Below are 64,062 nucleotides of genomic sequence, written 5' to 3'. Positions count from 1 at the left end.
TCTCTGTCTGTAAGAAGAAAGCTGCATTCTGTTTAATTTATTTACAAAGCAATCTGACAGAAACTCCCTCTATATGTAACATCATTAATAAAGTTAAGAATCATAAGTTATCAAACCCGTTCACAGGAATGGATAAAACTAGAGATCCCTCCAGTCTCCACAGATTTGGGAAAATCTGCATTTTGTTTTTATGCTCCAGATTTGTGGAACAATCTGCAGAGTTCACTGCAGTTAGATGTGCTGATGCCACTCAAGCAGTTTTAATTATTGATTGAGGACCTCTATGTAGTTGAATGTGATTGATTTTATTAAATGTTTATTTAAAAAAATATATATATTGTGCTGAATTTTATTGTTTTATACACATGTATGTTGTTTTAATATTATGTTTTTTATTGTAATGTTTACATGGTTCTCTTGTAAAATATATTTTAAGCTCAATGTGACTCCCTGTTTAAATAAAGGTTAAATAAAAAAATAAAATCAATAAAGATAAATGGATGTTTTTAGAGATGAGAATGTCTAGCAATTTAAAATAGATAGAGGCATGATCTTATACAGTTGGCCTAAATCACTCAGGGGCGCTCACACAGGCCCGTGTCCACAAACAGTGAACAACAGTGCACCAATTTGTAAGTCGCTCTGGATAAGAGCGTCTGCTAAATGACTTAAATGTAAATGTAAACAGTAATTGCCCAAATTTCCTGCTGTCGCTCTGATCACCTCTGGACTAGTATGATATATTATACAGCTTCTTCACACTGTCTATGTGTTGGAAGTCACCCAGCTGCTCATGGCAACGTCATAAATCTGCAGGCCTCAAAACTGAAGGAATAGAAAATATTAGCGTAGTGTAATTCCATCTAATTACATGGTGCCAATCTTTCCCATTGATTAGGGATTGAGGCCTTTATCCTAATATACACATGACAGGCTTACTACATGATGACCCAACATGGTATGGGGAATATGGACACGAGTCAACTTAAGACCACTTACTCTGTATACATTGTAAAACATCTGACTAGCCTTTTGGGGAAAACTATCTCTTTAAGGATATATGCAACCTGTCAGTCATCAGAGTGCTGAATATTGGCTTGTTAGCAAGGTGCAATTCCCAACACAATCAAAGGTGACTACAACAGACAAAGGGACTGAGTATAGCTAATGAACTCAATCTTCAAGAGAATGGCCTTTGACTACTGCCATACAAGTAGTCAGTAAAATGTCCTTTAGTATTCACATAAGCCTCTCAGTGTGCTCCAGCTGAACTCCTCATCAACTAATTAATGAATGTCATTTATCCCCAGAGAGGAAAATTGTAGGTTTGCCACCAGCTGCAGACATAGATATACAGTACATTACAGAGACTCACCGGTACACAGAACATAGAAAGGAACCAGGAAGAACACCAGTAAGAATGCTGTAACGGGACAACACCAGTTTGCGGGGCCACAGATGGCCATCTAGTGATTACAGAATGGACTCACACCCTCTGATGAGCATCAGATTAAAAGGGGAAAGGTCCTATTGAAAAATGTTTGGGTACTCTGTCAAACATTCTTTCAATAAAACAGAATTTAATGCAGCACAGATAATGATACAGATTATTTTAAATAAAAAGAAAACTGTTAGTGGAACTGTCTGTGATCGTTTACCTCATAAGAAAGATATTTAGTTCTAATGTACTGTCTATGAGAAGTTAATATTGTATTTCAGTAAAATGTGTACATTTTCTTGTTTACTTAATGCTGGTGTGTCATTATACTGCGTTAACAGGTAAGTGATACTGTGATGTCAATATTCTTACAGTACCCAAAAGCTATAGAAAGGTGGAGCCATCCACCAAAAACAAAACACATACAGTATCTCCTGGGAATTAATTAATAACTAGGCCACCTCAGATATCCAAAGAATTAAGCAACCACTGAGAACAAAAAGAGAATAAATAAAGAGAGTAAAAAAGAGAAATGTAGATCATGTCATACATTTGACAAAGCATGTCAAATCAAATGTTATTTGTCACATGTGCCGAATACAACAGGTATTACAGTGAAATGCTTACTTACAAGCCCTTAACCAACAATGCAGTTTTATGAAAAATACTTAAACAAATAAGATATAAAAGTAACAAATAATTAAAGAGCAGGAGTAAAATAACAATAGTGAGGCTATATACAGGGGGTACCGGTACAGAGTGAATGTGCGGGGGCACCGGTTAGTCGAGGTAATTGAAACTAGACTTGGCGCCACTGCTTGCCATGCGGTAGCAGAGAGAACAGTCTATGACTTGGGTGGCTGGAGTCTTTGACTATTTTTAGGGCCTTCCTCTGACACCGCCTGGTACAGAGGTCCTGGATGGCAGGAAACTTGGCCCCAGTGATGTACTGGGCCGTACGCACTACCCTCTGTAGTGCCTTGCAGTCGGAGGCCGTCTAGTTGTCATACCAGACAGTGATGCAACCAGTTAGGATGCTCTCGATGGTGCAGCTGTAGAACCTTTTGAGGATCTGAGGACCCATGCCAAATCTTTTGAGTATCCTGAGGGGGAATAGGTTTTGTCGTACCCGCTTCACGACTGTCTTGGTGTGCTTGGACCATGTTAGTTTGTTGGTGATGTAGACACCAAGGAACTTGAACTCTCAACCTGCTCCTTTACAGCCCCGTCGATGATAATGGGGGCGTGCTCGATCCTCCTTTTCCTGTAGTCCACAATCTTCTCCTTTGTTTTGATCACGTTGAGGGAGAGGTTGTTGTCCTGGCACCACACGGCCAGTAGATAAGGATCTACACTGAGTGTACAAAACATTAGGAAAACCTTCCTAATATTGAGTTCCACCCCCTTTGGCCTTCAGAACAGCCTCAAGTTGTCGGGGCATGGACTCTACAAGGTGTCAAAAGCATTCCACAGGGATGCTGGTCCATGTTGGCTCTAATGCTTCCCACAGTTGTGTCCAGTTGTCTGGATGTCCTTTGGGTGGTGGACCATTCTTTATTCACACAGGAAACTGTTGAGCATGAAGAAAACCCAACAGTGTTGCAGTTTTTGACACAATCAAGCCGGTGCGCCTGGCAGCTACCGCCATACCCTGTTCAATGGTACTTAAATGTTTTGTCTTTTTTGCCCATTCACCCTCTGAAAGGCACACATACACAATCCATGTCTCAAATCTCAAGGCATAAAAATCATTATTTAACCTGGCTCCTCCCCTTCATCTACACTGATTGAAGTGGATTGAACAGGTGACATCAATAAGGGATCATAGCTTTCACCTGGATTCACTTGGTCAGTCTATGTCATGAAAAATAATAGGTGTTCCTAATGTTTTGTGCACTCAGTGTACAATCCCAGTCCCTCTGTGTAGCCTCTGGACCACATGTACAGTACATCCCATAGGATCTCACTGTCCTTGCCTGCACTGCACCTTTATTTAACCAGGTAGGCAAGTTGAGAACAAGTTCTCATTTACAACTGTGACCTGGCCAAGATAAAGCAAAACAGTTTGACACATATAACAACACAGAGTTACACATGGAGTAAAACATTTTTTACATTTACATTTTAGTCATTTAGCAGACACTTATCCAGAGCGACTTACAGTAGTGAATGCATACATTTCATACATTTTGTTCTCCGTACTGAACCCACAACCCTGGCGTTGCAAACACCATGCTGTACCAACTGAGCCACACGGGACCATGTAAAACAAACATACAGTCAATAATACAGTAGAAAAATAAGTCTATATACAATGTGAGCAAATGAGGTGAGATAAGGGAGGTAAAGGCAATAAATAGGCCATGGTGGAGAAGTAAATACAATATAGCAATTAAAACACTGGAATGATAGATTTGACAGTAGATGAGTGTGCAAAGTAGAAATACTGGGGTGCATTCATGCAATAGAAATTGGTTCAAAAAGGTAGTGAAATGGCTGATCATAGCAGCTATACTGACTTGCCTCATCTTGAATGTAAGTATACGGGTTGCAATTGCAATATTATTATTTAGATTTGGGATGGATAGGCCTACAGTATCAGTCAAAAATTTGGACACACCTACTCATTTAAGGGTTTTTCATTATTTGTACTATTTTCTACATTGTAGAATAATAGTGAAGACATCTAAACAATGAAATAACACATATGGAATCATGTAGTAACCAAAAAAGTGTTAACCTGTCTGGGCTAGGGGGCAGTATTATCACGGCCGGATGAAAAACGGACCCAATTTAAAACAGGTTACTACTCTACTCAGGTTACTACTCTAGAATATGCATATTATTAGTAGATTTGGATAGAAAACCCTCTGAAGTTTCTAAAACTGTTTGAATGGTGTCTGTGAGTATAACAGAACTCATATGGCAGGCAAAAACCTGAGAAAAATCCAAGCAGGAAGTGAAAAGTCTGAGAATTGTAGTTCTTCTTTTGATTCTCTATCGAAGCTCCAGTGTCTGTGGGGTGACGTTGCACTTCCTAAGGCTTCCATTGGCTGTCTAAAGCCTTCAGAAAGTGGTTTGAGCATTTTCCTGTCACTGGACAGAGTATAGGAGCTCAGTTACTGAGTGGTCTGCCTGGCAACAAAGGGATTGGATATGCTCAGTCCTACGAGCGCGCCCCTCCTTTTTCTTCTTGAATGAATATGCTATTGTCTGGTTGGAATATTATCGCAATTTTACGTAAAAAATACCATAAAGATTAATTTTAAACAGCGTTTGACATGCTTCTAAGTACGGTAATGGAACATTTTGACTTTTCGCCTCTCGTTCCGCACTCGCGCGTTATGCCTTTGGATAAGTGATCTGTACGCACGAACAAAACGGAGGTATTTGGACATAAATATGGATTATTTGGAACAAAAACAACATTTCTTGTGGAAGTAGCAGTCCTGGGAGTGCATTCTGACGAAGATCAGCAAAGGTAATACAATATTTCTAATACTAATTCTGAGTTAAGGTTGCCACGAATTTGGCGGGTGTCTGAATAGCTCGCCGTGATGGCTGAGCTATGTACTCAGAATATTGAAAAATGTGCTTTCTCTGTAAAGCTATTTTAAAATCTGACACAGCGGTTGCATAAAGGAGTAGTCTATCTATAATTTTTTTAATAATTGTTATGTATTTTGTCAACGTTTATGATGAGTATTTTTGTAAATTGATGTGCACATTCACCGGACGTTTTGGTGGGAATACATTTTCTGAATATCATGCCCCACGTAAAATGCTGTTTTTGGGTATAAATATTAACTTTATCAAACAAAACATACATGTATTGTGTAACATAATGTCCTAGGAGTGTCATCTGATGAAGATCGTCAAAGGTTAGTGCTTCATTTCGCTGTGTTTTGGGTTTTATTGAGACATGTCCTTGCTTGGAAAATGGCTGTGTGATTATTTTTGTCTATGTACTCTCCTAACATAATCTAAAGTTTTGCTTTCGCTGTAAAGCCTTTTTGAAATCGGATAATGTGGTTAGATTAACGAGAAGTGTATCTTTAAAATGGTGTAAAATAGTCGTATGTTTGAGAAAGTTGAATTATGACATTTTGTTGTTTTTGAATTTTCCGCCCTGATATTTCACTGGCTGTGCCCCACCTGATTCTTCAAAGTAGCCACCCTTTGCCTTGATGACAGCTTTGCACACTCTTGGAATTCTCTCAACCAGCTTCAACTAGAATGCTTTTTGAACAGTCTTGAAGGAGTTCTCACATATGCTGAGCACTTATTGGCTGCTTTTCCTTCACTCTGTGGTCCAACTCATCCCAAACAATCTCAATTGGGTTGACGTCGGGTGATTGTGAAGGCCAGGTCATCTGATGCAGCACTCCATCACTCTCCTTCTTGGTCAAATAGCCCTTACACAGCCTGGAGGTGTGTTGGGTCATTGTCCTGTTGAAAAACAAATAATAGTCCCGCAAACCAGATGGGATGGCATACCGCTGCAGAATGCTGTGGTAGCCATGCTGGTTAAGTGTGCCTTGAATTCTAAATACATTACAGACAGTGTCACCAGCAAAGCACCCCCACACCATCACACCTCCTCCTCCTTCTCCATGCTTCACGGTGGGAACTACACATGCAGAGATCATCTGTTCACCTTCTCTGCGTCTCACAAGACACAGCGGTTGGAACCAAAAATCTCAAATTTGGACTCATCAGACCAAAGCACAGACTTCCACCGGTCTAATGTCTATTGCTCGTATTTCTTGGCCCGAGCAATTATCTTCTTCTTATTTGTGTCCTTTAGTAGTGGTTTCTTTGCAGAAATTCAACCATGAAGGCTTGATTCACGCAGTCTCCTCTGAACAGTTGATGTTGAGCTGTCTCTGTTTCTTGAACTTTGAAGCATGTATTTGGGCTGCAATTTCTGAGGCTGGTAACTCTAATGAACTTATCCTCTGCAACAGAGGTAACTCTGGGTCTTCCATTCCTGTGGCGGTCCTCATGAGAGCCAGTTTCATCATAGCGCTTGATGGTTTTTGCGACTGCACTTGAAGAAACTTTCAAAGTTCTTGAAATTTTCCGGATTGACTGACCTTCATGTCTTAAATTAATGATGGACTGTCATTTCTCTTTGCTTATTTGAGCTGTTCTTGCCATATTATGGACTTGGTCTTTTACCAAATAGGGCTATCTTCTGTATACGAGCTTGTCACAAAATAACTGATTGCTTCAAACGCTATAAGAAGCAAGGAAATTCAACAAATGAACTTTTAACAAGGCACACCTGTTAACCTGTTGAGGACAGACGTTCCGCTAGCGGAACCCCGTTCCGCCTGCGGAACCCCTAGCCAACAGCCAATGGCATCGCATGGCGCGAAATACAAAACCAACTAAAATACCACAATTCAATTTTCTCAAACAATCAACTATTTTACATCATTTTAAAGATAAGACTCTCGTTAATCTAACCACATTGTCCGATTTCAAAAAGGCTTTACAGCGAAAGCAAAACATTAGATTATGTCAGGAGAGTACCCAGCCAAAAAATAATCACGCAGCCATTGTCAAAGCAAGCATATATGTCACAAAAACCCAAACCACAGCTAAATGCAGCACTAACCTTTGATGATCTTCATCAGATGACACTCCTAGGACATTATGTTATACAATACATGCATGTTTTGTTCAATCAAGTTCATATTTATATCAAAAACCAGCTTTTTACATTAGCATGTGACGTTCAGAACTAGCATACCCACCGAAAACTTCCAGTGAATTTACTAATTACTCATCATAAACGTTCACAAAATACATAAACATTATTTTAAGAATTATAGATACAGAACTCCTTTATGCAATCGCGGTGTCAGATTTTAAAATAGCTTTTCGGCAAAAGCACATTTTGCAATATTCTGAGTACATAGCTCGGCCATCACGGCTAGCTATTTTGACACCCACCAAGTTTGGGACAACCTAAACTCAGAATTACTATTAGAAAAAATGGATTACCTTTGCTGTTCTTCGTCAGAATGCACTCCCAGGACTTCTACTTCAACAACAAATGTTGTTTTGGTTCCAAATAATCCATAGTTATATTCAAATAGCTCCGTTTTGTTCGTGCGTTCAGGTCACTATCTGAAGGGTGACGCGCGAGCGCATTTCTTGACCAAAAAAATCGAAATATTCCATTACCGTACTTAGAAGCATGTCAAACGCTGTTTAAAATCAATTTTTATGCTATTTTTCTCGTAAAATAGCGATAATATTCCAACCGGGCAACGTTGTATTCATTCAAAGGCTGAAAGAAAAAAATGGAGTAGTCTCGTGACCGCGCATCTCCAGTGTCACTGTCCCCAGGCTGACCACTCACAAATTCTGCTGCTGTTCTTCGCCCAGAGACAGCAGACACCCCATTCTACTTTCTGGCGGCTTTAGAGAGCCAATGGAAGCCTTAGAAAATGTCACGTTACAGCACAGATGCTGTATTTTTGATAGAGATGCAACAGAAGGACAACAAATTGTTAGACAGGGCACTTCCTGTATGGAATCTTCTCAGGTTTTGGCCTGCCATATGACACCATTCAAACAGTTTTAGAAACTTTAGAGTGTTTTCTATCCAAATCTACTAATTATATGCATATTCTAGTTTCTGGGCAGGAGTAGTAACCAGATTAAATTGGGTACGTTTTTTATCCGGCCATGAAAATACTGCCCCCTATCCCAAAGAAGTTAATTGAAATGCATTCCAGGTGACAATCTCATGAAGCTGATTGAGAGAATGCCAAGAGTGTGCAAAGCTGTCATCAAGGCAAAGGGTGGCTACTTTGAAGAATCTTAAATCTAAAATATATTTTGACTTGTTTAACACTTTTTTGGTTACTATATGATTCCATATGTGTTATTCCAACGTTTTGATGTCTTCACTATTATTCTAAAATGTAGAAAATTGTAAAAAATAAAGAAAAACCCTTGAATGAGTAGGTGTCCAAACTTTTGACTGGTACTTTACCAGAGCAAAGTTTGCACATGTTATTTTCTGATGGAAATAAACATCTGACCAAAACCCCAAACCTTTTATAGAAGTCAAATTTCTATATAATGTTTAATTTATACTTTTTTTTGTTTTTCCTCTTATCTTGAAGGGGGGAAAGTTCTGAAAAAGCCTGGGCAAAAGAATTGAATATAGGTCTATTGGTTTTTACGTGGTAATTAAATGCTAATATAGATAAAATGCTAACACCTGTACAAATGTATGAGAAAATGCACAGAACCAGTGTTTTCAGAATTCAATCAACCAATGGACTTTTTCTTTTACGTATAACACATTGGGTAGTCGACTAGTGTACAAATCACACCTACTTCCAGACAGCGTAGGGTTGGGCAGTCAACCAATGTCCTTGGAAAGCACAACAAAGCACTTGTTCACAGACACAGAACCGTCTCTGCGCGTAGGACGGGACGAAAGAGGGAGCCACCACAACTAAAGCAGGTCACTAATAAAGAGGTTCATTTCAACCTCTCTGGTCTGCAGCTTTACGGATACAAAGTAAACTCGCAAAACGACGGTGTTTTCTGCACTGCGTTAAGCGCCAACAACCGTCAGTTTTTTTTCTTTTACTTTCAGGTAAGTGAAATGGGCGTTAAATCGAATTTAAACCGTTAGAAAGCTAACTAATAACCTATTTAAATGGGTAGACTTCATTTTAACATTTAGTTTGAGGACTTTTCCCACGCACTCTACGGTGGTTCAAAAAGTCAACAGTCTAGAAGACATGGTGTTCGATTGGCTACATATTGAACACCATGTCTTCTTGACCAGGGTTTCCCAAACTGGGTCCTGGGGCCCCCACTGGGTGCACGTTTTGGTTTTTGCCCTAGCACTACTACACAGCTGATTAAAAATAATCAAAGCTTGATGATGAGTTGGTTATTTGAATCAGCTGTGTAGTGCTAGAGCAAAAAACCTAAAGGTACACCCAGGGGGTGCAGGACCTAGTTTGGGAAACCCTGTAGAGTGTATTGTAAGTGGGATAGGCCTCAAACTAAATATTAAAATAACGTCGACCAATTTTAAATAGGTTATTATTTCGCTTGTAAATGTTTTAGGCTACGTTTTGAGTATTTTATAATTAATATTAGTTGCTCTAAACTCTAGGTTTTCTTTTGGACTATGTATTGTCAAGTGTTCCGTTCTCTCACACAAGCTCGCAATTGTGCCTGCTCTGAAAGACGTGAAATGCGCTCATGGCGCTTGAGGGGGGCACTCACAGGTGTGGCCTGTGGGGTTTCCGTTTGCATTGTTAGTAGCTTTTCTCTGTTATTTCTGTTGTTTTCAGTTTTACATCCTGTATTAGGAAAACATGCCTAGTGGTTGACCTGGTTGACTCTTCAATAAACCTGATCTTATTTTGTACACAACATCAGATAGCCTTTAATGGGAACATCTCAGGCTAAAAAGTTCAAATACATTGGCATTATGCCCATTTGTGTTCTCTAAGGGAGAAACATTCAGTTATTTTTGCTCTAGTCTCTCTAGCCCTCTATTGAGAGATTGAGACATTATTTGTTCATTATTTTCTTGTACTCCTTTATTCTTCATTTTGATTTATTAGAGTGCTCTTCTCTAGAGTGTTTTTAATAGCCATGTAACTAGAGTTACCTACTACTAGCTGTGCCCCATCCTTAGCCTACATTAGGCACGGGGATAATAGTTTTTGACAGATGTGAGGCATGTGATTCAGGGTTAGAATTCTGTTATCAACAAGAGATGATTGAGTGTGTGGCTGTCTGTACTGGATGACAGCAGCTCAGTGAGTAGTGGGTGGCTGATCTTTGACTCCAGCTTAACAGCCTCTATCACTGTGTTGTCTGTTTCATAGAGGCAACATTTACATGGAGCTCTGAATTGTAGGCTGCTGTTAAACTGTATTGTATTATTTTATTTTATTTATTTGACGATTTTAAAAACACAATACAATCACACGTGGATACAACCAGGGATGGAAATTAAGCTGTAAACATACACTGTATACCCTCAAAACATGGTTAAAACTAAAATGTTGATGTCATGGATGGTTAGTCCTTGCATCCATAGCTCTGTCCATGAATTTGAGAGTGGTGACATCTCTCCAGGCCCATTCCTCAAGCTTTTTATCAAAACAGAGTAGGGGTGGCCGCTTTGTTATTGTTTCAGTTAAGGATTTAGCTTTAAAGCTTTTAGCCCGTTAACCACATCTTAAGGTTTGCCTTAAGACACCCTAACACATGGGGTGGTTTTGTCTCTTCTGTCAAAATGTCCAGTCGGAGGTGTTTCTTTTGATGAGGCAGTACCATCACCACGTACATGCAGAGTCCTGGAAAGGTGTAATGGACCCAGGTGTCTAAACTTTACACACTGCAGAGGGAGTTATTTCCAATATGCTGTGATGATGATGGAAGCTACTAGGCAGGCTATTGATAAACAGAGGTGGAACCCCCTTCAGAAGACACCTGATCCTCCTGCCCAAATGTGCCCCTCCCTCTCTCCCACAGTATCCACACAGGAGAGCTCTTGTTAGGTCCTTTTTTTTAATTTTTACTGTGGCCAGTTTTTTTTCCTCCGAAATACCATGGCAACCACAATTCCCACACCTAGCAGTCTTGACTTTTTTCCCTTCACCCTCCAAAGACAATAAGTTAGGGAGTGAAGAGGGGAGGGAGGGGTGAGAGGGAAGACAGAATGAAAGATATGGAGTGGGGGAGAGGGGTTGTGGGAGGAAGGGGGGAGAGAATGAGGGGAAGGTGTATGAGAAGGAGGCTCTCAGTCAGGAGAGACCCCTACTGAACTGAGTCATAAAGAGAGAGAAGTAATGGCTGTACTGGGTTGAGCCTGGCCTGTCTGTTTTGTTTGTCCTCCGTGATGTAAAGCTTTGGGCCGTTCAGTGTGTCTGAGTGTGACTGTAAGGAAACAGGGAGTTCTTCACCCCCTTTCAGGCAAGAAGACAGGCAGGCAAGCAGGAAGACAGACAGGCAAGCAGGAAGACAGACAGACAGGCAAGCAGGAAGACAGACAGACAGGCAAGCAGGAAGACAGACAGACAGGCAAGCAGGAAGACAGACAGACAGGCAAGCAGGAAGACAGACAGACAGACAGGCAAGAAGACAGACAGACAGGCAAGAAGACAGACAGACAGACAGGAGGTCAGACAGGCAGGCAAGCAGGAAGACAGGAAGACAGGAAGACAGATAGGCAGGAAGACAGACAGACAGACAGGCAGGGAGGAAGACAGGAAGGCAGGCAGGCAGGCAGGAAGACAGGCAGGAAGTAAGACAGGCAGGAAGTCTATAATGTCTTGTTCTACTGTTATCTAATGAATTTAGCCACATGCTGTTCTTGCCCGGTGCTACAATGTGTCATGATAAATAGATGGAACAATGCAGTCTTTTGATGTCAAAGACTGACATGGCCTCCTCTGCATCAGCACTAAAATAAATACTTCACATCTGCACTTCACAAATGTAAAAATCTTTAAATCTTTTTTTCTTCTTTAAATAAATCAGCTTGTTGTGAATGCCAAACTTTTGCCTGTTGACTATTATAAAATAATGGCCATTGTTAAGTCTGTTTATACTGTGGGCTAGCAGTTACGTGTGGCCTAAATTCAAAACAAAACCAAATTTGGCCGAGGATGGGATATGAAGTGTTCAAAGGCAGCAGGACAATTTGAGGGGTTGAAGGAGACTCCCACTGCCCACGGGGCCCGGGTGAAAAGCAGCATTGTGCTGGGTTGGGCTGCTGTCTGAACTCTGGTTCCTGGTACCAACATCTCCATGCTGGTTCTGACTTTGCTGGTTCATAGAACTCAAAGCTAAGGTCATCTGTAAAGTGTTTATGTTGTAAATGATGGCCTGATGCACCCCCTCTAAATAAATAGTGGCATGGTGCACCTCCTCTAAATAAATGGTGGCGTGGTGCAACCCCTCTAAATAAATGGTGGCGTGGTGCAACCCCTCTAAATAAATGGTGGCGTGGTGCAACCCCTCTAAATAAATGGTGGCGTGGTGCAACCCCTCTAAATAAATGGTGGCGTGGTGCAACCCCTCTAAATAAATGGTGGCGTGGTGCAACCCCTCTAAATAAGTGGTGGCGTGGTGCAACCCCTCTAAATAAATGGTGGCGTGGTGCAACCCCTCTAAATAAATGGTGGCGTGGTGCACCCCCTCTAAATAAATGGTGGCGTGGTGCAACCCCTCTAAATAACTTAACATTGGTAATATTAATAAAGGAGAACATACATTGGACTGCTGTCTGTATATGTTCAATCAATCATCAAACACGTCTGTTTTATAAGTCATACATGTTGGGACCAGTCAAGTAAAGAACATCTAACAGGAATATAATAGCAATGCGCAAACATATGTATTTAATTATATTACTGTAAAGCTTGCCAAGTGTAATCATGTAGATTCATTCTATTCGTGTAAATCTTGAGATGAGCAAGGTCAAGTGTAATCCTGTACATTGCCACACCTCACACCTCATCAAAGCTATGTCTCAGTGTTGTTGTGCTTAGTGTCCACTAGCATATATTTTGTCTCTGTAGGTCCCTGCCATCTTTGAGAGATGTTTGAGAAGCAGCGTTACGACAGCCCTCCCGTCTACAGTCCTCCATACAGCCCGGAATCGAATGGTTACGGCCCCCCACAAAGCTACCACCCGCCCAGGAGTGAGTTTGACCCATACCCACCCCCACCGGGCTCCTACTACATGGAAGAGAAGCCCCAACACTTCTACAAGTGGATCTCTCCTCCTGGCATCGTCAAGGCCATGTTTGGCACAATCATAGTGCTCTGTGTGGGGATCTTTGCCTGTGTGGCCTCCACCCTGGTCTGGGACATGCAGTACGGGATGGGGGGGATGGGCTCCTACGGCGGAGGGATGGGCTACGGTGGCGGTTATGGGGGAATGGGCGGCGGCTATGGCTCCAGCTACGGCTCTGGCTATGGAGGAGGCTATGGAGGAGGCTATGGTAACTATGGTAACTCCTACCCGACACCTTACTCGGCCAAAAGCACCATGATAGCTATGGCGGCCATCAACTTCTTTGTGGCGCTGGGATTCTTCGTGGCCGGTTTCTCTAAATCGACCACGTTCAGGAGCAGAAAGTTCTTCCTGGTGGTTCTGGTGGTCAGTGTCATCATGGCTGTCATCCAGGGCATCATCACCATTGTGTACATCGTAGGGGTGAACCCTATGGCACAGAGCTCTCAGAACATGATGTACAACCCTATGCTGATGATGTGCCAGAACCTGTACGGAAGCAGCTATTCTAACATGGGTGGAGTGGGCGGTTTCGGCATGTATAACCAGTACCTCTATCACTACTGCTACGTGGACCCACAAGAGGTAGAGCAACAGTTATACTACCTGTGTAATGTATCATTTGATTCTGGTGGTGTTGGTGCTCTGAAGATGTAGAATTGGTCTATGATTACAGGCGGGTCCTTAACCCCTTTATTGAACCCTTATACTGTGTATTTGTTTTAGCCCTTTAAGCCTTAAATAACAATGTAGTATTTCAGATATTTTGTGTAATAATTGACCTCCATAATCTCGTTGATATGTTTCCTTCAGGGTGTAGCCATGGTGTGTGGCTTCCTGGTTACCGCTGCCTTGGTCGTGGCTGCTTTCTTCTCCCACAAAACCAGAGGCAAGATCTGGCGCTACGGCAAGCCCAACATCTACTGGGAACAGCCCCCTGAGACTGGAGGACTAGTTTCTGAAGGCAGAGATGTGAAGGACTGGGTAAGGAAAACTCATACTGGTTTGAATATCATGCTCATACTCTTGATTGATGGATTTTATTTGCCAGTAAAAAACAACAACATATACACAGTACATATATAGAAAAAATATAATAATAAAAAACAATAAATGTGACGGGGATATCACAATAAATATGACGGGGATATCACAAGAAGTGTGACGGGGATATCACAAGAAGTGTGACGGGGATATCACAAGAAGTGTGACGGGGATATCACAAGAAATGCGACGGGGATATCACAAATTCAGAGACTACACACAATACCCCATAATGACAAAGCAAAAACAGGTTTTTAGAAATGTTTGCAAATGTATTAAAAATGAAATATCACATTTACTTAAGTATTCAGACCCTTTACTCAGTACTTTGATGAAGCACCTTTGGCAGTGATTACAGCCTCGAGTCTCCTTAGGTATTACGCTACAAGCTATTTTCAGATTTCTCCAGAGATGTTCGATCGGGTTCAAGTCCGGGCTCTGGCTGGGCCACTCAAGGACATTCAGAGACTTGTCCCAAAGCCACTGCTGCATTGTCTTGGCTGTGTGATTAGGGTCGTTGTCCTGTTGGAAGGTGAACCTTCGCTCCAGTCTGTGGTCCTGAGCGCTCTGGAGCAGGTTTTCATCAAGGATCTCTCTGTACGTTGCTCTGTTAATTTTTCCCTCGATTCTGACTAGTTTCCCAGTCCCTGCCGCGAAAAACATCCCTACAGCATGATGCTGCAACTACCATGCTTCACCGTAGGGACAGTGCCAGGTTTCCTCCAGACGTGACGCTTGGCCCAAGAGTTCAATCTTGGTTTCATCAGTCCAGAGAATCTTGTTTCTCATGGTCAGAGTCCTTTCGGTGCCTTTTGGAAAACTCTTAGCGGGCTGTCGTGCCTTTTACAGAGTAGTGGCTTCCAGCTGGCCACTCTACGATAAAGGCCTGATTGGTGAAGTGCTGCAGAGATGGTTGTCCTTATGGAAGGTTCGCCCATCTCCACAGAGGATCGTTGGAGCTCTGTCAGAGTGACCATCGTGTTCTTGGTCACCTCCCTGAGCAAGGCCATTCTCCCCCGATTGCTCTAGGAAGAGTCTTGTTGGTTCCAAACGTCTTCCATTTAAGAATGATTGAGGCAACTGTGTTCTTAGGGACCTTCAATGCTGCAGAAATGTTTTGGTATCCTTCCCCAGATCTGTGCCTCGACACAATCCTGTCTCAGAGGTCTACGAACGATCTACGGTCTACGAACTGTGGGACCTTATATAGACATGTGTGTGCCTTTCCAAATCATGTCCAATCAAATTAATTTACCACAGGTAACATCTCAAGGATGATCAATCGAAACCGGATGCACCTGAGCTATATTTCGAGTCTCATAGCAAAGGGTCTGAATACTTATGTAAAAAAGGTTTTTCTGTTTAAAAAAAAATAATCTTTTAATACATTTGCAAAGCATTCTACAACCTGTTTTTGCTCTGTCATTATGGGGTATTGTTTGTAGATTGATGAGCATTTAAAACATTTTTAAAATCCAATTTAGATTAAGGCTGTAATGTAACAATGTCCTTGGGCTCCCGAGTGGCGACGCGGTCTAAGGCGCTGCATCTCACGAATCCAGGCTGCATCCGGCCGTGATTGGGAGTCCCATAGGGCGGTGCACAATTGGCCCATCGTTGTCCAGGGTAGGCCGTCATTGTAAATAAGAATTTGTTCTTAACTGACTAAAATAAAGAACAAAATGTGGAAAAGGGGAAGGGGTCTGAATACTTTGTGAATGTACTGTATTTCCATTGTGGTTTCTCTTTTAGAGTATTTTTTTATTTATTAATACACTGTAAGTATGTGTTTTTAGATGCTCCCAGTTTTAATGCAGGGATATTTAATTTACTATGGGTCTTTGTCAGGTTGAACATGACACGTTACTATGACTAATCTATCCTCTCTCCCTAATCAGTTATAACACATTAAGAAATGTTAAATCTTTGACAGTTAGAATTGCACAATACCTCAGTCAGTTACAAAGTTTTCTTTACCCGAGGTAAGTTCTACTTCAAAACGGACTTTGGAATGCGAGGTTGCAGTTCCCTGCTTTTACTTTATGAGTTGAAAGTCCACGAGGAGTATCATCTCATGCTTTTTATGACAGAAAATGTCAATAAAGAGTAAAAAAAAACATGACACACTTACAGTATAATTCTGTAGTGGGGGCTTGGTTTAGGTGTGTGTATGTTTTCACGTATCTGACTGTGCCCCTGTATGTCAAAGGGTATCAGTCAATACAGTGAGTATTGTATTAGCTGTGACACATTAACTGGTCATTGATCAATCTCAACCCAACATTGTACGAGAGGACACTTTCTTTCAATTCATGTCTCTCGCCTCAACCTTCTCTCAATTACCAGACAACCGAGAATTGTCTGATCGTAAAATGTTGGCCACGCTTAGGAAAATCAAACTAGTAACCTTTAACCCGTGCCCTACTCTAGTTTCACATTTTAAGAGCAGCCTTTTGACTCCTCAGGTTAGTTTTATAGCTGCTAGCTATGGCTACAGTGTTGCCACTCTACTGAGGGGTTGTTGCTATCAGGCGGGTAGCATGGCTGTGTGTGGAGCTCATAGGTCCTGTATGTTCAGCCTACCTGGTTTCACTCTGGCTGATCATTAACTAGTATAAACAGGTGGTTTCTAGAGCTCTTATCTAAGGCTGACTGCGTGGCTGGCTGGCTGGCTGGGGTTTTAAACGCCAACAGTATGTCAGGGTTGCATGTCAACAAAAGGCATTGTTTCCAGGGTTATTGGTGCCAGGGGGCAGGCATTGTTACCAGGGTTATTGTTGCCAGGGGGATGGCATTGTTACCAGGGTTATTGTTGCCAGGGGGAAGGCATTGTTACCATGGTTATTGGTGAACTAGTACTGATCTAGACTGGGGATGTGTTGTTCTTGTTGACAGATGTGTGGCATGTGAAAGTAGTCAATGTAAAGCAGTCACAAGTCAATTTAACTTAATCCTCAGTTAAATTAGCAAATTATTGAAATTCATAAAATAATCCTTAAAGGCATATGAATGGAATTGAAATGTATTTCCTGTAATTGTCTGAAGGCAAAAGGAATGGGTACCATCCCTCCTTGTTATGTAATATTATGTTGTTAGTCCAGCAGGTTTGTGGTCAATACCATTTCAATTCTAGTCAATTCAGAAAGTAAACCAAATTTCTCATTAAGAAGCATTGCAGAGTATTGGAATAAACATTTCAATATACTTCCTGAATTGACTCTAATCTACCCCAACCCTGTACTTCAGTAAAGTTTTTTTTACAAGGGGTGTTATCTAGTTGTTTGTGGTGAGAGTGGTTGTCACAGAGCATACCCACAGATGGCCCTCGTCAGGGGAGAGGAGAGGACAGGGCAGGGCAGGGCAGGAGAGGGCAGGGCAGGGCAGGGCAGGAGAGGGCAGGGCAGGGCAGGAGAGGGCAGGGCAGGAGAGGGCAGGGCAGGGCAGGAGAGGGCAGGGCAGGACGGGAGAGGAGAGGAGAGGGCAGGACGGGAGAGGAGAGGAGAGGGCAGGACGGGAGAGGAGAGGGCAGGACGGGAGAGGAGAGGAGAGGGCAGGACGGGAGAGGAGAGGGCAGGACGGGAGAGGAGAGGAGAGGGCAGGACGGGAGAGGAGAGGGCAGGACGGGAGAGGAGAGGAGAGGGCAGGACGGGAGAGGAGAGGGCAGGACGGGAGAGGAGAGGAGAGGGCAGGACGGGAGAGGAGAGGGCAGGAGAGGACAGGGCGGGAGAGGAGAGGACAGGGCGGGAGAGGAGAGGACAGGGCGGGAGAGGAGAGGACAGGGCGGGAGAGGAGAGGACAGGGCGGGAGAGGAGAGGAGAGGAGAGGGCAGGACGGGACGGGAGAGGAGAGGACGGGAGAGGACGTGTAGTATATACTAAAGTATCTTTCAGCCCATGCTGTGAGTCACCCCACACTGGTTCAATGACAGTTACTTTGACTCCCTCTGACCACTGTGCCCAGGGCCCTGTCTCTGTCTGATGACATCACCCACACTGGCCTCATTCAGCCTGACCAGGCTCCTTTGTCCTCCGACAGATGATGTCACATGTTCTGCAGATGTAAGGCTGAATGATGTGGTAGAATATTAGACCAACCTTGACTCTGATAGACAACATGATGACATGCATTGGTTGACAGTTTATTACACTGTTCAATGCATTACCACAGTTGTCCAAACTAAAGCCTTGCTGTTTGAGTCTGACATCTTGTTTCTTATGCCCAGTGCAGACTAGTGTTTTGAAGTGCTTGGCTGTTCCCTGCTCTGCAAATACATTGATTTGGATGAAGATGTGGCTATTGAAACAGGCATTCAGTAATATGGCTAATTGCGTTTGCTTCTCTTTAGTATTCTTAGCAAACCCTGCAATTAATATTTGATTTAGTGATACTCAGTATAACTCCTTCTGGTGCCGCCTACTTCTTTAAGGCAAGGAATAGTGCAGGCTTAACGTTGCGGATATGCAGAAATCGACTCAAATTCTAATAGTTCGCCTAATTTCAGTTTATGTGACAAAACAAACAAGTATAGTGTAAATAATCATTGTAGCATCTAAACAGCTGTTAGATAAAAAGAGGGGGTGTGGTTGGCTGCCGCTTATTTACCCTCTACCATGCTCAGCTGTGGGAACATGGCAGCTGACTCACCCTCCATCTCTGCCCCATGCCTGCTTTCCTTTCCCTCCCACCCCCTGTCTTTGCCTTCCTGTCCCTACCCCCCTCTCTCCTTACCCATAATCCTCCCTGTCCCTACCCCCTCTCTCCTTACCCATCCACCTCTCTCCTTACCCATCATCCTTCCTGCCCCTATCCCCCTCTCTCCTTACCCATCATCCTTCCTGCCCCTATCCCCCTATCTCCTTACCCATCATCCTTCTTGTCCCTACCCCGCTGTCCTTACCCATCAGCCTTCCTGCCCCTATCAATTCAATTTAAGGGCTTTATTGGCATGGGAAATATATGTTAACATTGCCAAAGAAAGTGAACTAGATAATAAACAAACAGTAAACATTACACTCACACAAGTTCCAAAATAATAAAGAAATTACAGATGTCATATTATGTGCAAATAGTTAAAGTACAGAAGTGAAAATAAATATGTGTTGTATTTACAATGGTGTTTGTTATTCACTGTTTGCCTTTTTCTTGTGGCAACAGGTCACAAATCTTGCTGCTGTGATGGCACACTGTGGTGTTTCACCCAATAGATAAGGGAGTTTATCAATTTTGGGTTTGTTTTCGAATTCTTTGTGGTTGTGTGTAATCTGAGGGAAATATGTGTCTCTATGGTCATACATTTGGCAGGATGTTAGAAAATGCAGCTCAGTTTCCATCTCATTTTGTGGGCAGTGTGCACATAGCCTGTCTTCTCTTGAGAGCCAGGTCTGCCTACGGCGGCCTTTCTCAATAGCAATGCTCACTGATTCTGTACATAGTCAAGGCTTTCCTTAAGTTTGGGTCAGTCACAGTGGTCAGGTATTCTGCCACTGTGTCCTCTCTGTTTATGGCCAAATAGCATTCTAGTTTGCTCAGTTTTTTTGTTAAATTATTTTCAATGTGTCAAGTAATTATCTTTTTGTTTTCTCATGATTTGTATGGGTCTAATTGTGTTGCTGTCCTGGGGCTCTGTGGGGTCTGTTTGTGTTTGTGAACAGAGCCCCAGGACCAGCTTGCTTAGGGGACTCATCTCTAGGTTCATCTCTCTGTTGGTGATGGCTTTGTTATGGAAGGTTTGGGTCTCGCTTCCTTTTAGGTGGTTGTAGAATTGAACGGGTCTTTTCTGGATGTTGATAATTAGCGGATACGGGCCTAACTCTGCTCTGCATGCATTATTTGGTGTTTTATGTTGTACACTGAGGATATTTTTGCAGAATTCTGCATGCAGTCTCAATTTGGTGTTTGTCTCATTTTATGAATTCTTGGTTGGTGACCTCACAACCATAAAGGGGAATGGGTTGTATAACTGATTCAAGTATTTTTAGCCAGATCCTAATTGGTATGTTGAATTTTATGTTCCTTTTATGTTCCTGCCTTGTCTCTCAGCTCGTTCACAGCTTCGTGGAAGTTACCTGTGATGCTGATGGTTAGGCCAAGGTATGTATAGTTTTTTGTGTGCTCTAGAGCAACGGTGTCTAGATGGAATTTGTATTTGTGGTCCTGGCAACTGGACTTTTTTTGGAAAACCATTATTTTTGTCTTACTGAGATTTACTGTCAGGGCCCATGTCTGACAGAATCTGTGCAGAAGATCTAGGTGCTGCTGTAGGCCCTCCTTGGTTGGGGACAAGGATCCCCCTCTGTCTATCCCCCTCTCCCTCCCACTCTCCATGCCCCTCAGCCTCCCTACTTTCCTTTCTTGCCACATACCCTCTGACCTACCTCTTTCTTCCTCCCACCCTTCCATCCCTACACTTACCCCCTCCCTCCCACCTTCCTTCCCTCCCTCCCTACCCCAGGTCCTAGGGGCTCAGACATTCCTTCCCTGCTTATTCAGGCTGCTCACGGCCCAGCACCACTCTACTTCATGCAGAGAGGGGCATTGTTGGAATTCCTAGATGACTTGCCTTGTGCTCTTCAAAAGGTGGCCTTCTTCCTGGTTCCTGCAGCTGCAGGGAAGTGCTGCCTGTACCCCACCCAATGATTGTTTCTTTCTAGCAGCAGGTCTGCTGTTGTTACAGAGAACCTGCACTGTGAAGTTAGTAATGCAGTGCACATGTCTTAGGAACAGTAGCCTACTACGTTAGATGATCTCACTCACTCACTCACTCGCTCACTATAAATTGCATTGTTAGTGACAGAGATGATGAAATAAAGTGACAGATTGCCTCGGCTTGCAGTGTGACCCCATCCTGACGCCTTTATTGTGGAGACCACACGACCTTTCCACTCACACAGGAAGGACTTGCTGATATAGATTAAGACTTGGTTGTTTATATCCCAGCGACCTCTCCCTTTGTATGGAGGAAAAGGAAAGAGGAGTTAGTCTGTTGCAGGTGTACATAAGACACAAGCCTTTTTTTGTTTTCTTTGACTATTTGTTTTTTATAGTTTTTCTACAGAACTCAGTTAAATTTAATCTCACACAGTGTCAATATGCATCTAATTTTCAGCTATTAGACCTACTGTAGATTACAAAACTTTCTCTGATATTGATCACCAATATTTACATTTCTCAACAGACATATTTGTGGAAATGGATGGATATAAATTCCTAGACACAATGAAATGATAGCACATACATTATCCCAGAATGGTGTCAGTTTGTCACAGGACCACAGAAAATGTAATAGAGTACCACAGTATGAGTCATAATACCCATAAAACCTAAACGTCAAACACTGAAATGGTTCAAATCGTTTTTCCACAATTAATTTTTGTCACGCCCTGACCATAAAGGGCCCTTGGTTCTCTATGGTGTTGTAGGTCACGGCATGACTAGGGGGTGTTCTATTCTTTTCATTTCTATGTTGGTGCTCTTGGTATGGTTCCCAATTAGAGGCAGCTGATATTCGTTGTCTCTAATTGGGGATCATACTTAAGGTGTCATTGTTCCCACCTGCTTTGTGGGATATTGTTTTGTGTATGTGCATGTAGCACCACTACTTTCACATTTTGTTGTTGGTTTATTGTATTGTGGAAGTTTCACTGTTTATTAAAAGATGTGGAACTCTAATCACGCACGTGACAGAATATCCCACCAAGCAAGGACCAACCAGCGTGTGACGGAGGTAAAGGAGTTTTGGACCTGGGAAGAAATCATGGGAGGACACGAGACCCTTCCTTGGCGGGAGACGCCAAGGAGCATAGGGGGACAGCGACGACGCCGGGGACCGCGGCGACAGAAGCACCAAGATTTTATTGGGGGGGGGGGCACGAGGGGTGGTCGGCCGAGCCAAGGAGAGAGCCAGAGCCCGCCTGGGAGTCGATGGAGCAGTGTGAGGAGGGATATCGGAGAATGACTTTGGCGAGGAGTATGCTGCAGCGCAGGCATGCTGAAGAGTGTGACACCAGTCCGGTGCCATCTGTGCCAGCTCCCCACACTCGCCCTGAAGAGCCAGAGACCGTCAGGGAGGCGATGGAGAAGTTGGGGGGGGGGGGGGGGGGAGAGAAACGTTATGTAGGTGTGTTCTGCACAGCATTCGACCCGAAGAGCCTGTCAGCAGTCTGAGTCCTGTGCCAGCTCCCCGCACCCTTCCTGAAGTGCGTGTCAACAGTCCGGTGCCACCTGTGCTGGCTCCACGCACTAGGCCTCCAGTGCGCCTCTCCAGCCCGGAGCGTCCTGTGCTGGCTCCACGCACTCGACCTGAGGAGCGTGTCATCAGTCCGGTGCAACCTGTGCCGATGCCCAGTCCAAGCACTGTGTCCAGTCCCTCTCCAAGGCCGGAGCCTTCCTCTGCGCCGGTGTCCAGTCCAGGCACGGCGTCCAGTCCCGCTCCATGGCAGGAGCCTTCCTCTGCGCCGGTGTCCAGGCACGGCGTCCAGTCCCGCTCCATGGCCGGAGCCTTCCTCTGCGCCGGTGCCCAGTCCAGGCACGGCGTCCAGTCCCTCTCCAAGGCCGGAGCCTTCCTCTGCGCCGGTGCCCAGTCCAGGCACGGCGGCCGACCCAGCTCCATGGCCGGAGCCTTCCTCTGCGCCGGTGCCCAGTCCAGGCACGGCGTCCAACCCAGCTCCATGGCCGGAGCCCTCCTCTGCGCCGGTGCCCAGTCCAGGCATGGCATTCTGTACCACTCCAAGGCCGGAGCCTTCCTCTGCGCCGATGTCCAGGCACGGCGTGCAGCCTGGCGCCATGGCCGGATCCGGGGTTTGGGTGACCCGCACCGGAGCCCCCCCCCCCCCTTTTGGTTTCAGGTTTTGCGGCTGGAGTCCGCACCTTTGGGGGGGGGGTACTGTCACGCCCTGACCACTGAGAGCCCTTGGTTCTCTATGGTGTTGTAGGTCACGGTGTGACTAGGGGGTGTTCTAGTCTTTTCATTTCTATGTTGGTGCTCTTGGTATGGTTCCCAATTAGAGGCAGCTGATGTTCGTTGTCTCTAATTGGGGATCATACTTAAGGTGTCATTGTTCCCACCTGCTTTGTGGGATATTGTTTTGTGTATGTAGCACCACTACTTTCATGTTTCCTTGTTGGTTTATTGTTTTGTAGAAGTTTCACTGTTTATTAAAAGATATGGAACTCTAATCACGCTGCGCCTTGGTCCGTCTCATCACGCACGTGACAATTTTTCCCATAGGTGATTTTAGAAACACTTAAAATAAGGGCTGTGTTTCGTGTAGGCTTACCCTGCCGTGACGTTTTGATAACAGGGTAAATCTCTCTAGGACAAGGTGACTTTTATCAATATATTTGCCTGTATTTACCCTAATTGACTGCTAATGTGGCTATCATAAGGAACTACAAATGCCATGATGTTCTGGACAAGACTGCCGAATCCAGGCAAAGGTAAGAATCTCTGGATTAACTATCTAATGTTGGCTAAATGTAGTAATTAATGAATAGGCAACATTTCTTTAAATGGACAATACTGTGAACGGTCTTGTTTAAATTGACACTACCTGTTAGCAAAGGTGTCAGCTAGAGATGACGTGCAGGTATTTTGTAGTTTTGCATGATGTCTACTTTTATGCTAATTAGCATTTTTCGAATCTGAGTAAATAGATCCGACTATATTGATAAAAGTCAACTTGAGAGATTGAGATGGTTATCAAAACATCACACCAGGGTAAACCTACACAAAACACAACCTATATTTTTAAGTGTTTCTAAAATTCCCTATGGGAAAAATGAATGTTGGAAAAACGATTGGAACCATTTCCCTGTTTGACCGCTAGGTTTTATGGGTATTATGATACCTCCACTGTGGGGCTCTATAGGGTTCCTTTGTGCATCTAGAGATGTGACATTTCTGGGTGCATTAAATGCATTCTGGCAGGAGTGTAGTAAGTCCTATGTATTATCTTAAATTGCAGTAGTTTATGTCTTAGGTTGTAGAAGCAGGTTTGAACATTTTCACATATCTGTTACCAATGGTTCTCCTCAATTTCTTCCTTTTAGTTCTGTTTCCCATTTTTTTTTTCTTACAGGTTCTGAACCATCAGGTAGAGTTTCAATCAACCGTTGATATAACCTGGCAATTGACTTCTTTGGCATAGCAGCTTCTCTCAGTATTGTTTTCAATGCTAGATGCCTTAGGTACATCCAGATTCTGTTGAAGTGATTTAATAAGATTTCTGAGTTGTAAGAACTTAAAGAAATTGGCCTTGGATAAGCCAAATCTTTAGTGTAATTGATTGAATGACAAATAGAGATCCATCCTAGTGCACATTATCAAAATTCACGATGCCACTTTAGAACCAGGACTTAAAGGTGTTGTCATTAAACACTGGAAGTAAGGTGGGGTTAATCCAAATAGGGGTGCCTGGCAATATTGGTTCTTTCCACCTCATGAATTTATGTACATTTTCCCAAACATGAATGGAATTGAGAATCAATGGATTGTCTGTTTTTTTTCTTTCTGCTGCAATGCCTTGGACCCGACGTGGTGAAATATATTTCCGATGATACGGTATTACATTTATGGTTTCGATAGTCGTCCATGCACAAGGATTGTCTGCTATCCATTATTTAAGTGAAAGCAGTTGTGGATCCCAGTAATACATCTTCATATGAGGTAGTCCAACAACTTCCAGCTTTATAGGGGAAGTGTAAAACAGTCAATTTAACTTCAGGTCTTTACATTCCACATAAAGTTGGAGAGCAACTGACAAGGCATGGAATAAATACATCAACCTTGGGAATATATATTTATTTGGATTATGTTGACCCTACCTAACATAGAAATAGGGAGAGATCTCCATCTCTAAACATCAGATTCTATCTTATCTATTAAAGGAAAGTAATTGATTTTAAATGCCTCCTCCAGGCTGCATGGTATCAGTACACCCAGGTATTTCATACGTGTCTTTGTCCATTGCCACTTAAATTTACTTTCTAATCTTGAGAAGTAATGATTATTTCAGTCTTCCTCCAATTCACTTTGAATCCTGATACAGCACTATATGCGTCCAACAGTAGTGAAATAAATGACAGAGAATGTTTTGGGTCAGATAAATAAAGTAAAATGTAATCTGCATACAAGGAAGTCACATTTTGATCTCCACCAATCTCTAAGCCCTGGATTGAGCCATGAGTTCTAATTATTGATGCTAGGGGTTCTGTGGGCTAATGAAAATAAATAGCTAGACAAAGGACATCCCTGTCTTGCAAGCCCTTTCCTTAGCTAGCGTGGATGTTCAAATGGAATCAAGGCCAACTGTCATATCATAAACTTTCCCTCTGTTTTACTTCAATGATAAGACTGGAGCTGGACAGAGAGAGCTTCCTGCTAACATCATTACACTAATGGTCATTTTTTTGGGACAGTAACTAAGGGAAATGGGTCTGTGGTGATTGTTGGTAACTTGGCATGGTGTCCTCTTGAATCCGGTGAACCAAGCAGGTAATTCACATTTCACTCAAGACCCGGGCTGGCCAATTATATGCCTGGCCGACTGCTCAGCCAGGCTGAGAACAGTCATTTTTAAAAATGCCATACCTGTATCCTTGGAGAAGATTACATGGAGGCAAGTCAACACAGTTCCCCCTTTAGCCTCAGTCAGACCTATTAAAGTGAATCACTGTGTAATGCCATACGTGCTCACATAATGCCCTGTAGTAAGAAGGGGCCCAGTCTCTTGCATCCTGGTACTATAGGTTGTGGAGGAGAGGAGGACTAAAGTTGCTCTAGCTTCAAATCTTTCTGAAACAAACTTTGAAACAAAGTCTTAGCCTGTCCTCTACATTACTTTCAAGGTCCAAGACTAGTGTTTTTATTCCAGGTCTTCACCAGAGAGGATGTTAAGTAATGTTATGGTCATGCTAGGAAGTTCGCATGAAAACAGTCTTGTGACACAATAGCCACCTCTTTGTGTTAGTGTGCTGCTGACAGAGGCCCCCTCTGTGTGTGTGTTTCCTGGCTGCTTTAGGTGAACAATGTAGAGGACGGACAAAGTACCCAGGGTGCACCTACCGTGGTGCTGTCAGAGAAGTCCGTCCCCCTCAATGCCTCAGCCAATAGCATCATCTCCTACCCGACCAAGGCTGACAGCAGGGTGTACACTGGAGACACCTACAATGATGACGTGTGAGTAAACAGACAAACAACATCACCTCAGTCCTGTTCCAATGCATCTTTCCTTTTTCTCTTCATCGGTTATATGCTCCCTTTCCTTGAACATACTCAAATCAATTGTATTTGTTACATCCCCTGAATGCTGTGAATGTGCAGGATTACACGGTATTTGAGATAGATACTGTATGTACATATAGGCAGGGTAAAGTGACTAGGCATCAGGATAGATGATGATAATAATAAGGTATTTGAGATAGATACTGTATGTACATATAGGCAGGGTAAAGTGACTAGGCATCTGGATAGATAATAACAGTAAAATAAAGAACAGAGTAGCAGATGTGTGTGTGTGTGTGTGTGTGTGTGTGTGTGTGTGTGTGTGTGTGTGCCTTGAAAGTATTCATGCCCCTTGACTTATTCCACATTTTGTTGTTACAGCCTGAATTCAAAATAGATTTTTACGCATCTACACAAAATACCCCATAATGACAAAGTGAAGAAAAAAAACATGTTTTTAGACATTTTAGCAAATTTATTGAAAATGAAATGCATAAATATCTCATTTACGTAAGTATTCCCACCTTTGGCAGAAATTATAGTTGTGAGTTTTTCTGGGTAAGTCTCTAAGAGCTTTCCACACCTGGATTGCACAACATTTGCCCATTATTCTTTTTTAAATTCTTTAAGTCAAATTGGTTGGTGATCATTGCCAGTCAACCATTTTCAGGACTTGCCATAGATTTTCTAGTAGATTTAAGTCAATACTGTAACTCGGCCACTCAGGAACATTCACTGTCTTCTTGGTAAGCAACTCCTGTATAGATTTGTCCTTGTGTTTTAGGTTATTGTCCTGCTGAAAGGTAAATTCATCTCCCAGTGTCTGGTGGAAAGCAGACTGAATCAGGTTTTCCTCTAGGATTTTGTCTGTGCTTAGCTCCATTCCGTTTCTTTTTAATCCTGAAAAACTCCCCGGTCCTTATTGATTAAAAGCATACCCAGCACCAGTATGTTTGAAAATATGGAGAATGGATTTGCCCCAAACATAACACTTTGTATTCAAGACATAAAGTACATTTCTTTGCCACATTTTTAGCAGTATTACTTTAGTGCCTTGTTGCAAACAGGATGCATGTTTTGGAATATATTTTTATTCTGTACAGGCTTCCTTCTTTTCATTCTGTCAATTAGGTTAGTGTTGTGGGGTAACTACAATGTTGTTGATCCAGCCTCAGTTTTCTACTATCACAGCCATTAAACCCTGTAAATGTTTTAAAGTCACCATAGGCCTCATTGTGAAATTCCTGAGCGGTTTCCTTCCTCTCCACCAACTGAGTTAGGAAGGACACCTGTATCTGTGTAGTAGTGACTGGGTGTATTGATACACCATCCAAAGTGTAATTAATAACTTCACCATGCTCAAAAGGATATTCAATGTCTGCTTTTTAAAAATGTTGTACCCATCTACTAATAGGTGCCGTTTGTGAGACATTGGAAAACCTCCCTGGTCTTTGTGGTTGAATCTGTGTTTTTAAATCCACTGCTTGACTGAGGGACCTTACAATTATCTGTATGTGTGGGGTTCAGAGAGGAGGTAGTCATTAAAAAATCATGTTAAACACTGTTATTGCACACAGAGTGAGTCCATGCAACTTATTATGTGACTTGTTAAGCACATTTTTAGTCCTGAACTTATTTAGGCTTGCCATAACAAAGGGGTTGAATACTTATTGACTCAAGACATTTCAGCTTTTCATAATTAATTTGTAAAAATGTATAATTTTTTCCACTTTGACATTATGGCTATTGTGTGTAGGCCAGTGACAAAAACAAATCTACATTCAGGCTGTAAAGTCAAGGGGTGTGAATACTCTCTGAAGGCACTGAGTGTCAAAAACATTAGGAACACCTGCTCTTTCAATGATTTAAACTGACCAGGTGAATCCAGGTGAAAGCTATGATCCTTTTTGATGTCACCAATCCACTTCAATCAGTGTAGATGAAGGGCAGGAGAACTGTTAAAGAGGGATTTGTAAGCCTCTAGGCATTTGAGACATTTTTATTTATTTATTTTGTTTCACCTTTATTTAACCAGGTAGGCAAGTTGAGAACAAGTTCTCATTTACAATTGCGACCTGGCCAAGATAAAGCAAAGCAGTTCGACAACATACAACAACAGAGTTACACATGGAGTAAAACAAATATACAGTCAATAATACAGTAGAAAAATAAGTCTGTACAATGTGAGCAAATGAGGTGAGATAAGGGACGTAAAGGCAAAGTCCATGGTGGCAAAGTAAATACAATATAGCAAGTAAAACACTGGAATGGTAGATTTGTAGTAGAAGAAAGTGCAAAGTAGAAATAGAGATAATGGGGTGCAAAGGAGCTAAATAAATAAATACAGTAGGGGAAGATGTAGTTGTTTGGGCTAAATTATAGATGGGCTATGTGCAGTGATCTGTGAGCTGCTCTGACAGCTGGTGCTTAAAGCTAGTGAGAGAGAGAAGTGTTTCCCAGTTTCAGAGATTTTTGTAGTTCGTTCCAGTCATTGGCAGCAGAGAACTGGAAGGAAAGGCGACCAAAGGAGGAATTGGCTTTGGGGGTGACCAGTGAGATATACCTGCTGGAACACGTGCTACAGGTGGGTGCTGCTATGGTGACCAGCGAGCTGAGATAAGGGGGGACTTTACCTAGCAGGGTCTTGTAGATGACCTGGAGCCAGTGGGTTTGGCGACGAGTATGAAGCGAGGGCCAGCCAACGAGAGCGTACAGGTCGCAGTGGTGGGTAGTATATGGGGCTTTGGTGACAAAGCGGATGGCACTGTGATAGACTGCATCCAGTTTGTTGAGTAGGGTATTGGAGGCTATTTTGTAAATGACATCGCCGAAGTCGAGGTTCGGTAGGATGGTCAGTTTTACGAGGGTATGTTTGGCAGCATGAGTGAAGGATGCTTTGTTGCGAAATAGGAAGCCAATTCTTGATTTAACTTTGGATTGGAGATGTTTGATGTGAGTCTAGAAGGAGAGTTTACAGTCTAACCAGACACCTAGGTATTTGTAGTTGTCCACATATTCTAAGTCAGAACCGTCCAGAGTAGTAATGCTGGATGGGCGGGCAGGTGCAGGCAGCGATCGGTTGAAGAGCATGCATTTAGTTTTACTTGTATTTAGGAGCAATTGGAGGCCACGGAAGGAGAGTTGTATGGCATTGAAGCTCGTCTGGAGGGTTGTTAACAGTGTCTAAAGAAGGGCCATAAGTATACAGAATGGTGTCATCTGCGTAGAGGTGGATCAGAGACTCACCAGCAGCAAGAGCGACATCATTGATGTATACAGAGACGAGAGTCGGCCCAAGAATTGAACCCTGTGGCACCCCCATAGAGACTGCCAGAGGTCCAGACAACAGGCCCTCCGATTTGACACACTGAACTCTCAGAGAAGTAGTTGGTGAATCAGGCGATGCAATCATTAGAGAAACCAAGGCTATTGAGTCTGCTGATGAGGATGTGGTGATTGACAGAGTCGATGAATACAGCTGCACAGTACTGTCTCTTATCGATGGTGGTTATGATATCGTTTAGAACCTTGAGCGTGGCTGAGGTGCACCCATGACAAACTCTGAAACCAGATTGCATAGCGGAGAAGGTGCGGTGGGATTCGAAATGGTCGGTAATCTGTTTGTTGACTTGGCTTTCGAAGACCTTAGAAAGGCAGGGTAGGATGGATATAGGTCTATAGCAATTTGGGTCAAGAGTGTGGGGCTCTATTTTAATAAACCTAACGTCATGGTCAATCTAAGCACTGGGCGGCAGCGCTATAGTTTCGGGGGTATGTCCGAAATATTTGTTATATTTTCACAAACACAATTCTCGGCGCAGTTGCTGGCGTTGGCGCGAAAGGGCTGGATTTTGATGAATAAACAAGTTGTGGGTGTGTCAAGGCGTGGCCCTTCACTGGCCAATCAGAACGTGCTCCATAGCTAAATATGTGGTTGCTTTAAGTTGTGTATTTACGGTTTTCTATGTACTGCCTTGGAATCAACTCCAATTCCAATGTTAGTCAATTATATACTGCTCAAAAAAATAAAGGGAACACTTAAACAACACATTCTAGATCTGAATGAAAGAAATCATCTTATTAAATACTTTTTTCTTTACATAGTTGAATGTGCTGACAACAAAATCACACAAAAATAATCAATGGAAATCCAATTTATCAACCCATGGAGGTCTGGATTTGGAGTCACACTCAAAATTAAAGTGGAAAACCACACTACAGGCTGATCCAACTTTGATGTAATGTCCTTAAAACAAGTCAAAATGAGGCTCAGTAGTGTGTGTAGCCTCCACGTGCCTGTATGACCTCCCTACAACGCCTGGGCATGCTCCTGATGAGGTGGTGGATGGTCTCCTGAGGGATCTCCTCCCAGACCTGGACTAAAGCATCCGCCAACTCCTGGACAGTCTGTGGTGCAACGTGGCGTTGGTGGATGGAGCGAGACATGGTGTCCCAGATGTGCTCAATTGGATTCAGGTCTGGGGAACGGGCGGGCCAGTCCATAGCATCAATGCCTTCCTCTTGCAGGAACTGCTGACACACTCCAGCCACATGAGGTCTAGCATTGTCTTGCATTAGGAGGAACCCAGGGCCAACCACACCAGCATATGGTCTCACAAGGGGTCTGAGGATCTCATCTCGGTACCTAATGGCAGTCAGGCTACCTCTGGCGAGCACATGGAGGGCTGTGTGGCCCCCCAAAGAAATGCCACCCCACACCATGACTGACCCACTGCCGAACCGGTCATGCTGGAGGATGTTGCAGGCAGCAGAACATTCTCCACGGCGTCTCCAGACTCTGTCACGTCTGTCACGTGCTCAGTGTGAACCTGCTTTCATCTGTGAAGAGCACAGGGCGCCAGTGGCGAATTTGCCAATCTTGGTGTTCTCTGGCAAATGCCAAACGTCCTGCACGGTGTTGGGCTGTAAGCACAACCCCCACCTGTGGACGTCGGGCCCTCATACCACCCTCATGGAGTCTGTTTCTGACCGTTTGAGCAGACACATGCACATTTGTGGCCTGCTGGAGGTCATTTTGCAGGGCTCTGGCAGTGCTTCTCCTGCTCCTCCTTGCACAAAGGCGGAGGTAGCGGTCCTGCTGCTGGGTTGTTGCCCTCCTACGGCCTCCTCCACGTCTCCTGATGTACTGGCCTGTCTCCTGGTAGCGCCTCCATGCTCTGGACGCGACGCTGACAGACACAGCAAACCTTCTTGCCACAGCTCGCATTGATGTGCCATCCTGGATGAGCTGCACTACCTGAGCCACTTGTGTGGGTTGTAGACTCCGTCTCATGCTACCACTAGAGTGAAAGCACCGCCAGCATTCAAAAGTGACCAACACATCAGCCAGGAAGCATAGGAACTGAGAAGTGGTCTGTGGTCCCCACCTGCAGAACCACTCCTTTATTGGGGGTGTCTTGCTAATTGCCTATAATTTCCACCTGTTGTCTATTCCATTTGCACAACAGCATGTGAAATTTATTGTCAAACAGTGTTGCTTCCTAAGTGGACAGTTTGATTTCACAGAAGTGTGATTGACTTGGAGTTACATTGTGTTGTTTAAGTGTTCCCTTTATTTTTTTGAGCAGTGTAGTTTGTTAAACAGTTTACAGAAAGAAATTAACAAAATGTTGACCTGTCCTGCTGTAAATACAGTATGTAGTGTACATACCATTCACACTGATATAGGGGCTAGGCCTGCTGTAAATACAGTATGTAGTGTACATACCATTCACACTGATATAGGAGCTAGGCCTACTGTAAATACAGTATGTAGTGTACGTAGCATTCACACTATTGGAGCTAGGCCTGCTGTAAATACATTATGTAGTGTACATACCATTCACACTATAGGGTCTAAGCCTACTGTAAATACAGTATGTAGTGTACATCCCATTCACACTGATAGGGTCTAAGCCTGCCGTAAATACAGTATGTAGTGTACATAGCTTTCACACTGATATAGGGTCTAAGCCTACTGTAAATACAGTATGTAGTGTACATAGCATTCACTGATATAGGAGCTAGGCCTACTGTAAATACAGTATGTAGTGTACATAGCATTCACACTATTGGAGCTAGGCCTGCTGTAAATACAGTATGTAGTGTACATAGCATTCACACTGATATAGGGGCCACAGATGTCCTCACCATAAAACCAGGACAGTGAATCATTCAAATAAGTTTGGTTTTAATTTAAAAAAAAATTACAACAGTAGATACATGTAAAATGTAATGATATCATAAAATTGCCAGGATAAAAAAGAAACACGATGCATTGCTGTTGAACCAGCCTTCGTTATAGTAGAACCAGGATAAGTAAGGGCAGCCTACGGAGGGCTTGGGTTTAAAAAACATGAAACGGAAAACAAACAATTGTTACCAGAAAATAACTTCTAAATACGAGGTTCACCGGTATTCACTGAGGTTCTCATCTCTTGTTTCATGATGGGCATGGACACATGTAGACTACATCATGGAGGGGGTTTTACGCACGTCCAAAACGGGAGCTGCATGGCTAAAATAATGTAGGCCTGCCTACAATCAGCGGTGTAAAATACTTAAGTAAAAATACTTTAACTTAAGTAGTGTTTTTGGGTATCTGTACTTTACTTTACTATTTATATTTTTGACAACTTTTACTTCACTACATTCCTAAAGAAAATAATGTACTTTTTACTCCATTTTCCCTGACACCCAAAACTAGGCAAGTTGTTACATTTTGAATGCTCATACACTTATCAAGAGAACATCTCTGGTCATCCCTACTGCCTCTGATCTGGCAGATCTAAATGTTGAAATGTGCCCCTGGCTATCCGTAAATAAAACAAAAGAAAAAGGTGCCGTCTGGTTTGCTTAATATAAGGAATTTTTTATTATTTTTACTTTTAATACTTAAGTATATTTTAGCAATTACATTTACTTTTGATACTTAAGTATATTTAAAACCAAAAACGTTTAGACTTATACTCAAGTAGTATTTTACTGGGTGACTTTACTTTTACTACAGTATGACTTTTGGGTACTTTTACCACCACTGCCTACAATACATAGATAAAGGTCATGTCAGCTCGCTGTTTTACTCCTCTCAAACTTGATGTTTTAATAAAGCTTTGGTGATTTTGATATGTATTTCCAAGCAGTCTCATGAGCCAAACACTTGATCAACGGTTTTGACTAACCTACTTGATTACATTGGGCAGGACAAAATGAAAACAGAGGGGAAGCTATGCTGGGTTTTTAGTCAAATAAATCAAAATGGGGGGGGGGAAACATGACTGTTTAATATCTCGAAATACAAAGTATACAGGCACCCAAAGCACATCTTGTTCCATGCACACGGCTGAATAGGCTGCGTTTCCGCCGTCGAAATTCATGCCATAACCAACTGCGTGACCACTAAAACCAGCTTTTGGTTGGTCTTAAATATCCCTACCAGCGCTGCCTGAAATTAGCACTTTGGATCATGTTTTTAAGGACGAATATTTCCACCCCTCCCATCTGAGGGGAAGCGTGCTGATGTTAGACAGGTATATTACCGAACCTGGTGTTAGGGCTAGAAAATGCCGGGGCTGGAAAATGCCAGGAAAATGCACGTTTTTACATGACGAAATTGCAAGCTAACGTGCATTCCGTATTTTGAAAGTTACACATCTAGAAAACTTGATTGCTGAAAAGTGAAACATTTTGGCACTATGTCAACAATGGACTAATGAAACAAATACCAAAAGATAGTTTTTGGGTGGAATTTTCCTTTAATGCCAGCCCAAAATAGATGGATTGTGTATGTGTTCCATTCAGAGGGTGAATGGGCAAGACAAAAGATTTAAGTTCCTTTGAATGGGGTATGGTAGTAGGTGCCAGGCACACCGGTTTGAGTAAGTCAAGAACTGCAACGCTGCTGGATTTTTCACGCTCAACAGTTTCCTGTGTATATCAAGATTATTATTTATTTAACCTCTTACAGCTAGACGTTCCGCTAGCGGAACACCTGCTCCAATATCCAATGATAGGCATGGCGCGAATTGCAAATTCCTCAAATCCCAAAACTTAAATTTTTCAAACATATGACTATTTTACACCATTTTAAAGACAAGACTCTCCTTTATCTAACCATACTGTCCGATTTCAAAAAGGCTTTACAGTGAAAGCAAAACATTAGATTATGTCAGCAGAGTACCCAGCCAGAAATAATCAGACACCCATTTTTCAAGCTAGCATATAATGTCACAAAAAACAAAACCACAGCTAAATGCAGCACTAACCTTTGATGATCTTCATCAGATGACAACCCTAGGACATTATGTTATTCAATACATGCATGTTTTGTTCAATCAAGTTCATATTTATATCAAAAAACAGCTTTTTACATTAGCATGTGACGTTCAGAACTAGCATTCCCACCGAACACTTCCGGTGAATTTACTAAATTACTCACGATAAACGTTCACAAAAAACATAACAATTATTTTAAGAATTATAGATACAGAACTCCTTTATGCAATCGAGGTGTCCGATTTTAAATAGCTTTTCGGTGAAAGCACATTTTGCAATATTCTGAGTAGATAGCTCGCCATCACAGGCTAGCTATTTTGACACCCACCAAGTTTGACCCTCACCAAACTCAGATTTACTATAAGAAAAATTGGATTACCTTTGTTGTTCTTCGTCAGAATGCACTCCCAGGACTTCTACTTCAATAACAAATGTTGGTTTGGTTCAAAATAATCCATAGTTGTATCCAAATAGCGGCGTTTTGTTCGTGCGTTCAAGACACTATCCAAGGGTGACGAAGGGTTACGCGCCCGACGCGTTTCATGACAAAAAAATTCTAAATATTCCATTACCGTACTTCAAAGCATGTCAACCGCTGATAAAAAAACAATTTTTATGCTATTTTTCTCGTAAAAAGCGATAATATTCCGACCGGGAGTCGTTTTCGTTCAAAGACAAAATAATAAAAACATGGGGTCGGCTCGTGCACGCGCCTCAGTCTCATTGTACTCTGATCGACCACTTACCAAAGGCGCTAATGTTTTTCAGCCAGGGCCTGCAAAGACATCATTCAGCTTTTTCCCGCCTTCTGAGAGCCTATGGGAGCCGTAGGAAGTGTCACGTTACAGCAGAGATCCTCAGTTTTCAATAAAGAGAGTCAAGAAGCCCAAGGAATGGTCAGAGAGGGCACTTCCTGTACAGAATATTTTCAGGTTTTGGCCTGCCAAATGAGTTCTGTTATACTCAGACACCATTCAAACAGTTTTAGAAACTTTGGAGTGTTTTCTATCCAAAGCTAATAATTATATGCATATTCTAGTTTCTGGGCAGAAGTAATAATCAGATTAAATCGGGTACGTTTTTTATCCGGCCGTGAAAATACTGCCCCCTATCCATAACAGGTTAACCTTAATTTAACTAGGCAAGTCAGTTAATAACACATTCTTATTTTACAATGATGGCCTACCCCGGTTAAACCCTCCCCTAACCCGGACGACGCTGGGCCAATTGTGCGCCGCCCTATGGGACTCCCGATCACGGCCGGTTGTGATACAGCCCAGGATTGAACCAGGGTCTGTAGTGACGCCTCTAGCACTGAGATGCAGTGCCTTACACGCTAGACCCACTCCAATTTGCCGCCCTGTGCAACTGGGTCCTGGACTTTCTGACAGGCCGCCCCCAGGTGGTGAGGGTAGGAAACATCTCCACCCCGCTGATCCTCAACACTGTGGCCCCACAAGGGTGCGTTCTCAGCCCTCTCCTGTGCTCCCTGTTCACCCATGACTGCGTGGCCATGCACGCCCCCAACTCAATCATCAAGTTTGCAGACAACACAACATTAGTAGGCCTGATTACCAACAACGACGAGACGGCCTACAGGGAGGAGGTGAGGGCCCTCGGAGTGTGGTGTCAGGAAAATAACCTCACACTCAACGTCAACAAAACAAAGGAGATGATTGTGGACTTCAGGAATCAGCAGAGGGAGCACCCCCCTATCCACATCGATGGGCCCGCAGTGGAGAAGGTGGAGAGTTAAGTTCCTCTGTGTATACATCACGGACAAACTGAAATGGTCCACCCACACAGACAGCGTGGTGAAGAAGGTGCAACAGAGCCTCTTCAACCTCAGGAGGCTGAAGAAATTTGGCTTGTTACCGAAAACACTCAAACTTTTACAGATGCACAATCGAGAGCATCCTGTCGGGCTGTATCACCGCCTGGTACGGCAACTGCTCCGCCCACAACCGTAAGGCTCTCCAGAGGGTAGTGAGGTCTGCACAACGCATCACCAGGGGCAAACTACCTGCCCTCCAGGACACCTACAGCACCCGATGTCACAGGAAGGCCAAAAAGATCATCAAGGACAACAACCACCCGAGCCACTGCCTGTTCATCCCGCTATCATCCAGAAGGTGAGGTCAGTACAGGTGCATCAAAGCTGGGACCAAGAGACTGAAAAACAGCTTCTATCTCAAGGCCATCAGACTGTTAAACAGCCATCACTAACATTGAGTGGCTGCTGCCAACATACTGACTCAAATCTCTAGCCACTTTAATAATTAAAAATGGGATGTAATAAATGTATCACTAGTCACTTTAAACAATGCCACTTTATATGTTTACATATCCTACATTACTCATCTCATATGCATATACTGTACTCTATACCATCTACTGGCTGCATGGCCATCGCTCATCCAGATATTTATATGTACATATTCTTATTCATGCCTTTACACTTGTGTGTGTGTGTGTGTGTGTATAAGATAGTTGTTGTGAAATTGTTAGATTACTTGTTAGATATTACTGCACGGTCGGAACTAGAAGCACAAGCATTTCGCTACACTCGCATTAACATCTGCTAACCATGTGTATGTGACCAATAAAATTTGATTTGACCAAACCGCACGTGCACGTTGATTTTGTTCACCCACACCAGAAGCGATCAGGACACGCAGGTTGAAATATCAAAACAAACTCTGAACCAATTATATTTATTTGGGGACAGGTCAAAAAGCATTAAACATTTATGGCAATTTAGCTGGCTAGCTTGATGTTGCTAGCTAATTTGTCCTGGTTTAGAAACATTGGGTTGTTATTTTACCTGAAATGCACAAGGTCCTCTACTCAACAATTAATCCACAAATCAACAGGTGAACCCAAATTTGTTTCATCTCTCCTCCTTCCTACAGGCTCTTTTTCTTCTTTGAACTTTATATGGCAGTTGGCAACCAACTTCACAGCATTACTACAGCCGACCGGAGTGTGGATCTAAGTTCATCTTTCAATCACCTACATGGGTATATGAAAAAAACAATGAAGAGATGGCACGTGGGTATATGCTCCTAAAAGCCAATGAGATGGGAGAGGCCGCACTTGCACTGCGTTGAGCGTCACAAATAGAATCAATTTTAGTGCCTGGCCACGCTGACGCTCGCTGACGCACGGGAGCAGTGTTGGTGTAATGACTGAATAACATGTATATTTATTTAGCAGCGCTCACGCACGCGGTGTGGTCAACATGTTAGACTGCTGCGCCACTCGGGAGCCCTCTAGAATGGCCCACCACCCAAAGGACATCCAGCCAACTTGACAGAACTGTGGGAAGCATTGAAGTCAATATGGGCCAGCATCCCTGTAGAACGCTTTCGACACTTTGTCGAGTTCATGCCGTGATAAATTGAGGCTGTTCTGAGGGAAAAAGGTGGTGCAACTCAATAGTAGGAAGGTGTTCCTAATGTTTTGTACACTCAGTGTCTTGCGAGTGTGCATAGAGTCAGTGCAAGATGGGGTCAATGCAGATAGTCCGGCTAACCATTTAATTAACTATCTAGCAGTCTTATGGCTATCTAGCAGTCTTATGGCTTGGGGGTAGAAGCTCGCTGAGCCTGCGTATCCGAGAGCCCGGTGCCGTTTGCCGGACGGTAACAGAGTAAACAGTCTATGGCGTGGGTGGCTGGAGTCTTGATGTAGAAGACCTGGAACATATCCCAGTCTTTAGTAGCAAAACAGTCTTGTAGCCTCATGTCTGCTTCATTGGACCACTTCCATATTTAGCGTATCACTGGTACTTCCTGTTGGAGCTTATGTTTGTAAACAGGAAGCAGGAGAATAGAGTCATGGTCAGTTTTGCATAAGGAAGGACAAGGGAGGACTTTTTATGCATTTCTCTGGGTAGAATAAAAGTGGTCTAGAGTTTTAGCAACTCTGGTTGACAGACGTGTTGGCAGACGTGTTGGTAGATGTGAGGGAGAACGGTTTTAAGTCTCCCCGTGTTAAAGTCTCCACCCACTAGAAACGCTGCCTCTGGGTAAGCGGATTCTTGTTTGTTTATGGCCCAATACAGTTCCTTGAGTATCAAAGTGGTGTTGGCTTGTGGAGGGATGTAGACAGCCGTGATAACTACGGATTAGAACTCTCCTGGTAGATAAAAGGGTCTACAGCTTACCATGGTGTATTCTATATCAGGTGAGCTAAAGCTCAAGATGTCCTTGACACTGGAAGCAACACACCAGTTGTTGTTTGTGAAGAGGCACACCCCTCCCCCCATTGGACTTTCCAGAGGCCGTTTTCGTCCGATCGTGCCGCTGCATGGAGAAACCACTGAGTTCTACGTACATATCTAATTTTATTTCTCACATACGGGTGTTTAGCATGTTATTGCGGGTATAGCGAAATGCATGTAGAAATGCTTATAGTAATCCAGCCACGTTTCTGCAACACATAATATTGCTGCTTTTCAAGTCTCTCTGATAGGAGACTCGCGAGTGAAGTTCATCCATCTTATTCTCCGGGGACTGAACATTTGGCAATAGAACGGAGGGGAGTGCCGGAGGGGAGATGCCGGTCGATTTTTCTCTTTGTTCCAGTCTCGCCAGGATACCGGCCCGTCTGCCACTTCTACGCCTGCAGCCCAGAGGCAGCGTTTTGATAGCCCATGAAACAAAGGTCCGGTATGAACAAAGGAACAGCTGAGTCGGAGTTGAAGTGGGATTTGAAGTTAAATTGAGGTTTGTAACTGTTGATCTGATGTCCAGAAGTGCTTGGTGGTCACGTGATAATAGTATGAACTTTCTGTATGAATAAAGTCAAGATAAACATGAAAAAGTCACCTAAAGTCGGTTTGGAACTTGTAGGATGTCGCTCTTCTCCGTCGGAACCATCTTTCTTAGAGAATATAGAACTGCATCTTGCGCAACTCTATACAAATAAGAGAAAGTACTGTACTTCAGCTTGTAGGCTGTGTGTAACTGTAAAGGAAAATTAGGTCTGTTTGAATGGGTTTACAATAACCTGCACCATTCGTTCCTCCCTTCATAATCACTGATCTGACATAATAGCGATGGGTGTGGACAGGCTTCCAGTAAGTAGCTTTCACCTATCCGCCGGTGATGTCAGATCATTGATAACTTTCAGGAAGGACGGAAGGAACGACGCATGTTAAACACTTACGGACAGACGCTTTTCTCTGTCAGAGTTACACATACCAGGTCAAGTGCTTGGTCACATGCCAGGTCAAGTGGTCTTATTTGGTCTTATTTGCAAATGGGTGCACAAGACCTGGTGCCGTGCAGTAAACAATGCCTCTATCAGGCCATATGTCAAACCAAACCTACTTCATGAAGTCCAGTGCCTGGGACAGGAGAGTAATGTATCGACCGCCCTCAGAAGTATCAAGGAAAGTCAACACACATCTATAAAGTGCTCATTAAGAGTTGAGGCTCATACATATTTAGAACAGTTAGTGGAACAATAACAATGGATGCATGCTTCTAAATTATTATAAACAAATCAATTAGACTGAATAAGAAACATTGTAGCTCTCACCATATATCATTGCAACCCTTATTGATGCTTTATGAACTTAGCAAAAAAACAGAAACGAACCTTTTTCAGGAGCTTGTCTTTCAAAGATAATTCGTAAAAATCCAAATAACTTCACAGATCTTCATTGTAAAGGGTTTAAACACTGTTTCCCCATGCTTGTTCAATGAACCATAAACAATTAATGAACATGCACCTGTGGAACGGTCATTAAGACACTAACAGCTTACAGACGGTAGGCAATTAAGGTCACAATTATGAAAACTCAGGACACTAAAGAGGCCTTTCTACTTACTCTGAAAAACACCACAAGAAAGATGCCCAGGGTCCCTGCTCATCTGCGTGAATGTGCCTTAGGCATGCTGCAAGGAGGCATGAGGACTGCAGATGTGGCCAGGGCAATAAATTGCAATGTCCGTACTGTGAGACGCCTAAGACAGCGCTACAGGGAGACAGGATGGACAGCTGATCGTCCTCGCAGTGGCAGACCACGTGTAACAACACCTGCACAGGATCGGTACATCCGAACATCACACCTGCGGGACAGGTACAGGATGGCAACAACAACTGCCCGAGTTACATCAGGAACGCACAATCCCTTCATCAGTGCTCAGACTGTCCGCAATAGGCTGAGAGAGGCTGGACTGAGGGCTTGTAGGCCTATTGTAAGGCAGGTCCTCACCAGACATCACCGGCAACAACGTTGTCTATGGGCACAAACCCATATAACAACACAGTTACACATGGAGTAAAACAAATATACAGTAGAAGAATAAGTCTATATACAATGTGAGCAAATGAGGTGAGATAAGAGAGGTAAAGGCAATAAATAGGCCATGGTGGCGAAGTAAATACAATATAGCAATTAAAACACTGGAATGTTAGATTTGACAGTAGATGAGTGTGCAAAGTAGAAATACTGGGGTGCAAAGGAGCTAAATAAATAAATACAGCAGGGAAAGTTGTTTGGGCTATTTATAGATGGGCTATGTACAGGTGCAGTGATCTGTGAGCTGCTCTGACAGCTGGTGCTTAAAGCTAGTGAGGGAGATAAGTGTTTCCAGTTTCAGAGATTTTAGTAGTTCGTTCCAGTCAATTGGCAGCAGAGAACTAGAAGGAGAGGCGGCCAAAGGAGGAATTGGCTTTGGGGGTGACAAGTGAGATATACCTGCTGGAACGCGTGCTACGGGTGGGTGCAGCTATGGTGACCAGCGAGCAGAGATAAGGCGGGACTTTACCTAGCAGGGTCTTGTAGATGACCTGGAGCCAGTGGGTTTGGCGACGAGTATGAAGCGAGGGCCAGCCAACGAGAGCATACAGGCCGCAGTGGTGGGTAGTATATGGGGCTTTGGTGACAAAACAGATGGCACTGTGATAGACTGCATCCAATTTGTTGAGTAGGGTGTTGGAGGCTATTTTGTAAATGACATCGCCAAAGTCGAGGATCGGTATGATGGTCAGTTTTACGAGGGTATGTTTGGCAGCATGAGTGAAGGATGCTTTGTTGCGAAATAGGAAGCCAATTCTAGATTTAACTTTTTGGATTGGAGATGTTTGATGTGAGTCTGGAAGGAGAGTTTACAGTCTAACCAGACACCTAGGTATTTGTAGTTGTCCACATATTCTAAGTCAGAACCGTCCAGAGTAGTGATGCTGGACGGGCGGGCAGGTGCAGGCAGCGATCGGTTGAAGAGCATGCATTTAGTTTTACTTGTATTTAAGAGCAGTTGGAGGCCACAGAAGGAGAGTTGTATGGCATTGAAGCTCGTCTGGAGGGTTGTTAACACAGTGTCCAAAGAAGGGCCAGAAGTATACAGAATGGTGTCGTCTGCGTAGAGGTGGATTAGAGACTCACCAGCAGCAAGAGCGACATCATTGATATATACAGAGAAGAGAGTCGGCCCAAGAATTGAACCCTGTGGTACCCCCATAGAGACTGCCAGAGGCCCGGACAACAGGCCCTCTGATTTGACACACTGAACTCTATCAGAGAAGTAGTTGGTGAACCAGTCGAGGCAATCATTTGAGAAACCAAGGCTGTTGAGTCTGCCGATGAGGATGTGGTGATTGACAGAGTCGAAAGCCTTGGCCAGGTCAATGAATACGGCTGCACAGTACTGTTTCTTATCGATGGCGGTTAAGATATCGTTTAGGACCTTGAGCGTGGCTGAGGTGCACCCATGACTAGCTCTGAAACCAGATTGCATAGCGGAGAAGGTACGGTGGGATTCGAAATGGTCGGTGATCTGTTTGTTAATTTGGCTTTTGTAGACCTTAGAAAGGCAGGGTAGGATAGATATAGGTCTGTAGCAGTTAGGGTCAAGAGTGTCCTCCCCTTTGAAGAGGGGGATGACTGCAGCTGCTTTCCAACCTTTGGGAATCTCAGACGACACGAAAGAGAGGTTGAACAGGCTAGTAATAGGGGTTGCAACAATTACGGCAGGTAATTTTAGAAAGAAAGGGTCCAGATTGTCTAGCCCGGGTGATTTGTGGGGGTCTGGATTTTGCAGCTCTTTCAGAACATCAGCTGACTGGATTTGGGAGAAGGAGAAATGGGGAAGGCTTGGGCGAGTTGCTGTGGGGGGTGCAGTGCTGTTGACTGGGGTAGGGGTGGCCAGGTGGAAAGCATGGCCAGCCGTAGAAAAATGCTTATTGAAATTCTCAATTATAGTGGATTTATTGGTGGTGACAGAGTTTCCTATCCTCAGTGCAGTGGGCAGTTGGGAGGAGGTGCTCTTATTCTCCATGGACTTTACAGTGTCCCAGAACTTTTTTGAGTTTGTGTTGCAGGAAGCAGATTTCTGCTTGAAAAAGCTAGCCTTGGCTTTTCTAACTGCCTGTGTATATTGGTTTCTAACTTCCCTAAAAAGTAGCATTTCACGGGGGCTGTTCGATGCTAATGCAGAATGCCACAGGATGTTTTTGTGTTGGTTAAGGGCAGTCAGGTCTGGAGAGAACCAAGGGCTATATCTGTTCCTGGTTCTAAATTTCTTGAATGGGGCATGCTTATTTAAGATGTTGAGGAAGGCATTAAAAAAAAAAAACAGGCATCCTCTACTGACGGGATGAGGTCGATATCCTTCCAGGATACCCGGGCCAGGTCGATTAGAAAGGCCTGCTCGCTGAAGTGTTTCAGGGAGCGTTTGATAGTGATGAGTGGAGGTCGTTTCACCGCTGACCCATTACGGATGCAGGCAATGAGGCAGTGATCGCTGAGATCTTGGTTGAAAACAGCAGAGGTGTATTTAGAGGGCAAGTTGGTTAGGATGATATCTGTGAGGGTGCCCGTGTTTACGGCATTGGGGTTGTACCTGGTAGGTTCACTGATCATTTGTGTGAGATTGAGGGCATCAAGCTTAGATTGTAGGATGGCCGGGGTGTTTAGTATGTCACAGTTTAGGTCACCTAGCAGCACGAGCTCTGAAGATAGATGGGAGGCAATCAGTTCACATATGGTATCCAGAGCACAGCTGGGGGCAGAGGGTGGTCTATAACATGCGGCAATGATGAGAGACTTGTTTTTAGAGAGGTGGATTTTGAAAAGTAGAAGTTCAAATTGTTTGGGTGTAGACCTGGATAGTAGGACAGAACTCTGCAGGCTATCTCTGCAGTAGATTGCAACACCGCCCCCTTTGGCCATTCTATCTTGTCTGAAAATGTTGTAGTTAGGGATGGAGATTTCAGAGTTATTGGTGGTCTTCCTAAGCCAGGATTCAGACACGGCTAAGACATCCGGGTTGGCAGAGTGTGCTAAAGCAGTGAATAAAACAAACTTAGGGAGGAGGCTTCTAATGTTAACATGCATGAAACCAAGGTTTTTACAATTACAGAAGTCATCAAAAGAGAGCGCCTGGGGAATAGGAGTGGAGCTAGGCACTGCAGGGCCTGGATTCACCTCTACATCGCCAGAGGAACAGAGGAGGAGTAGGATAAGGGTACGGCTAAAAGCCATGAGAATTGGACGTCTAGGATGTCCGGAACAGAGAGTAAAAGGAGCAGGTTTCTGGGGGCGATAAAATAGATTCAAGGTATTGTGTACAGACAAAGGTATGGTAGGATGTGAATACAGTGGATGTAAACCTAGGCATTGAGTGATGAAATAGATTGTCTCTAGAAACATAATTGAAACCAGGTAATGTCATGGTATGTGTGATTGGTGGAACTGAAGGGTTGGATAAGGTATAATGAGCAGAGCTAGAGGCTCTACAGTGAAATAAGCCAATAAACACTAACCAGAACAGCAATGGACAAGGCATATTGACATTAAGGAGAGGCATGCTTAGCCGAGTGATCATAAGGGTCCAGTGAGGTTGGTTGGGGTCACAGCGATTCAGACAGCTAGCCGAGCCATGGGTAGCAAGCTAGCAGAAGATGGTCTGTTTTTTAGCCACCCTGTGCGTTTCCGTTGGTAGATTAGTGGGTTCCGTGTGGTAGAGCGGATCAATCCAATTGTCAAAATAGTTATAGTGGCCCAAGAAGATTGTTCGATAGACCTGTTCAGATAGCAGTCGATATGCTCAAGACAGCTAACGATTAGCGGGCCGCAGTTAGCAGATGGGCGTTCAGGTTACGTCGCGATGGAGGGGCCAGTTGAATAACTCCCTCGGGCAGATAACGTCGGAATTCCAGTCGTGAAGGCCCGGTGGGGCTCTGCATCGGCAGTAAAACGGGTCCGGATAGGTGATTGTAGCCCAGGAGTGGCTGATGGAACTCTTCAGCTGGCTAGCTCCGGGATAATTGGTGTTTGCTCCGGAATCGACGTTAGCCAATAGTCACTCGGATAGCAGCTAGTTAGCTGCAAGATCCAGGTGTAAATGTCCAGAGCTTGCGGTAGAAATTCGGGGATATGGAGAGAAAATGGGTCCGGCACCACATTTGGTGAGGCGGGTTGCAGGAGAGTGTTTTGAAGTTGAGTTTCTAGAAAAAATATACAAAAAGATATGCGAAGGAAAAGACAAAAAGACATAAAATACATACACACGGAACAAGACGAGGACAAAGGACGTCTGACTGCTACGCCATCTTGGAAACCTTGAAGAAGCTGTAGAAATAGAATATAAACGCAATAGAAGCGTTGTTTCTTGTACTATTGTCTCTTGTGTCTTTAGAGGACTGTATCACTTTGATGTCCTTTTTCTTCTGTCCTTATTTTATCTTTCTTTTCTTCTGTTTTCTTCTGTTAACTAGATATTCTTTGTTAACTAGCTAGCTTCTTCCAGGAGAGTCCCTAGCAACTGCTTAGCAACTGGTAAACAATTCAGCTAGCTAAGATAACTGTACAATTTCATGAAAAATAGTTACTTTTTCAAAAGCCTGTCTTCTTTGTTTGTTGCTTGTTTTGTCTCCAATTCAGTCTTGCCGTTTTCTTTTGCTTTTTTCCCAATGTACTTCACTCTAAAAACAAACAAAAAAAACATGTACATTTCAATATTTGTAGGAGCTCATTTTTTCAGCAGCTGCTGCTCAATTTGGAACTCCGGAACAGAGAATTAATGCAGCTGGTGGCCACACCAGATACTGACTGTTACTTTTGATTTTGACCCCCCTTTGTTCAGGGACACATTATTCCATTTCTGTTAGTCACGTGTCTGTGGAACTTGTTCAGTTTATGTCTCAGTTGTTGAATCTTGTTATGTTCATACAAATATTTACACATGTTAAGTTTGCTGAAAATAAACGCAGTTGACATTGAGAGGACGTTTCTTTTTTTTTGCTGAGTTTATGTAATGTTGATAAAACTCCAAAAAAGTCCTGTTTCATAAACAGAGGAATGCTAGCCTCAAGACTTCCCTGACCTTGTTGACATAACCTGCCAGTTTATGTTATATGGTGCTCTGCTGTAATATCATAGCCACTTCCACTGAGCCTTGAGATGAAACCTTAAATCCCTGCTAACTCAACAGTGAACTTCTCTTCCCCACCTTTTATTAAGGAAATCCGGAGTCTGTCTCTTCCATTTGTCCAGTGGTTTCGGTGACTTGTAATCAGTTACATCCATGTACTTCATTGTCGTTTTTCCCTTTAAGTGGATCAGAAACCATAGGAAGGTCATGGCTGATAAGTTCTTGGTTGTATGTGACAAGAAATGACTAAGGTCATAGAAACTAAAGTCAAAACTAAGGTAATTTTTGTACACAGAGCAGAGGTATTCAGAGTGTTTTTGGTAGAAAGAGCAGAGGTTTTCAGGTATTCAGAGGGCTTTTGGTACATAGAGCAGAGGTATTCAGAGTGTCTACCATATTATATTTACATTTTACATTACATTCATTGTTGAGTTTATATTGAATGTTATTGTTGTGCCTTAGGTATTCGGAGCATCTGGCTAGCCGTCCCTCGGACCAGCCCTCCCAGGGGGCCAGTTCCAGCCCCTCTGAGGAGGCAGGGGGGGTCAGGAAGCCCTCTGCCAACAGGGGGAAGAGGCGCCGGCGCAACCCTGAGCTGGATGAATCACAGTACGAAACAGAGTACACCACGGGAGGAGAGACTGGCAACGAACTGGACCCAGAGGAGTGGGAGAGGTGAGACACACAGGGAGGCATACACATACACACGCACAAATGTATTACACGCATGACTAACTCACTTTTGATAAAAGCATCTGCTAAATGGCATATATTATATATTATTATATCACACAAATTGGCAGGAACGTTGACGCGCGCGCGCACACACATACATACATGCGCGCGCAGGCAGGAATATTTGCACACACACACAAACACGTTCACACTCACTCACTCACACACACCTGCAACAATGCAATGGTAGTGGGGGAGGTTAGACACACATGGCAAGCACTCATACACACGTAATCACACACACACACTACAGCCATATTAGTCTGAGTTTTTTCCACACAGGCACACACACACACACACACACACACCCCAGTACACGCTTTGAAGAAAAGGTGTTATCGAGAACTTCAATAACCCTTTTTGGTTCCAGGTAGAACCCTTTTGGGTTCCATGTAGAACCCTTTCCACAAAGGGTTCTACATGGAACCCAAAAGTGTTCTACCTGGAACCCAAAAGTGTTCTACCTGGAACCAAAAAGTGTTCTCCTATGGGGACAGCTGAAGAACCCCTTTGGAACCCTTTTTTCTAACAGTGTAGCAGTCTGGGCTGGTCTTGTTTGGTCCAGTACAGTAACTAATCTCTACTGGCATGCCATTCCACATGAGGTTGTAATTGGAAATAATGAGAGAATTGGGCCAAAGGTTTAAGGTGTGGGGGTCAGTTGTGAGTAGGTCGTTAGTGAGAGAGCTGCCTCCACCTCCCCTCTGCCTTTCCTCTCCTTGACACTGAGAGGGCCCTGGTGAGAGAATTGGGATCTTAAAACCATTGTTTGACTGGTGTAAAACAGAAGATATGAAGCCCTGGCTTGCTGTACTGTGTATTACAGGAGCACTCAATTCCTGTAATGGTCGAGAAGTGGCCAAAAAGAAAGCGGAGCTTCTCGTTGAAATATGCTGAGTGTACAGCAAGACAGAATATGACCCCAATACTGTTGATCATAGTACATTCGAGTTAAATTGATCAAATTCACTATTTGACCAAAAGTATGTGGACAATTTACACGTCGAACATCTCATTACAAAATCATGGGCATTTAATATGGAGTTGATTTCCCCCCCCCCCCCCCTTTGCTGCTATAACAGCCTCCACACTTCTGGGAAGGCTTTCCACTAGATGTTGGAACATTGCTGAGGGGACTTACTTGCATTCAGCCAGAAGAGCATTAGTGATGTCGAGCACTGATGTTGGGCGATTAGGTCTGGCTCGCAGTTGGTGTTCCAATTCATCCCAAAAGTGTTTGATGGGGTTGAGGTCAGGGCTCTGTGCAGGCCAGTCAAGTTCTTCCACACTGATCTCGACAAACCATTTCTGTATGGACCTCGCTTTGTGCATGGGGCATTGTCATGCTGAAACAGGAAAGGGCCTTCCCTAAATTGTTGCCACAAAGTTGGAAGCACAGAATTGTCCAGAATGTCATTGTATGCTGTAGTGTAAACATTTCCCTTCAATGGAACTAAGGGGCCTAGCCCAAACCATGAAAAACAGCCCCAATTATTCTTCCTCCACCAAACTTAACAGTTGGCACTTGGCAGGTAGCGTTCTCCTGGCATCCGCCAAACCCAGATTTGTCCATCGGACTGCCAGATGGTGCAGAGTGATTCATCACTCCAGCGAGCGCGTTTCCACTGCTCCAGAGTCCAATGGTGTCAAGCTTTACACCACTCCAGCCGACGCTCGGCATTGCACATGGTGATCTTAGGCTTGTGTGCAGCTGCTCGGCCATGAAAACCCATTTCATGAAGCTCCCGACAAACAGTTATTGTGCTGACGTTGCTTCCAGAGGCAGTTTGGAACACGGTAGTGAGTGTTGCAACCAAGGACAGACGATTTTTACACGCTACGCGCTTCAGCACTCTGTGGTCCCGTTCTATGAGCTTGTGTGGCCTATCACTTTATGGCTGAGTCGTTGGTGCTCCTAGATGTTTCCATTGCACAATAACAGCACTTACAATTGACTGGGGCACCTCTAGCAGGGCAGAAATTTGACGAACTGACTTGTTGGAAAGGTGGCATCCTATGACGGTGCCACGTTAAGTCACTGAGCTCTTCAGTAAGGCAATTCTACTGCCAATGTTTGTCTATGGAGATTGCATGCTTGATTTTATACACCTGTCAGCAACGGGTGTGGCTGAAATAGCCAAATCCACTAAGTTGAAGGGGTGTCCACATACTGTTGTGTATATACAGTTGAAGTCGGAAGTTTACATACACTTAGGTTGCAGTCATCAAAACTCGTTTTTCAACCACTCCACAAATTTCTTGTTAACAAACTATAGTTTTGGAAAGTCGGTTAGGACATCTGCTTTGTGCATGACACAAATAATTTTTCCAACAACTGTTTACAGACAGATTATTTCACTTATAATTCACTGTATCACAATTCCAGTGGGTCAGAAGTTTACATACACTAAGTTGACTGTGCCTTTAAACAGCTTTGAAAATTCCAGAAAATGATGTCATGGCTTTAGATGCTTCTGATAGCCTAATTGACATAATTTTAGTGAATTGGAGGTGTACCTGTTGATGTATTTCAAGGCCTACCTTCAAACTCATTGCCTCTTTGCTTGATATCATGGGAAAATCTAAAGAAATAAGCCAAGACCTCAGAAAACAAATTGTGACCTCCACAAGTCTGGTTCATCCATTGGAGCAAACGCCTGAAGGTATCACATTCATCTGTACAAACAATAGTACGCAAGTATAAACACCATGAGACCACGCAGCCGTCATACCGCTCAGGAAGAACACGTGTTCTGTCTCCTAGAGATGAACGTACTTTTGGTGCAAAAAAGTACAAATCAATCCCAGAACAACAGCAAAGACCCCTGTGAAGATGCTGGAGGAAACAGGTACAAAAGTATCTATATCCACAGTAAAACGAGTCCTATATCGACATAACCTGAAAGGACGCTCGGCAAGGAAGAAGCCACTGCTCCAAAACCAGCATAAAAAAGCCAGACTATGGTTTGCAACTGCACATTGGGACAAAGATTGTACTTTTTGGAGAAATGTCCTCTGGTCTGATGAAACAAAAATAGAACTGTTTGGCCATAATGACCATCGTTAAGTTTGGAGGAAAAAGGGGGATGCTTGCAAGCTGAAGAACACCATCCCAACCGTGAAGCACGGGGGTGGCAGCATCAGTTGTGGGGGTGCTTTGCTGCAGAAGGGACTAGTGCACTTCACAAAATAGATCGCATGATGAGGCAGGAAAATTATCTGGATATATTGAAGCAACATCTCAAGACATGAGTCAGGAATTTAAAGCTTGGTCGCAAATGGGTCTTCCAAATGGACAATGACCCCAAGCATACTTAAAAAATTTGGTCAAAATGGCTTAAGTACAACAAAGTCAAGGTGTTGGAGTGGCCATCACAAAGCCCTGACCTCAATCCCGTAAAAAAATTGTGGGCAGAACTGAAAAGGCATGTGCGAGCAAGGCCTACAAACCTGACTCAGTTACACCAGCTCTGCCAGGAGGAATGGGCCAAAATTCACCCAACTTATTGTGGGAAGCTTGTGGAAGGCTACCTGAAACGTTTCACCCAAGTTAAACAATTTAAAGGCAATGCTACCAAATACTAATTGAGTGTATGTAAACTTCTGACCCACTGGGAATGTGATGAAAGAAATAAAAGCTGAAATAAATAATTCTCTCTATTATTCTGACATTTCACATTCTTAAAATAAAGTGGTGATCCTAACTGACCTAAGACAGGGAATTTTTACAAGGAGTAAATGTCAGGAATTGTGAAACTGATTTTAAATGTATTTGGCTAAAGTGTATGTAAACTTCTGACTTCAAATGTATAGTGTATGTGTAAACAATGTCTAACAATATTCTCTGACTTCGTCTATCTCTCAATCTCTCTCTCTCCCCTCAGCGTCTACCCAGAGATAACGTCAGACGGCCAGCGTCAAGAGTACAAGAGGGAGTTTGATGCCGACCTGAGGAAGTACAAACACCTGTGTGCTGAGATGGATGACATCAGTGACCAGATGAACAAACTCAGCAGGCAGCTGGACACACTGGACGAGACCTCCGCCCAGTACCAGGTGAGACACCAGAGGGAGACCAGTGGAGGCTTGTGTCAAGGTAGTATTCACATATATATCTTTTAAATGTTATGTTATTATTTTTGAGCGTACAGTGGGAAATGTGGAGAAAGACAGTAGGGTCATACACAGACAGTAGGGTCATAGACAGACAGTAGGGTCATAGACAGACAGTAGGGTCATAGACAGACAGTAGGGTCATGGACGGACAGTAGGGTCATGGACGGACAGTAGGGTCATGGACGGACAGTGGGCAGACAGACAGCAGGGTTATAGACAGAGGGTGAAGACAGACAGTAGGGTCATGGACAGTAGGGTCATGGACAGACAGTAGGGTCATGGACAGACAGTAGGGTCATGGACAGACAGTAGGGTCATGGACAGACAGAAGGGTCATGGACGGACAGTAGGGTCATGGACAGACAGTAGGGTCATGGACAGACAGTAGGGTCATGGACAGACAGTAGGGTCATGGACAGACAGTAGGGTCATGGACAGACAGTAGGGTCATAGAGAGAGGGTGGAGACGGACAGACAGTACGGTCATGGACAGAGGGTGGAGACGGACAGAGGGTGGAGACGGACAGAGGGTGGAGACGGACAGAGGGTGGAGACGGACAGAGGGTGGAGACGGACAGACAGAAGGGTCATGGACAGAGGGTGGAGACGGACAGACAGAAGGGTGAAAGACAGACAGAGGTTAGAGACAGACAGTAGTGTCATAGACAGAGAGTGGTGACAGACAGAAGGGTCATGGACAGAAGGGTCATGGACGGACAGTAGGGTCATGGACGGACAGTAGGGTCATGGACGGACAGTAGGGTCATGGACGGACAGTAGGGTCATGGACGGACAGTAGGGTCATGGACAGACAGTAGGGTCATGGACAGACAGTAGGGTCATAGACAGACAGTAGGGTCATGGACAGACAGTAGGGTCATGGACAGACAGTAGGGTCATAGAGAGAGGGTGGAGACGGACAGACAGTAGGGTCATGGACAGACAGTAGGGTCATGGACAGACAGTAGGGTCATGGACAGACAGTAGGGTCATAGAGAGAGGGTGGAGACGGACAGACAGTACGGTCATGGACAGACAGTAGGGTCATAGAGAGAGGGTGGAGACGGACAGAGGGTGGAGACGGACAGAGGGTGGAGACGGACAGTAGGGTCATAGAGAGAGGGTGGAGACGGACAGACAGTACGGTCATGGACAGACAGTAGGGTCATAGACAGAGGGTGGAGACGGACAGAGGGTGGAGACGGACAGAGGGTGGAGACGGACAGAGGGTGGAGACGGACAGAGGGTGGAGACGGACAGACAGAAGGGTCATGGACAGAGGGTGGAGACGGACAGACAGAAGGGTCATGGACAGAGGGTGGAGACGGACAGAGGGTGGAGACGGACAGAAGGGTCATGGACAGAGGGTGGAGACAGACAGAAGGGTGAAAGACAGACAGAGGTTGGAGACAGACAGTAGTGTCATAGACAGAGGTTGGAGCCAGACAGCAGGGTCATGGACAGAGGTTGGAGACAGAAGGGTGATAGACAGACAGAAGGGTGATAGACAGACAGACAGAGGGTGGAGACAGACAGACAGAGGGTGGAGACAGACAGAGGCTGGAGGTGGGGCTACAACCCCTGTCGCAAGGGGCCATATGTGGTCCGGATGGTGGAGGCTGGTGTCAATTTAAATGGGAGGACAAGCTCAATACTATGAGCTCTCCTTCCTTCACCAGCCTCCACTGAGATACACACTTAGAACCAGGGATAAATACTTCTTATTCTCCTTATTCTTTACTTCAGGTTGTGGCAGAGGAATATAATCGACTGAAAGACGTTAAGAGGGTGAGCAGACATTTCTATGAAACCCCATACATTATAAAGAATTAACCTTTATCACCCCATAATGGGGAATAGACGATGAAACAAATGATCTGTTTTCTCTCTGCTCCTCCCCAGACACCAGACTACCAGGCTAAGAAGCTGGAGTGTCGCAAGTTGAGACACAAACTGTTCCATATCAAACGTGTGGTCAAGGCCTACGACAAGAGCCTTTCTTAAAGCCACGCTCTCCCTCCAACCCTATCCACCCCCTCCTCTGTCGTCATGACAACACCACACTCCTGGACTAAGAATATGCAGAACTCTAAGAATATGCAGAACACTAAGAATATGCAGAACACAAAGAATATGCAGAACACTAAGAATATGCAGAACATAAAGAATATGCAGAACACTAAGAATATGCAGAACACTAAGAATATGCAGAACACTAAGAATATGCAGAACACTAAGAATATGCAGAACACTAAGAATATGCAGAACACTAAGAATATGCAGAATGTTGAAAACCAAAGCTCCCTTCTTGGCATTTACACACACACACACACACACACACACACACACACACACCACACACACACACTAATGACATGGTTATGTGATTCCTTCTGCCTGGATTAATTTCAGACCAGTTCTCTACTCTGTGTGGATTGCTTCACAGACACTATCGTACACTGTGGGGTTGAAAGACTATATTCATAATACTTCACACAGTAACACAACACTAGCACTGCCATATTCCTAACTGTGCCTAGTAAGTAACATTGTTGTACATGCTTGCCTTGAAACACTGCAGCCTCTTTGACTGGATGGGTGTGGTTATAAAAGGTTACTTCAATGTCGTTTCACCTGAGGTGGTCTGTGATAAAGGCATTGGGCCTTTGCTGGTTCCTGTTTGCATTGTTTTATCTCCACAGATAAGGCAGTATCACTGAGCGTAGAAAAGGGCGAGTCATGCACCAAACCTACTAGAACAAACCCGTGCTGTGTGCTTCAAGCACTCCACAAAAGAAAGCTAAAATACCCACTGTTTTCTCTTACAAAGGACTGAATTCTACCTTATATTATGACAGTTGGAGGACCTGCAGTATGTGAACACTCTGAGCTGCGTTCGCAAATTCGGTCTGGCTATCTACCCCGATTTCAGAGCACTCTAGTCTGAGTGTGCCAGAGCGTAAGTAACTGACTCCAGTTGAACATGGCTGGTGTCAGTAAACGTCGGTAAAAAAAAAGCGTAATTCAATTGTTGCCAGCAGCACAGTTACAGTCACCAACGCACTGGGTAACATGAAAACAGTCCAAACAGCTCTGCTAGGGTGAGTAAAATGGTCAGAGTGAGGTGTTCTCTCATTTGTGTCTGGAAGTAGCTAGCCAACGTTAGCCAGTTAGCTTGGGATCTTGACTGCCATTGGGAGGTCAGACCTCTGAACGCTCCGACGAGAGCGAAACGCTCAGAATGTACGAACTGACAATCTGACAACACCGCACTCTGAACATACTCTGGCATTCCAGATTGAATTTACGAACACACCCTCTGTTGTGTATTGCCATGACAACCTCAATGTTATGTTTCAGAAAAGTAGGGCTGTGTTAGCAACATTGTCAGTGAAATTAGTATTGTACTGTGTCTGCAGATAATTTCCAATATCACCATCTAGACTTCTTCTAAATCTGTTGTCCATTGTGATTAACTGTATATTTTGTATATATTTTGGAGTTAACAGGATTTAAATGGTGAAGTATTTACAAATAACACAGAATCAAGAGGAACAAAACGCTTTGTATTTGTCCTATGCATTCTTCATGTTAGGAGCCGTCTATCTGAATTCATGCCATGTTAACGTGACAGTCAGAACTAGGAAACGCTGACATTTCCGACTTGCTAACTGGTTGAACGCGGCACGTCTATAACTACAACCAGTTAGCAAGTCGGACATTTCTGAGTTTCTTAGTTCCGATTAGAACGTGAACGCGGCAATATGGTGACATCTTGGTCATTTTGTACTTACTGAAGAGACAAATGAACTGTTGTCCAGGGTGTTTTCTCAGTGGTCATTCACAATGCACTGATGCTATGCACATATTAACCAATGACAGGGGCAGTATTTTATGAACAATATTTGTCTCATGTGCTCTTTAAACACTATGGGAAGCATGCATCAATGTGGTAAATGTGTCAATAAGCTCAACTTGGTTTTGATTTGATTTCTCTGCTGTGATATAATGATTACCTGTTGATTATTATGTTTTGTTGTCACTGATCTGCTAACACACACCTTCTGCAAGGTAATGCTTCTCAATGTCAGTTAGAAAATTATTTACAGCTATTTGGATTATTTGTAATTCATTTGTAATTCATTTGTATTTTCTGTGCTTGAACTGATGAGTTTTACGAAGAACAGATTTTTGTCTTCCCCCTTTTTTGAGTCCTTTATTTTATATGAATTTATTTCCTTTCATGTTACTGTAAAATCTCTTGTAAAAAAGGCATCATTTCTAAAACGTATTGATTGCCATGAAAAAAATAAACTTCTGTAATTCTTTAACGACGGTAATCTAACAACTACAGTATCTAGGAGCCCTTTCCTTTCTCCTACTGCCATCTAAAACCATACTGCTGGTCAAGTTACCAGCTTGTTAGCCAGCTAAACATGACTGGACTAGGCTGTTTATTATCAAACAAATATCTAGCAGCCTGCAAGTAGAAGGGGAAACATTCAGGTCTAGCTCCGGTAATACAGTATATCATAATTTTTGAATGGTTTTCTGCATGGTAAAGTCTGTCTAATCAGACATGCTCATGGTTCTCACAGGTAAGTGCAATTAAGCGGTCGCTACCTCACTCTTCAGTGAAGAGGAAATTCAGTAAATCTTGGAGGACAACGGGGGAGAATCTCAATTGATTTTGCTCGACTCCTTGCAACCTCTTCTCTGTCCTCTTCTTGCCTCCTTTTGAAAGAGACTTACACTATATTTCAGTTATCGATCAGATATTCACAACTCATTTACCAATCACATCATGTCTTGTCTTTCGATTTACTTTTTCACCTGTAAACCCCTGGTGAAGAGTGAAGACAAAGGCCCCCAATGTGTTGGTTTTATCAACTTATCAACTTCCACTTTCCTCAGAGTTGCTGAATTACTTCTTCAGTCTCACAGGTGAGGTGAAATGATACAATGTATCTTTATAACAACAGCCGAAGTGAACCAGACATAAACCAATAACTTTAACAACTCTCTTTAGTAGGAATACGGTACCCTACAGCAGTGGTTCCCAACCAGGTGTACTAGGACCTGGGGGTACCTGGCCTATCCACAGGGGGTACTAGGACCTGGGGGTACCTGGCCTATCCACAGGGGGTACTTTCGACCTGGGGGTACCTGGCCTTTCCACAGGGGGTATTAGGTAGGACCTGGGGGTACCTGGCCTATCCACAGGGGGTACTAGGACATGGGGGTACCTGGCCTATCCACAGGGGGTACTAGGACCTGGGGGTACCTGGCCTATCCACAGGGGGTACTAGGACATGGGGGTACATGGCCTATCCACAGGGGGTACTAGGACATGGGGGTACCTGGCCTATCCACAGGGGGTACTAGGACATGGGGGTACCTGGCCTATCCACAGGGGGTACTAGGACCTGGGGGTACGTGGCACAGTAACTGAAAAAGGTCTGGAACCAGTCCCCTACAATAATGTAGTTCTTGATAAAGATCAACAGTGAAGGACTACGTCATGTTTTCCCAATAAGAGGGCTGTGCAGAGAACAATCAGACAATGTTCTTCAGACACAGTCACCCTGTTTCTAGACAACTTTGATGTGTTATTTCTTACATTATTCTTCCATTTATTTTCTCAGGACGTTTCCATGTGTGTATTGTTTTTTTGTATTGCTAGGTATTACTGCACTGTTGAAGCTAGAAACTAAAGCATTTCACTGCATCTGCGATATCATCTGCAAATCTGTGTACGTGACCAATAAACATTTCATGCAGTGGATTTGCGATGACACAAACAATATATTAAGCAGGACATTGATAAGAGCCTTAAAATCCATTTATAATCCAAAAGTACTGTGAAATGCACTCATAAGCAACATGTAAATAGAGGCTTTTTTCTATAAGAACTCCCTTTGTTCTGACACCAACTTGTGCGCGTCGTCCTCGTGCAGCAATGTTTGCAAACACAAAAAGGGGTCTATAAACAGGATTTCAGACCACCAACAGAGGGCAGTAACAGTTTACCTACTGATGTATGGGGCATGAGCATGGAACTGTTGCAAACTGTCAGACATGAGCGAGATTTGGGATTAACACATAAAATGTTTGAACATTCTAGATAAGGCTTTTAAAGCATGTAAGCATGTTATATCTATGAACATTTTGAAGAATACAAGCCTCAGCGTCCTGAGAAGGCTTGAGAACTGGCTTGATTAGACTATAGATAATATCATATCAAAATCAAATTAAACTTTATTGGTCATGTACACATATTTGCAGATGATATCGCAGGTGCAGCGAAATGCTTTTGTTTCTAGCTTAAACAGTGCAGGAATACCTAGCAATACAAACATGAGGTAGTCCTTCACCTGTTGAGCTTTATCAAGAACTACATTACTGTAGGGTAGTGGTTCCACACCTTTCACGATTACTGTGCCACCAACTGAATTTTGCTCTGCCCGGAGTAATCCTGAAGTGCCCCCTCATATGCATTTTACCAGTAAGCCTATGGTCTCATGAGTTTTCTCAAGTATCCCCTGTGGATAGACCAAGTACCCTCAGGAGTCCTAGCACCCCTGGTTGGGAAACCAGGGGTTTTTAAGTAAGCATTTCACTGTTGTATTTTGCGCATGTGACAAATACAATTTGATTTGATTTTGTCAACCACATGTTGATGACATCCGCTGCTCATTCACTCAGTTCACTGGTCTCACTCACACAGAACTAACCTACACCTTTAACCTCTTTCTCCACTCTCTCTCCAGATGACATCTGCTACTCATTCACTCAGTCCACAGGTCTCACTCACACAGAACTAACCTACACCTTTAACCTCTTTCTCCACTCTCTCTCCAGATGACATCCTGCGACTAGTTAGGTCTGACCACCCGACAACCTGCCCGCTAGACCCCATCCCCTCCTCCCTTCTCCAGACCATCTCTGGAGACCTTCTCCGATTCTTCACTTCCCTCATCAACTCATCCCTGACCACTGGCTGCGTCCCCTCCTCCCTTCTCCAGACCATCTCTGGAGACCTTCTCCCATTCCGCCCTACCCTCACCAACTCATCCCTGACCACTGGCTGCATCCCCTCCTCCCTTATCCAGACCATCTCTGGAGACCTTCTCCCATTCTTCACTTCCCTCATCAACTCATCCCTGACCATTGGCTGCCTCCCCTCTGACTTCAAAATGGCCGGAGTCTTTTACCTCCTTAAGAAACCAACACTCGACTCATCTGATGTCAAAAACTACAGACCCGTATCCCTTCTTTCTTTTCTTTCCAAAACCCTTGAGCGAGCTGTCTCTAATCAACTTTCTCGTTATCTCTCTCAGAACAATCTTCCAGACCCGAACCAATCAGGCTTCAAGACAGGTCACTCAACCGAGACTGCTCTTCTGTGTCCCAGAGGCTCTCCGCACTGCCAAAGCTGACTCTCTCTACTACGTTCTCATCCTCCTAGATCTGTCCGCTGCCTTCAACACCGTGAACCATCAGAACCTCCTCTCCACCCTTTCAGAGCTTGGCGTCTCACTCTCTGCACATTCTTGGATTGCATCCTACCTGGCAGGCCGTTCCTACCTGGTGATGTGACGAGGATCTGTCTGCACCACGTACTCTCACTACTGGTGTCCCCCAGAGCATGGTTCTAGGCCCTCTTCTCTCTACACTAAGTCACTCGGCTCCGTCATATTCTCACATGGTCTCTCCTATCATTGCTATGCGGATGACATTCAACTACTTTTCTCCCCCCTACCCCTTCTGATACCCAGGTAGCGACACATATCTCTGCATCCCTGGCAGATATCTCAACTTGGATGTCGGCCCACCACCTTAAGCTGAACTTTGACAAGACGGAACTGCTTTTCCTCCCGGGGAAGGCCTGCCCGCTCAAAGACCTCCATCACGGTTGAAAACTCCACAGTGTCCGCCTCCCAGAGTGCAAAGAACCTTGGTGTGACCCTGGACAACACCCTGTCGTTCTCTGCAAATATCAAAGCACTGACCCGCTCCTGCAGGTTCTTGCTCTACACTATCTGTAGAGTTCTACCCTACCTCACACAGCAAGCGGCGCAGGCCCTAATCCAGGCACTTGTCTTCTCCCGTCTGGACTACTGCAACTCGCTGTTGGCTGGGCTCGCCGCTTGTGCCATTAAACCCCTGCAACTTATCCAGAACACTGCAGCCCGCCTGGTTTTCAACCTTCCCAAGTTCTCCGTCACTCCACTCCTCCGCACGCTCCACTGGCTTCCAGTTGAAGCTCACATCCACTACAAGACCATGGTGCTTACCTACGGAACTGCAACAGAAACTGCCCCTCTATACCTTCAGGCTATGCTCAAACCCTACACCCCACCCCAAGCACTCCTCAGGTCTCTTGGCCCTCCCACCCTTACAACGAGGGCAGCTCCCGCTCAGCCCAGTCCAAACTCTTCTTTCTCCTGGCACCCCAATAGTGGAGCCAGCTTCCCCCTGTAGCTAGGACAGCAGAGTCCCTGCGCATCTTCTGAAAACATCTGAAGCCCTACCACTTCAAACAGTATCTTGAATAATTGTCCTCCTCACCTCAACTGGCCTCCAATTGATCAGATTTTCACAACTCATTTACCAATCACATGTTTTGTCTTCTGATTGGAATACCCACAGGAGACCATTTTGAAATATTTAAGAGCCTCCTTACTTGTTCACCTGTAAACCTGGTGAAGAGTGAAGACAAAGGCCCAAAATGTATTGGTTTTATCAACTGTTATCGACTTCCACTGTCCTCAAAGAGTTGCTGAATTTCTTCATCACTCTCACAGGTGAGGTGAAATGATACAATGTATCCACTTTGCTGGCAATGTGTGCTGCTCAAATAATTATACAATTATAACGACAGCCGGAGCGAATCAGACATGAAACTTTAACAACTCTATTTAGTAGGAATACTGGTACCCTACAGCAGTGGTTCCCAACCAGGAGTACTAGGACCTGGGGGTACCTGGCCTGTCCACAGGGTTTACTAGAACCCTTGGTGGTACTTGGAGGTACTTCTTAAGACTCATGAGATCATAGGCCTACTGCTAAAATGCACATGAGGGAGTTCTTCAGGGTTACTCCTGGCAGAGCAGAATTCAGTTGGTAGCACAGTAACTGAAAAAGGTCTGGAACCAGTCCCTTACAGTAATGTAGTTCTTGATAAAGATCAACAGTGAAGGACTACCTCATGTTTTCACAATAAGGGGGCTGTGCATTGAACACAATCAGACAGTGTTCTTCAGACACAGTCGCCCTGTTTCTACACTGAAAAAACGGGAGAAGGTGGGCCGTCAAATTTACGAAACTGTGTTTTGTTTCTCCTCTCAATGCGATTTCATCGCTTGCAATCAATGAAACACAAAGCGCAAAATCAGATCTACTAGTTTGGGGAGTGTGAACCAATAAAGCTAATTCATGATGAGTAATCAGGAACAATTCAAACCGCGCGAGAGAACAATCTTCCAGAAAGAACGCTGGGACGTTAGAGGAGGAGACAGTACCTAGAATCTTGGTCAAGGTAAGAATGGTGATTGATTTTATTCAACGTTTGTCTGTGCGGTTGTGGTCAGAATTGTAAGCATTAATGTTATTAGTGATTGCTCCATACCCTCATTTTGTGCTCTTGGTTCTGAAACATATTGGCATGGCAGCTAAAGGTAAAAGACGATGTTGCTAGCTAGCTTCTATGAACAGTAAAACAGGACTATAGGTCAAGATTAACATTTTGCAAGGAGGTAAAGTTAGTTGGCGAAAACACCATGATATTTAGCTATTGGTTAATACCTTCAAATTCACAGAGCCAAGAACTAATTAAGGTTTGCTGAGGAGTGCACACCGCTTGAGCTTGCTAACATGCTAGCTAACTTGCTGGCTAACTAATGCTATGGTGCTTGTGCACGACATCATCTGCAATCACTTTGCAGCAGCATTTAGTGCGCCAAATCTTTTTCTTGTGAGGCAAAAGTTACAGTTTTTCATTACATATTTAAGATCTAATGATTATACACCTAATCCTATGAGATTGGTGCTTTCATGCAGTTTAACAGTTTGCCGATGGCTGCCTCCATGTTGTAAAACGTGGTGCAAAGGTGACATACAGACTTATTGAAATGGGATGTGGAGTTCATTTTAGACTTTGAACAGTGTTACTTTATATTATGGGTGTCCATTTATCAATAAATAAAAACATATTTTACAAAAATAATCATTCAACGTATGTGCATATGAGTGGATGCGTGCATACATCAATAGATAATTAAATCAAACATTTCATAACAAAAAAATTAATTAACAAAATGTATATTTACAGGACCATGATGTTTGCCTACTACATTTGTGCTGCTTTGTCCACCCATTCAAATGCTATATAGTGTTGGTGAGTACTGTTATCAGAGGTTGTTTTAATATCTCCCCAAACATTCACTCCGAATTCAAATCAAATCAAATGTATTTATATAGCCCTTCTTACATCAGCTGATATATCAAAGTGCTGTACAGAAACCCAGCCTAAAACCCCAAACAGCAAGCAATGCAGGTGTAGAAGCACAGTGGCTAGGAAAAACTCCCTAGAAAGGCAAGAACCTAGGAAGAAACCTAGAGAGGAACCAGGCTGTGAGATGTGGCCAGTCCTCTTCTGGCTGTGCCGGGTGGAGATTATAACAGAACATGGCCAAGATGTTCAAATGTTCATAGATGACCAGCAGGGTCAAATAATAATAATCACAGTGGATGTTGAGGGTTCAACAGGTCAGCACCTCAGGAGTAAATGTCAGTTGGCTTTTCATAGCCGATCATTTTCAGTCTTTAGGTCTTATGATATTTCTGTTCTCTTTTTTCAGTGTTGTGGAAATGTAAGTGGTGTTCAGAATTGGTGTCTGGTAGGTCCCAACTTTTGCATCATTACAAGTTAAAGACCCACATTACGGCCGTACTGTCCGTTACCCATGTACATACATTGACTGTCCATGCGCATTTAATTCCATGCAACCTGGAATGCCTTAATTGTGCACCAAAGTAAAGTCCACTCAACAGAGGTTACTAAAAATCTCACAAACGTGGCAATATTCAGTTGTCATCTATGTGCTTGTAATGATTTAGCATCAGAAAAGTATTATTTTGTACACATCAACAGCCATCTCAAGAGTAATGAAACTATTACTTCTATGTTTGTAGGCTGTAATTTTAAGACAAACATTAATGGTACCTTTTAAAACTCACAAAAATCGCAAACATTGCTCTCACACATGGTTGGATTTTAAACCTGGAGTAGTCACACCTACTAGAGTATTTTCACCATCAACGGATGAATCACATGCAAATAGTCAGGAAGAAGAGTTTGTTGATGATGCCAATGCTTCTTCTGATTTGTATTGTACAACTAAAGGCTTAGCAACTATTATTGAGGAAAGATTTGCAGCTTCTCTACTGAAATTAGAGCATTTGGCCAAGCTTGGCTATTGATGAGGGAGCTCCATCATTTGATTTGTTCCCCTACCTGTCCCTTTATCTAGTGGCTTTATTGGTGGCATCTTTCGTCAACATAATCTCCAAGTAGATGAATCGGCCATTAAAGAAATTGCTGTTGCAGTTTTGTTCTGGTAATCCTGTTCTAAAGTCTTTTGAAAAAGGTGGTCGTCCTAGCACTGCTTATCAGTGTAAGCAGTATTACAAGGAGCACTTCAGTGTTGTGGAGCCCCCTTGTAACTGAAGATGAGCCCGCATGGCTTGTACTTATGGAGCTGAAAGACATCATTGAGCTTGTTGTTGCCCCTGTGCATAGTGATGACTCTATTTCTTATGTAGAAAGCAAAACAATTGAGCACAGGCATCGATACAAAGACTTGTTCCCTGGCGTTAGGCTTCCACAGAAGCATCATTATCTGGAACACTACCCCCAGATGATTCGATTTTTTGGTCTTCTTGTAAGGCTATAGACAATGCGGTTTGAGGCCAAACATAACTTGAGGCTATCAGACACACAAGGTGCTTCACAAATGTCTCTTTCATTAGCCTCCAAGCATCAGAAGATAGCTTACCAGTTAAGCTCTCCATATCTTAGCAAGTCTGAACTTGAGGTTGAAACTGTCTCCACTCTCCCAGTGGATTTAATCAAAAATGAAATAGCTGAAGCCATTAGACAGAAGTACACTGACACACCTGAGGTTCATCTTTCCCAGTGTGTAACAAGTAAGGTCATAACCTACAGGAAGGGAATGATAGTTGGCCATAAATTAGCAGGTGGATTACCAGATTTTGGTGAAATTGTTCAAATTTGCATTTTGCATGAGAGTTTGTCATTGTCAAGGAACTGTGTGGTTGGTACAGGGAACATTATAGAGTCTTTGAACTTAGTCCTGCTCCCACAAGAGATGTCCCTCTAGTGGCACTAAGTGAACTGGCAGACAGTTATCCCTGGTTGACTGATCATTGGATCAGTCCGCATGGTGACTTTGAAATGGCATAGCCAATAAGAGTTTAAGTATATTTAGCACATACTGGTTGAATATCAATTAAAATGCAGGCCTGCCTAATCAATAGAAATTAGATATGAAAACAATTTCTTACAACTTTCAAATATAATTAACATGTTATGGACCATGAAGAATAATTCTTGACTGTCGTTCTTGTCTGTCTTCTATGCAGACTAAGAAGCAAGATGACGTCAACTCCTGCAGTCATGAATATCATCCTGATTGATGGCAGCTGCCAGAAACTGATTTTCCCTTGTGGACTACCTGATTCTGTGACTGACCTTTTGAACGATGTACCAAAGCAGTGTGGACCACTGCAACTTCAGACTTCAGTTCATGAATCCTATTTTTGGAAATGAGTTATTTTAACCTGACCTCAATGGCAGAAGTAGAGGACAAAGGTACTCTTAAAGTTATTGACATGTCAGAGACCCCCACAATTCATTGTGCTGAAACCTCCAGCAGTATCAACACCCCACTCCCGACAACCTCTGACTTCAATCGTCGCCACATCGATGACTCGTCAACACTACCCAATGGTTCAGTTGACA

The 64,062-nt window shown here is 43.7% G+C and overlaps 1 protein-coding gene across 1 annotated transcript; it reads left to right on the top strand.

The window, feature by feature from the left end:
* The first annotated feature begins 8,778 nt into the window (after positions 1-8,778).
* si:ch73-61d6.3 (occludin) lies at positions 8,779-55,348 on the top strand. The gene is made up of 8 exons (XM_014123589.3): positions 8,779-9,065; positions 13,024-13,826; positions 14,055-14,225; positions 26,303-26,460; positions 46,629-46,841; positions 50,786-50,957; positions 52,764-52,805; positions 52,920-55,348. Exons 2-8 carry the CDS (start codon positions 13,044-13,046, stop codon positions 53,019-53,021), a joined length of 1,641 nt encoding a protein of 546 aa, XP_013979064.1. The 5' UTR covers positions 8,779-9,065; positions 13,024-13,043; the 3' UTR covers positions 53,022-55,348.
* Positions 55,349-64,062: the final 8,714 nt, after the last annotated feature.

The sequence above is a fragment of the Salmo salar genome, chromosome 10 (genome assembly GCF_965601325.2).
Source record: "Salmo salar chromosome 10, fSalSal1, whole genome shotgun sequence".
Taxonomy (NCBI): Eukaryota; Metazoa; Chordata; class Actinopteri; order Salmoniformes; family Salmonidae; genus Salmo; species Salmo salar.
This window is presented reverse-complemented; position numbering and strand designations above follow the sequence as displayed.

What these genes read in the sequence shown, in the direction of transcription:
- si:ch73-61d6.3 (XM_014123589.3), top strand. Translation starts at nt 13,044, where the DNA reads ATGTTTGAGAAGCAGCGTTACGACAGCCCTCCCGTCTACAGTCCTCCA. An exon ending in GACACCTACAATGATGACGT is followed by an intron (nt 26,461 to 46,628) that starts GTGAGTAAACAG and finishes GTTGTGCCTTAG; the next exon opens with GTATTCGGAGCATCTGGCTA. An exon ending in GACTGAAAGACGTTAAGAGG is followed by an intron (nt 52,806 to 52,919) that starts GTGAGCAGACAT and finishes GCTCCTCCCCAG; the next exon opens with ACACCAGACTACCAGGCTAA.